Consider the following 72,089-nt stretch of genomic DNA (forward strand, 5'->3'; position numbering starts at 1 on the left):
CTGAGACAACATGAGGAGGACGGAAGCGATGTGTTTGCAGGTTCCATGGGGGCCTCTACCAGCTGGGCACTCACAGTGTGTGTTCACCACTTCACCACATTCTGCTGTCATGATGCAAAGGCTGTAGATACCTAAGTCAAGGAAATCAAAACTTGTAACACAGAGTTGTCTAAGTATCATCATGATAACACATAATGTATTATTCCTGTAAGTGACAATCTCTTTATGTTTATTTTTGGTATAACTGACACATTATTTACACAAAGGTGAGACTTAAATGTACAATCATGAATGGCAAAACTGTAAATGATTACTCACTAATTCAAAATCATTAATCACTGACGATTCAAAATGTGGTTGAGAATGGAACTTATGACCAATCTGTTTCAAAAGCAACAAACCTTTTTCTTCAAAGCAGCACTGACTTGACCACTGGAGTAGGCATGGTGATCAATGACAACACTGCAAGCAAGGACATGATTGGATTTCAAAAGTTGATGTCCCATCTCTATAGCCTTTAAATCTCCAGTCTGAAAGCAAATAATTTCATATTGCTCATTCAATATGTCATTTATTGAAAATATTTCCCATGTATGTTTCATAGGATGTGTATTGTCAAGCACATCTGTTTATGTTAGTGTTACTATTGGTAATAATGTCAATACATTTTTAGTAACACATAGAGATATATTGCATGCTTACCTCTTCATTATATACAGCCAACCGGTATCTGATATATGCAGCTAGCTGCATGTGCCTCGACATCTGAAGAGGCCACGGGTGGTAGCCTGACTGCTAGGAGTGGCATCAGTTGATGGAAACCTGTGACTGGCCATGATTCAAATCTCACAGGCTTTGGTAACTTTATGTCATCTTCTGAGTGGTAGAAGCAGAGACCATATAATAGACTGTTATATGGTCTCTGGTAGAAGTAGGGGCGGTCGGGTAGCCTAGTGGTTCAAGCGTTCGCTCGTCACGCCGAAGACCCGGGTTCGATTCCCGACATGGGTACAATGTGTGAAGCCCATTTCTGATGTCCCCCGCCGTGATATTGCTGGAATAATGCTAAAAGTGGCGTAAAATCAAACTCACTCACTCACTCTGGTAGAAGTTATTATTCCTGTCGTAGGACTCCAATCTGAAACAAATGTTATAATAAACCTGTATATATTTGAAGACAAAAATCATTTGTATTTGAAAATACTTTAAATTCAGTCGGGGGTGGAGGGAACCTATGAAGCTGACCTATGCATTGGATTACTATTAATAACAAATATTTTGTGCAGCCAGGCCCTTGAAACAGAATTCAAAGGTCGTGTAAGAAGGTATTTCTATTTTCCAAGTTCTGGAATTATATCTTAGATTTAGAATGAAAATGTCACAGGTCGTGTCAAACCCCAGAACTAAGAATATCAGACCAATCCCAAAATAACTTGAATGGGGTTATTTGGCCAGAAAAAAAGAGAATGTGTTAATGCCCCAGTCTCATCTAGTCCCAGTGTTACCTTACCTGTGCTGGGAAATACTAACTAAAGCTTTCTTCTCATCATTTCACTCGAGATATGAATTAAAATACCAAAAGGTTAAATATACTAAAAAAAATATTATATTTTAGTCTGATGCAGTTAGTCCATGCATACACCACTGGCTTTACGGGTAGCCATTATAGTCCCAGTTCATGCTCTGTAGACGACTGACATAGCATAATGGGTAAAAGATATACATGCATGCTTTATTTTCGAGTTTACCAGCATGCACGGGTTTTTATTCAATAAAAATGCACAAAAAACTTTGTACAACCTGACATTTCGTTTATCGATGACAACAATTTTTATTCAGTTCGGATTTCCCATGGTTATCTCGAGTTGTAGCGGAACAAAACAAGGACTGTTCCAAGACTGATCGCAAACTGACACAGTATTGGCAAGTCTCTTGTACAACTACATACCTTTCTATCAAATTGATCCTCCTCCGCGTATAGTTGCTCCACGGCATCGCAACTCTGTCTCAGCTTCTCAACTGTCAAACCCCTGTAGCGCGATATGTTTACATAAGCAACACTTCCGGGACGGAAGTTCCGACGCGCCACCTGGCGGATTAGTGTTCCGGTGTTTGCCATTCACGCCTTCCTTGTAAAAAATGATCTGACTTTGTTAGAATCTGTGTTTATCTGAAACTATTTTCCAAGCAGTTGGATGAGGTAAAAAGAAAACTTTACTAAAAATCTGTAAGAACATTCATTGTTTCTAAGGTTTGAACTTAATCACAATTATTTTACACAACATAGACTGCTTTCTCAATGTTTCTAATCTTGGGTTATTATAAAGTAAATTCATTTTAAACATCTTAAATTTTGTTACGTTTAATATCATAATATTCATGAGTTGATTTCTGGCTGTTTTAAATGGAGAACAGATAAACAAGGACTGTAAATGCCTAGAACAATTAACTACAACAAATCATTTTATCCACTAGCGAGCGAATGAGCAGTAAATTCCTGGATAATGTTTAGTAAAATAATTACTGTATCGGACTTCACTAAAATAGAAAATAGAAAATAATAGAAAATTCTAAAATAATTGGCCTTAACTTAGACTATGGAAGCCGCTTCTGTCACACTATCCATTCCCGTATCAGTTCAGGATGCAGTGATTTAGATACAAACAGATATCATAGACATATTCATGAGTCCACTACCTGCTCCTGTGGATACCACTATGAGGATCCTACACATTACTTCTTTTCATGTAACTACTGAAATCTTCGGATTACTATGTACTACTACAGTAAAGGATATGACTTGGATTCAGTATTATATGGAAATGCTAAAACTCACGTGTTGTGAATACGTAATATATGCGATGACTATGATAATCTTGATATTCAGATCTTCTGAGAGGCGCTAACTGAAGCCAGCACTGGCTTGTTTATCCGACCCGTTTTTAACGAACGTGTCAAACTATATGTGGAGTACACCCTCCATTGTTTTCCGTGATGCAGGATACATCGCTTACTTCATTAGTGCGGGCACATATGCATAACTTGACCTGAGAATGTTTCAATTTTAGTCTCTCCCCCATCCCCCCCCCCCCCCCCCCCCCCACCCCCCCACCCCGCAATATGTGATGCCTCACAAACGCATAATTATGATGTTACTGAAAGGCATGAAGGAGCGTAATTATATTAACCACAAATAACACGACGCTGTTGTTGAAAAAATATTATTTATTTTGAGTATTGGGCAATACAGTTGATACATTTGTATATGGTAGGTCTATTTAAAATTAGTTTCTTGTTTAACGCCGCACTCAGCAGTATTCCAGCCATGTGACGGCGTGAGTCTGGACCAGATAATCCAGTGATTGACACCAAGAGCATCGAACTACGCAATTGGAATATGATGTTATGCATCGACCAAATCGGCGAGCCTGACTACCCAATCCTGTTCGTCGCCTCTTACAGCAAGCATGGGTTGCTGAAGACCTATTCTAACCTGGGTCTTTATTTAAAAAGTAGATCGAAGGAAATGGAAGCAATTTCTGGCACAAATGTAAACATGTGGAAATAGTATCAATACTGCCAACAACATTGGCAGATGAACATACTCAAATAAAAGATCACATTCTTTTTACACTTGGCATTTGGTTATAATAATGTAAATGAAAATACTAAGGGCTCCATATGGCAAAATGTCAAACTAGATAAGGTCTTTTTGTCACAACCACAGATGCACATACTCAAAATATTTTCACGTAGTTGGAGAACATTTCAATACCGGTACTAATAAATAACGGAGATTCCTCTTCTCTTGTTTTACGTTTTTTTGTCAGTTTCTTTTTTGTATTTCTTTCTTTCAAAGAATAGTAAGTGTGATCATGATGAGTTGAGTTACTTGGTCTTTTTCTATGTACCGGTACTGTTTTTTTTTTATCCAGTGTCCGTAACTGTCAAGATCACAGATAATCTTGTATATTTTAATTATATGTTAGTACTTCAGATAGATGTATTACGGTATGGTTACATTAGTATATTAAGCTTAGCGAGTTGTTTTTAGATATTGTCAGGTAATACTATGGGAACAGGTTAGGTTCAGGGAAGCGTGACTGGGTACGGCTGATAGCTGGGGAGTTAATTGGTGTAACAATAGGGAGGTCAGGGGTAGCTTGGGCTTTGGGGTCAGTTTAAATAGCGGGGCAGGGTAATAATTTGTACAGTCAGCCAGAATCAGCATGGTCATGTAAGGCATGGACTAATATTGTGGGAGACTTCTACTCTGGTTGGCGTAAGTTTTTACATTTATTGTTTCATGTTGAATTGTATTTTAGAGGATAGAATTTTGAGTTATGTATTTTTTCCAAACGTAATTATATACACATATTGATGGTAATAGCGTAAAGCCACTGTAACAAATAACCACAACATGATCAAAGTATAAACAGTTCAACTCAGTAATATGTAAATCGGAGTATTGGTGCATGGCTGTATGTATTGTGAGGTAGTGACACATACCTCAGTGACTGTAATTGCGTATATTACATTGTAGTGTCCCGGAACTGGCCGGTTAACCTTAGAGTGCGTAGGAGGGAAGAACCTCCGATATTACGTAGGAGGAAGTAACAACCTCCAACATCACGTAAGGAGAGAAGTTCTCCGACCCAACGTAAGGAGAGAAGTATCTTCGTCTCCGTGGCACATCGTAGGATGAACACAGCCGTGGCATCCATGTAAACAGGCACCCCTAACTCCGTGGGGACAACATCGCCTGGGTGGAAAGATCACCATTCGTTATTACGAGGAAGAATTCTCGTATGAACTGCTCAATAACATCAGAGATTCTAAAGTTCTGTTGTGAAATGTGGTTTACTTGTAACAATTACTGGTTTGAGTTCATATGATGATGATTGATTGGTTTGTCGTTTAACACCACACTCAGCAATATTCCAGCTATTTGACGGCGGTCTGTAAATAATCGAGTCTGGACCTGACAATCCGGTGATTAATATCATGAGCATTGATCCACGCAATTGGGATCGATGCCATGCATCAACCAAAGCCTGACCACCCGATCCCATTAGTCGCCTCTTACGAGAAGCATAGTCGCCTGATATACTGTTAAGATGTGACATAACAATTCATCCATACTACTAAACAGAAGTAAAACTGCTTGTCCATTCGGATCAGTCTGACCCAAACCATTCCGCTGATGAAAGTCAAAAAATGCATACGAATAAAAATCCGTAAAAATTACAATAGAGACATCATTAAAAGTTACTGGGATATCAATATTGCTTGTTGAAATGATTCTATAAAATTTGTTTTCCCTGCTTCAATATTTGGAGCACATGTGACGGGGCCATAAAACTGATTTTGACCTAAATACCCCTCATAGCCTACATGTGACTGTAGAGAGCTGTGCCTTCATCCAACAGATTATCGAGGTCAGTGGAACACGATTTGAGCCATGGGACACAAAATAAATGATAGCGACCAGAGCTACGGCTGTACATTGAATTCCATTAAACGGTTGAAAAATACTACAGCCTTGATGCAAATTCGCCGACAGACTACTCTGATTTTGCTTTGACTTTGCTACCAAACGTTTCACATGTGGCTATGTGCGGTTAAAAAAAACACGGGTGACTGGGTTAATTCAAAATACGGAATATAACTATTCCAAATATTTCCAGTGAACATGAGCATCCAAGCAATCAAAAGTGTGGTATGTAGAATGTGGAATTCAGCATATTACATTTAAATTAAAATGTCGTCGTTTTTATGGTTTGTTTTGACATTTTTTAATCCTTTCGAAGAGTTGTACATCAGGTTCAGAGGTTACACAGTAGGTTTAGTCAATTGTAGTGACAATACGTTACATAGATGTACATTTCTTGTGATATGAATATAGCATGCATAATTGAAACACACCCACGCACACGCACACGCACACACACACACACACACACACACACACACACTCACACACACACATGATGTGCCTCAAGAAGAGCGTGAAAAGTTGTATCGATAGTCAGATATAACTAAAACAATTATGGTAGTATTGCTATTTGAGGCATAGCTGATCTATAGCCTTATTGTACAAGGCATGATTTTTATATTAATTTGTGTAGGATTTTTCCCCATTTTCGTTCAAATTGTAATAGACCATTGTTTTTGGTGGCAATGAATTTTTCAATCATCGCTGTCTCTTTTAGTATTTTCCTAAAATTATCAAAAATTGGTTTATCACCCTTAATACTTGATATATATTAATATATATCTTTTACTGGATATTATAATATGATTAAGTAAAAGTTTATTTTTGTCGAATCCAAAAATAACTGAGTATTTGGTAAGTGAGATCCTAGTATTTGTGTCAAGGTTTAGAAAGGTTTCCAGTTTGCTCCAAAAGTGATCACATTCCCGATATACATGTATAAGGTTTTCGCCATTTAAGTCGCAAAAGGAGCAAATATCATTATCAACTAGTTTCATTCTTAATAATTCCTTTTGGTGTAAATTATTCTGTGGATAAACTTAAACTGAAAGTCAATCAATTTAGTATCTTTAGTACATTTTCTGAAATTTGAATAAACTTCTTTCCATTGAATATCATTATCAAAAAGAGATTGCCATTTTCCATTTACTAAGGGTGGTTTTGTTATTGTAATTAGTCTATCATAAAAGTACCTAGATCCTTGAACGGGTATAAATATATCCCTCAATTGTGGACTAAAATTTAAAGGGCAAGTTCACACGGAAATGAACCTTTTTTTCTTGTACTTTTTCCACATTAAAAGTGTTAACATAGAAGTGTCATAGACAAAAATATAAAAACATCATATTTAATTAACATATTTTTTGCACTAAAACGATTTATATTTTTCACATTTACCAAGTGTTCTATTTCCATAACAAAAACACCATGGCTTATGTCCCTTGCAATATGACGTCATTGGTGCCAATTGATAAACATTATGACGTCATCATGCTTTGTTAGAGCCGCTTCACGTGGTGTAGGTACAGTTTTGTGATTCTAGCATCTCAGATGCCAGCCAGAATTGTGTTATGCTGAGTCACCACTGCGCCGCAGTGTGTCGTAGACCATGTTGTTTTACCGCAAACTGGTCCTTGATATCTTTAGCGTTGAGAATAGACAGGGACCCAGTTGAATTGGCACCAATTACGTCATAATCTAAGGGGAATAACTCAGGCCTATTTCGCACGTAAAACGAAGGCCTCATAACGGCATATCAATTTCACACCATTGTGAGCTTCCTACTTTCACTGTGAAAAAAAATGAGTGTATATTTTCAAACACAGATACTAACTAATTCTAAAATTGCGTTTTGTTTAGAAAAAGAAAGAAAGTGATTTTTGCGTGTAAACTTCCCCTTTAAGTCATATATTGGTATTTTGATATATTGATTGACAGTGTCTCTCCATTCTTTAGGTATACTAAGTTTAACCTTATTATAATCTAATATTGTACCCTGTATATCATAACGTACTTTTAATATTTCAAATGGCAAAAATCCATTCTCATTACATAAGTCCTTAATTGTCACTATACCCTTTTCAAACCAATTTTTAATTATGTAGTTTTCATGTTTAAATTGGTGATTTAGCCATAGGGGCTGTGATAGAATTTCGGAGATCCTTTCTAAATTTGTTGTAAATTTTCTGCCGTAATTTCCCCAAACATTTAAAACATCTCTCCAAAAAGGGTTTTTCACACATAAATATTTATCAGCATTGACTCCTAAATTTATCATATCAGTGAAAGAAAAAACTGAGGGATTATCACATGTACTCTTTTTTAAATACTTTCTTAAAGTAGATAATTTTAGTGATTCTATAAATATTTTAATGTCCACCATTCTAAGCCCACCATCAGCATAATTTTTTTTCAGATTTTGCCTTTTAATTTTATCTGGTTTATTATTCCATAAAAAAAACTAAACAAAATTTTATTTAAATTTGTAATAAAATCTTCTGGGGGGGTTTGGCAGTGCCATAAAAATATGGACAAGAGTTGAGAGAGCCAATGACTTGATAACAGTAATTTTACCTATAAGAGTCAAGTTTCTTCTTCTACAGTTTGCCAATAACCTATTTATTGTTTCAAGTCTTTTTCGGGTATTGATAACCCATAGATCTTGCAATAAAATGTCGTCGTTGTTCATGAATAAGCATATTCAGAAAATATATTTTATATTATGCTGTTATTTCCGATCTCCAGAGCACAGTTCTTCTTGTGTATGCACCTTGAAAATCAGAAAATTAGTCCATGAGGAAAAAAGGACATCGGATTACACATGAATGGTTTAACAATGTCAGCTAATGACCAGAAACGGTCAGATGCATCAATTAACGATTTTTAATTATCTCTTAAATATCTTATTGCTGGAAAAGAATAGCATCAACATTCCACGCACATGATTTGTATGTTTTGTTTCCATAAATGCGTGGCTTGAAATTTCAAATAAACCAACATGTCGACATACATACTCCAAAATTAACGTTTCCCGTATACTTCCCCGCCTTAAGGTCGGGGAAGAATAATTACTCATCCGAGTTGTCTCGTTATGAGTTATCAATCAATAAACGTTGGGTGGCTTGTTATTGGGGCATATATTCGGAGTATATTATTCATTATGAATAATGCTTTAGTCGGATTCGTTATCCAATGTCCAGATAATAAAGAATTCATTGAATCCCAATCAACCAACTATATCTAACTCTAAAACATGCAGACCCCGCGTATCTGAAACACTCGACATGAGTATATGTGCATCAGCCTGTCTGATTAACGAGCTGAAACTCATCTTTTAACTTAACACACTAATTTACCTATCATTTTAAAACATTGTATGTATCAATTCTTTGAATGACATTTAGAAGTGAAACACATAAGGATGACAATTTATGGATGTCAACTTCTTTATTATGAGTAAGGGGCGGTCGGGTAGCCTAGTGGTTCAAGCGTTCGCTCGTCACGCCGAAGACCCGGGTTCGATTCCCGACATGGGTACAATGTGTGAAGCCCATTTCTGGTGTCCCCCGCCGTGATATTGCTGGATTATTGCTAAAAGTGGTGTAAAACCATACTCACTCACTCACTATTATGAGTAATATGATGAAGGAGTAAGTATATACCCCGAGACGTCGTGGTCCTCATAACAGAGAGGTTGACATCAATAAATTGTCATCCTTATGTGTTTCACTTCTAAATGCCATTCAAAGACTTGATACATACAATGTTTTAAAATGATAGGTCTCCTTTGGTGTATGTATCATCCGGGTATCATCTGATTTCTACTTCGTTTTTGGGAACGTTTTCAGTATTTTATGCTCTCATCATGCAAACATAATCCTAAGTTTCATAACTTAGACTAAGTTTCAATAACTTCAGAATTGATAGTCTACTCAGATTTCTATTTGTTTAATATCATTGCTATTATTTTTAACAAAATGACAATAATAACTTTATTGAAGCTTTGTGACATGTAATACAACAAAGTCTGAGATAATATTTCGTTTTAATCATTCGAAAATAAGGAACAAACTTTTTTCTCTGGTGTCCTGGTATCGGTAACGTTAACCATACATTATTATTTGTATAAGGATGATCCAGTTTTGTGATAGAACTGTTGTTGCATGTTATTATTATTTATGTAAAGTCGAGACAATATTCTCGGTTCTTTCCGATGCCCTGATCCGGGTCTGTAATAGAACTGTTGTGGTTGGAAAAGTCCGGATTCAATTACAGTACTTAATTCTTCTGGTGTTTCTTAGAGCCAATACTCCGAAGTGCAAAACGATATACATACTGTTGAATGTCGACATATGACGACACCAAAAATCTTTTGTCAGTGATAACCTTTTGTTTTAAGCATTTGAAAACACTCTGTATTTTCTGGTTTCTCGATAACCATTCATTATTATTTGTTAACACAATTTTTTCGGTTCTCTCCGATGCCCTGATCCGGTTTTGTTATAAACTGTTGTCTTGAGAGGGTCCGGTTTCTATTAGTTACTTCCGGTGTTTCTCAGCGTTGATACTCCGAAGTGTAGAACACAGATATACTGTTGAATGTTGATACATGATGACAACAAAGAATTTTATTGAAGGTATGTGACAAGTTGTACGTTCATGTACTTCAAAACAGCCAGTGCGAACATTTTGTTTTACCTGTGGGAGGAAAATGAATGCTTTGTAGTCTGTGTCTCCCGGTATTATTTGTATAGCCTGCAACCTCGGGGTATCGCGGTACTTGTCATGTACGCTAAACAGAACAAAATGCACTCACTAAGCTTTATGATTATTCGTGTTCTCTGTATCAGATATCATTCATTTTATCAAACAATGCATATTTTACTGATGAAAGTTCATTATTCACATTAGTAGCTCCGAGTAAAAGCCGGGCCTCGCGCTCTGTTTGACAAGGGTGAGAACTCCATCGTATCGCGGTACAGAGAAAAGTTGTGTATGGAGGTCCGAATTGGACAAAAAGAGGACATAATTCTACCAACCACTTGGTATGATCATGCATGACATCAGTGATTTGTCCAGACAAGTGCAAAGACAGCACAAGTAAAATTCTAAATGTGTTATCAGCAATAGGTATTCAATGCATTTTTACCGAAAAGTAAGAGAAAAATATTTTTGTAAGTCAACAACAAAATATCAGAAATGATATTTTAAGATTGTTTAAAAAAATTGGATGACAATAATTTGTCACAAAATGGAAAAATGTTAAAAGTAAACAATAAATATATAAAAAGCACTCCTAGTATGCCCAAAGTATGTATTTATCTTTTGACTTCTAGTGAAGAACGTATTTCTAAGTTTGGCATTATGGCCCTTATGATCTCCCAATAGATTCTGGGCACAGAGCGGGAAAAAATGTGCGGACTACGTAACTTCCGTTACCTCATTAGTCGCCATGAATATGCAGATGATCTAGTTAAGGTCGATCGAGAAAGTTTACTTGGGGAACTGCGGGTTATATCGTTGGCCATTGATAGATGGGGGTAAGGCAATATTACAACAGATGCCAGAAATATATATTGACGGATTAATAACTCCTTACTTATAGCAGACGGAACATTCCGAGGAAATTGAAATTGTTTACGAAGTGAGCACTTCCTGGTTACCGTTTTGCATTAATAGACAGCCGCTAAGAGGCGTGTCCCACGTGAACTATCAGAAATCACAAATGCCACGATACGATGAATGCCGCGGTACCATGGGGTCCAAGTATACATACTCATATCGTGTTGATGACGGATATTTCAGAATAACTTTCTTTTGCAATATTAATATGATAACTTCTTGCTGTATTTTGTAGTTAATATTACGTAACTATGAGAGGAAATTTTTTTCCTTAGATGCAACACTGTGGTCATATCATAAAATTATCTTTCACTAGTCTAGATTGTACTGTGAAAAATATTTATGTCATGAAAATCCCATGATTATAAAGGACTGACTGTAATAGATATGTTTTGTACAATCATAATAAAATTTGATAACACCATGAAAACCACGGTGTTAATGACTTGACAACATCCTCTGATATTATTTTGAATATAAATTATATACAGATTTAACAATGACATATATACAAGTGGTAAAGTGGCTAATTATTACAACTACTATATTACCATAAAATAAAAATCAACAACATCAGTATCTTGTAGACAGTTTATGGATATACAAAAAACATGGCTTCCCCTCTTAGGGACATATTCATATTTATCTCTTTACTTTAAGAAAACATGCTAAAGGGTCATAAGTGTAAAATATTTCTCTTTATTTATAAATACGGATGGGGGGTTCAGAGTTCACTGAAACTCTCATGTATCTGCCAAGGCTATATTCTTGTTGTTTTTATACCCAAGTTTTTTTCTTTTGGTTTATCTTTTTTAATTTTTGTGTTTTGATTTATAAAAACAAACAAATAAACCTCTCTTTGGGTTGTACTCCAACTTAAAATCTCTTATATGCTCAGTAGGTGTAAATTGTTCATACTGTTTAAAAGTTGTCAAATCTTTTCCTTTGATAATGGCTAAAATAAATAAAATTAAAATTGTATCTGCAAATTGTTGAGGCTTAGCTGAAAAAAATAAGCAAAAGGAAGCCATGAATATCTGGCGAAAGAAAATGTTCTCAATCATTTGTCTACAGGACATATATATTTCTGAAAAAGATGAAAAAATAATAAGAAATGAATGGGGGCTACAATGTATTATTGCACCATTTAGGTCCAACGCCAGAGGGGTAGCTATACTTTTCAATAATAACTTAGAAATAAAACTTCATAGAACTAAAACAGATAGTAATGGTAACTATACACATAGAGATATCACTATTGAAGGCATTAAGTTGACCATGGTTAACTTATATGGCCCAAATAAAGATGATCCAGGCTTTTATCTAAAACTATTTACGGATATTGATAATTTTGAAAATAAATCGCTTGTAATTTGCAGTGACTGGAATCTTGTTCTGAATCCAGCATTTGATTTAGAAAGTTATAAAAAAAAACATTAATAACCCAAAAGCTAGGGAAACAGTATTGGAAAAAATAGAACAATATAACCTTATAGATGTCTGGAGGGATATGAATCAGGATTTAAGAAAATACACTTGGTGGAAAAGAAATCCAAGACAACAGTCAAGGCTTGATTTTTTCATGATCTCTCAAGATATTTATGATATGACTTTAAAGAGTTCAATATTACCAGGCTATAAATCTGACCATTCAGTAATAACTCTAGACTTCTCAAACAGTTTAAGTCAGGAAAAAGGAAAAAAGAAGCTTAATACCTCATTATTGTGTAATATAGATTATGTTAAAATGGTGAAGGAAACTATGGAAGAAACTAAAACAGAATATTCTTGTAAAGAGCCAGGAGGTAAGATTGGTGATGGGGATAGAAACTTAGAATTATCCATTGGTGACTGTTTATTTCTGGAAACTTTATTAATGAAAATTAGAGGTAAAACCATATCATTTGCAACATATGTTAAAAAAAACAGACTAAGGAACTGGAAGATAAAATAGAAGAAGTAGAGGAAAACATTTGGAATAACTTTCAACAGATTAGTGAAAATAAATTGGCTGAACTATCCAAATATAAAATAGAATTAGAAAAAATTAATGAAGAAGTAACAAAGGGAATACATATTAGAAATAGGATAAAATGGTATGATGAAGGCGAAAAACCAACAAGCTACTTTTGTACTTTGGAATCTAGGAATTATACAAGTAAGCTCATAAACACTTTAATTCACAATAAAGGGGAAGAAATTACTGACGGGGACTTAATAATAAATGAACAAAGAGAATTTTATGAAAAGCCTTATTCATTACCAAAAGAAAATGAAACTGAAAATGCTGAGATACTCAAAAATGTAAAAACACCTAGTCTAAATGAAGACCTAAAGGTTAATTTAGAAAAAAATCACTTTAGATGAAATATCAAAGGCATTAAAACAAATGAAAAATAATAAAAGCCAAGGAATAGATGGCTTTCCAATAGAATTCTTTACGGTTTTTTGGAAAGACTTAAAAATATTGGTTTTTAGATACATAAATGAAACTTTTGAAAATATGGAAAAGACATATGCAATAATAAGGGGAGTCATTACTTGTAAACCCAAGGGAAACAAAGACAGAAGATTTCTAAAAACATGGCGTCCAATATCATTGCTGAATGCACTTTATAAAATAATTAGTACTTCTATTGCAAATAGAATGAAAATGACTTTAGATCATCTTATTCATGATAATCAAACTGGCTTTATTCCTGGAAGATGTATTAGCGAAAACACAAGACTTTTGTATGACATTATGTTTGAATGTAAAAGACTAAATAGACCAGGAATGTTGCTCCTGTTTGATTTTGAGAAAGCGTTTGATACAATATCAAGACAGTTTATTGCCAAGGCATTAGAAAAGTATGGTTTTGGGCCTTATAGGATAAAATGGATACACCTACTAACTAATAATACATTCTCCTGTGTAATACAAAACAGTCATATGTCTTCTTTCTTTATTAATGATTAATTGTGTGTGTGTGTGTGTGTGTGTGTGTATATATATATATATATATATATATATATATATATTTCAATTATACATGCTATATTTATATCACACAGTGTGCCGTAACAACGGTATGTTTATGAACAAAACTTAAAATCTCATTGAACTCCATGTTATTTTAATGTGACAATGACGTAATTATTTTCATGTTCTTAATCGCTTTTGACTCAAACTTTGATCATGATGATGGGATATTATCTAAGCTGCTTATACCTAATTTTTGTGTTTTGATATGAGACATTGTCTGCTGGGGAGCTCGGCTTGGGAGAGTTGCTTGTTAAACATAGTATTTAGTAGGCTGGATATGGGTGAGTTTTTCGCGCGGACGTCGGAGAAGACAATCCGCGCTAGGAATTTCGATCCCGATCCTAAAGTGGAGAAATGTTGTTTTAGTGGATAGAAGTTATGTCTGATAATTTGTTGGGACTAGTTTAAAGTTTCTTTATAAGGTTGGTTGTTTTAAGGAATTTTGTTAAGTGTGTGTATTTGGAGAGGTCAGTGGAAGGTTGTAGTAAGGTGATGTTGTTTTTGCACTGTGGGGGGAGAGAGTTATATAATTCTGTCTGTTGTTGTTTGTATTGTGGGAAGTGATTGAATATGTGTTCTAGGTTTTCTGGAAGATGACAGTGAATGCAATTGGGGTGTGGGTGTCTGTTTTGTTTGTATAGTGTTTTGTTAAGATTAAATTGGCCACTTAGCATTCTGTTTATGACTTTATCCGAAAGAATAGACTTTGTAAAGTTGCAGCATTTAGTGACTGGTTTAATAAAGAGAGATTTTATCCATGTGGATTTACAATTTTGAATATTAATTTGGATATTTTGATTTTTGATTATTTTTCTGATGATTGTTTTAGTTTCGGCTTTGCTGGTGGTGAAGTTTATGGAAGGAGATGGTTGTGTAGTGGCTATTTTGGCTGCTGTGTCTGCAAGTTGATTTCCCTGTATGCCAGTGTGGGCAGGTACCCACAGTAGTGTTATTGTTTTGTTTGTTGCTATGATGTTGGTGTATATGTCAATGATGTTGTTAATGATATTTTGGCGCGATTTAGATTTTTTGTTATGGATTTGGGTTATTGAGCCTAGGGAGTCAGAAATAATTATAATTTTTTTTGTCATTGGATAGTTTTATATAGTGATAAGCACATTGGATGGCTAATAGTTCAGCTATAGTTGAATGTGTGAAATTTGTATAATGGAAATTAGTGGTGATTGGTATTGGCTGTGTGATTTGGATCCCTAGTTCTGTTATATTACTGTTTGGTTGGGAGGCATTGGTATAGATGTGTGTCTGGTTAGGCCGGTTTTGTTGAATATAGTTGTTGGTAATTGTTGTTTTGTCTGTGTTTGTGATGTCGGGTTGGAGTGTGAATGTTTAGTGTAAAGTGAGGTCTGTTTTGGTTGGGGGGTGTCATTAATGTATATGTGTGATGGGGTGTGTGTGTCTTATGTTCTCAAGTTTGTGGTTTTTGATAAGTTTATGTAGGTGTGTTAGGTAGGGAGTTGGATTGTGGTTGTGTTTGAATTTTTTGAGTGTGGCGGGTCTGAGGTTTTTTGATATTTAGCTGTAATTTGTTTGAATATTGGGTTGTGTTAGGCCCCAGCCCAGTAATTTAGGATGGTTTGGTTTCGTCTAAACTGTATTGAAGTAGTGCCGGATATGAGTTGGAGTGAATTTAGTGAGGTACTGGTTCTGGTCCCCAGTGCTATTTTGAGGGCTTTATATTGAATGGAATTAAGGTTTTTGTCTAGATTTTCTGTGATGGAGTGGAGGACCGGAGCAGCATAGACAGTTTTAGGTAATATGAGTGTTTTGTAATTGTTGAGTAGTGTTTGTTTGTCAGCACCCCAATCAGAGCCGCTGATGGCTCTCATTAGATTGGAATCTTTTTTACATGAGCTGGCCAAGTTATGAATATGGGGGACCCATGTTAGTTGTTGGTCAAAGGTGATTCCCAGGAATTTTGCTTTTTTTTTAATGCAATAATTTCATTGTTAAGGGTGAGTTTGGGTGTGTAATTTGGCATGTGTCTAGTTTTGAATAATAAGCTGATGGTTTTTTGTGTGTTGATTTTGAATCCCCACTGGGATGCCCACTATTTTAAATCGCTTAGAAGGGGTTGGATTTTTTTTTAATTTCTTTTAGTGATGTTGACGACGTCTAAAAGCAAATGTCTTCAGCAAATTTTGCAGTAGTGATGTTTTTATTTACTGGTGGGAATATGTCGTCAATCATAAAATTGAAAAGAGTTGGAGATATGATGCTTCACTGAGGGGTGCCATTTTCTAAATAGTGTTGGTCAGATCATGCAGATAGAGAATTGTTTGTTTTTACTGTGATGTTTCTGTCGGTTAGAAAAGAATGAATGAAATTTAGAATTCTACCATCTATGGCTTTTTCTTAAAGTTTTTGAATCAGGCCATTATGCCAAACCATGTCGAAAGCTTTACTGAAATCAATGAAAATGGCCACAGTGTATTGTTTCTGGCGAGTGCTGTTTTAACGTCGAGTTCCAAATGTAAAACATGGTCTAAAGTTTGGTGGTTTGACATAAAGCCACTCTGGTCCTCGTTAAGGAGGTTTTGAGAGGTAATTTGGAATTTTAATCTATTGTTTATGATGGATTTCATAAGTTTCAAAATATGTAAAGTTAGGGAAATGGGCCGGTAGGAATCCGTTTCTCGGGGGGTGGGGGGGGTGGGGGGGTTACCTGGTTTGAGAACCGGTACCACTTGGGCTGTTTTCCATGTTTGTGGTAGAGTGCCAGAGGGCCAAATCTGATTATGTATTTTAAGGCAAGTAGAAAAAATAATAATTATAATAACCTTCATAAATCATCTCATTATTGGACTTTAGCCAATTTGGTCCACTCTTTAAAATTCAGTCAAAATTTAAAAATTCAATCTCGGATGTTGCTGTTTTGTCTGATGATGTGTATTTAGGCAGGGATATATAAAAGAAGGAAAAGTAAAATCCTTTGAAATCACCAATTAATGGGACTTTAGCCAATTTGGCCCAGTTTCAGTAATTTGAAAACAATCTTTAAAATTCAGTAAAAATTTTAAAATTCAATTTGAAATGTTGCGGTTTTGTTTGATGATGTATATTTAAGCGAGGAGTACATATTAAAAAGGAAAAAAATATCCATTGGAATCATCAATTTATGTGATTTTAGCTAACTTGGTCCTGCATCATATACTTTATTGTTTTTACTTCAGGTTTCTTCATGTTGATGGAACAGATTTGTCCACATTCAGAAGTTTCCCCACAGTAATGCAGAAAATTTATTCTGTGATGCTGTCGTTTGGTCTGGTGATGTGTATTCAGGCAAGGTACAAATATAAAAGAAGAAAAATAATATCCATTGAAATCATCAGTTTATGGGACTTTAGCCAATTTGGTCCAATTTCAGTATTGTGGAAAAATCTTCAAACTTCACTCAAAATTTGAAATTTCATTTTATGATGGAGAAGTTTAGTCTTACAATGTATTTTAAGGCAAGGAACAAATAGAAAAAAAACACATACAAAAATAATATGCTTTGAAAACATCTCAATATTTGACTTAAGCCAATTTGGTCCAATATAATTAATTTGGAAAAAAACCTGTAAAATTCAGGCAAAATTTAAAAATTCAATCTGGGATGTTGTCGTTTAGTCTGGTTATGTGTATTTAGCCAAGGATTAAATATGAAAGAAGAAAAAATTATATCCTTTGAATCATCTCACTATGTGACTTTAGCCAATTTGGTCCAATTTCAGTACAGTGGAAATATCTTCAAAATTCACTCAAAATTTGAAATTTCATTTTATGATGTAGCAGTTAAGTCTTATGATGTATTTTAAGGCAAGGAACAAATAGAAAAAAACACAAAAAATAATATGCTTTGAAATCATCTCAATATTGAACTTGAGCCAATTTGGTCCAATTTCAGAAATTTGGAAGAAATCTTTAAAAGTTAAGGCAAAATTTTAAATTGCAATCTGGGATGTTGTTGTTTAGTCTGGTTATGTATATTTAGCCAAGGATTAAATATAAAAGAAGAAAAAAATATATTCTTTGAAATCATAAGTTTATTGGACTTTAGCCAATTTGGCCCAATTTCAGTACTGTAGAAAAATCTTCAAAATTCAGTCAAAATTTGAAATTTCATTTTGTGATTGAGCAGTTTAGTCTTACATTCTTAATATCCTTTGAAATCATCTCAATATTGAACTTTAGCCAATTTGGTCCAATTTCAGTAATTTGGAAGAAATCTTTAAAATTAAGGCAAAATTTTTGAATTCAATTTGAAATGTTGCAGTTTTGTCTGATGATGTGTATTTAAGCGAGGAGTAAGTTTTAAATCAGAAAGAAATATCCATTGGAATCATCAATTTATGGGATTTTAGCTAACTTGGTCCTGCATCACATACTTTATTGTTTCATTTCAGGTTTCTTCATGTTGATGGAACAGATTTGTCCACATTCAGAAGTTTCCCCACAGTAATGCAGAAGTTCTCCATGTTGTAGTGGCTGGACATGTGTTGAATTGAATCATGTTCCAATATTACAGCTGGTTAAGTGCTGCATTAAACGTCATGACATCTTCAATATGTAATTCAGGAGCAACAACATCCACATCTGAGAACATCTTGTATCCTACAGTGAAGAGACAGATAAGTGATAGAAATGTATTCTTCGAAATGGCTTCTTTATTTGTGAAAACATTATGCTAATACTGGCGGTACAAAGTTTAAGTATCAATTTCAATTCAGTAGAACATGGAATAAAGTATGATTTCATTGCATTTTAAGCTCATCTTGATAACATTAAAGTAATTGATAATATTAAAATTGCTCATGGTCTAAATTTCACATTAATGTCACTGACAACCTTTGATTCCTTTCATTCGCCCTGACACTAAGTCAGTGACTCAGATCTTTACTGTGCCGGATGTTGATGCGGATCTCAGGGAACTTCCAATGGAGTACACAAAATTCTATCAGTGAAATACTGCAATTATCAGTTAAAATAAGCCCGCATCTTCACTGAGTTAGATAACAAAATAAAAAAGTAAACAATGCAATGACGTCATGCGTATCACCAGTCAACAAGACGACCGACACAGTGAATGTACTGAATTTGTGAGTCATCGGTTTGGTTTTCATAAGATTCAGCGATAAGAAAGAAAAGAATAAATAGAACATTTGACTTGCAGCTATGCCACTCATGGAAATACAAACTTGTCAACTTCACTCGATGAAATAAAGACCATATTCGACAGGAACAGTCAAATATCCTCTATACGTGTTTGTCTCCTTCAGTTAGGAAAACCAACATGTCTGCTACATTTAATTATTGACAATTTTAGGTTATATTATCTGAAGCAGACATGTTCCAGAAATATGATAGTATGTATTATGTGTATAGGTTTGCTTGCTTGATTTCTGGTACATAGTTATAGGTACAATGTTGTTAGATACATTATTATTAAACACTCACTGGAATGAATGCTAAACAGAAAAGAACAAATTTGGTGAAAGGGAACAGATTCAGTCATATTTTGTTAGCATATCTCCCACATTGGAAAAACATTTAGCATTGTGAAAATAGAGACACCAAAGAATGAGATTATGGTCTTGTAAAAGTAATAATCAAATACAATGTAACTAATGAAGCTACTGAAAATAAATATATTCATTGTAATTGTAAAAAACTCTTTCTTTGAAGTTTTGACAAATAAATGATTTCCAATTATTCCAGTTACAACTTACATTTATGAAACTGGAACTGGAGATATTTATTTTATTCTTAAAATTGAGTCTGGTTATAAATATGCTTTTATTTATTGCAGGGCCGCAGGGCACTACATTCTGTATGTGGCCATTAAGGAAGTAATCATATTCCTTGCTGAGAAACTGACCGGGAGAACCTACTCTTCAATCAACCCAAAGTGTCAAAGGACAGAATTGCATTCAAAACAGCTTTGATTGCATAATTATGATGCTCCTTTGAAAGGGCTACAGTTTTAGTGAATGCAGCCAATTCATTGATGACTTGATGTGGTTTGTTCTCTGCACCTTTCTTTCATTCAAATGTGTATAGAACATGCCTCAGTCTCCTCCCATTGATATATATTTCAGTTGAATATTGTAAAACCCTGTTAGTGCAGATCATTGTGTGTATTAATCTTAACAATGTTTATGAATTTCCAAACTATTTAATGTAGCATGTTTTGGTGATTCAATAATCGAAAAATGAATAGGGGTATACTATAGAAACAGATCTTAACAGTTCTACTTGTAACTAACCTGATCATAAAGAAAAAGCATGTGTATCATTAGAGCAGTAAACTAGTGCTTTTAACTACTTCTGGAATTATTGAAAGTCTTTTTGTTGACATTGAAACAATTTGTACTTGGATTCAGATGGAGTGGGGTGTTGTTCAAGATTACAATTTATGAATTATTAGACATGTTTTCATGAAACTTGCAGAATGATCAATGAGATATTGGACAATTGTCTTTTGCTACTGAAAAGTGTTTTAAAGTTTCAAGTTGTTACTTTTTTTCTGGAAACAAGTGAGCATTACATTCAGTTGAGTTGAATATATTTACTGAGAAGAAAAAATATTAATTATATCTTCAAAAAAAATTGGAAATGATCAGTCAGATATTGTTGATGTGACTTTGGATATGTTTGAATATAGACAATTTTGTTTTATTTTTTTCAGTACGTAGATTCAATAGGAAATGGATACTGCCTTTTATTCTTATTCATGAGATTGGTGATATATTGTGAGGATGTGTCATATTCTCATGATTCTTGTTATCAGTGTTTGTTTAATAACATTAACAATTTACATTGAATGTCTAAATAAAGTTTGCTGAAATATATTTAGATGGACATTTCCTAAAAGGTGTGATTTGATCATCATATGATCATCAGTTTGTTAATATGAAAAGCATAGAAGTAACCATTTTCTGGTTATTACCAATAATTGTTGCTGATGTAATCATTGATTAATACCTACAATTGAGTAAACCTGTTCTTAAAAAAGTTACTGAATGTTAGTAAAACGAACACACTGGAAGTTCAACATGAAATCTTGCATAATTTTTGCACTCAGATTGTAACATGTTGTTGCAAGTTGGTGTCCATATCAAAGTCTATAGAACTTGAAAACATTGCATCTGGTTTTAATGAATCAATTTACCAAGTCAAGATTGTCAGGTAGAGGTATTTTCTTGACTACAGTGGCTTCAATGTACATTGCTATTAACTGATATTGGACATCACATTGGCCTGAACATATTTATACTGCATGGGTTTATTCTGTGTAAAGTTGACTTTGTTACATGTATGGCCCTTGAAGTTAGTTAATGATTAGATTGTTTGCTTGTGATCTATTTCACAGAGTTGTCTAGAGGTATACAGGTACTGAAATGTCTTTTGGCAATCAAAGTTGTTGACAGGATTTAGATTATTGTTTTGTAGTTTATTCTTATGTAAGATGACACTGTTTGCCACAATCATGTTGATGTCTCTGTTCAACCAATGGAGTACTTTACTATTAAAACATTGAAGGGTATATGCAAAAAACTACTGAATGTGATGAAAATCTTCAAATGTATTTATTTCATTAACATTTCTCACAACATATGTATATTTTATACTTACCAAATTTGGCAAATATCAAAAAGATTGATACTCTGCCTTAAATAGTTACAAGCAAGGAAGCTTAATTGTAGGTGTAATTATGGATATGGCCAAGGTGTCATTATGGGTCTAGCGGAAAAGGCGTTCATGTGGTAAAGCGTTAAGGACCAAAAATATTTGCATTCTGTCCATTGACTGAACAGGACACACTGTTATTTCATGTTGCAGAAAAATTTTCTTTCTATTTTGGTCACGTTTGGCACTTATGATGCAAAATCCCTGTCATTCATGTATAGTTTTAATCTTTCAATACAATGATTTTTTACAAAAAGAACTAGCATGTTTTTGTTTCTGCCATGACATAATTGCCATATTTTGTTCTTTTTCTCTGTCATGAAAAAAGGCAAAATAATTTCCTGAAACACATCTTTAAAATCTGCATTCAGAAGTGAACATACCTGTAAACCAGAGAATTTTTTAATGCGACCCTTGTGAACTTTCTTTCAAAACCTTTATATTTTGGGATTTTGTTTTTACCTTAAACAGTGATGCTTGACATGTGGAATTTAATTTGTTGATTTTACACTGAAAAACAGTGCCTTAATATTATGTAAAAAACACATATTCTTATGACATAATTAAATTACTTTTGGATATAGATTTAATTAGTTGTAGAATATGGTCAGAGGTTAAATGCCATAAAGACAAGACAATTTTAAAAGTATGATTATATCGCTGTTACCCTTTTACAATGTCACTCATATACTTTTTCAAGATTTTGATGGTTGAATTCAACTCATCCATTTCATTTTGATCATAGAAATACTAAAATCGTCAAGAACCAACTTTTATACAAATATTCACAATTATTACCCTTCATCCATCCACCCCTTTAGAATCTATATGGGTGCACATGTTAATTCACAGTTACACAACTTTTTGGCTAAAGGCAGACCAAACTTTCCCTGCTATCACAAACTCATTTAATTTATAAAGGGAGGAAAATAAACATCGTGAAACATCAAAGTATTTTGTTTAAAAATATAAAAACCAACCTTGTTTTTTCTGTCCCTATGTTATTTTTGTATGTTTATTCTTAACATGGATTTATCCACTGGGTATCATTTTCTTCTACTTGGTCAAAACAGATAATATTTTTCTGTTATTTCAATTTATTATTTGAATAAAAATCATGTAGAATTGTTTGGGAATACATTGTATACAATAGTAATGCAAAATATTTAAAGATCAATGAATTTCCTTATGATGCAACATGAATGAATGGTTATGAACGTTTGTTCATGTATTTGTCTTCTGTATTTAAAAAAGACCAAAAACATGTCCACATTTATTTTTCTGCATGGGGCTCCAACTACCCTTTTTGTAACAGATGTTCTGCCACAATTAAATGTGAATTAAAAACACAATCATGTGGAAGAATTTGTACCTCATCTACTTGTGTTTGAGCATGCATTATGTACATGAAATGTATTTATGGTTTTGTTATGCAAAATAGAACTCTTCTTCAATGTATATTTTCAGTCAGATTTTTTGTTACAGAGTTTGTGATATGAATGAAAGTGAGGATAGAGTAAAGATTGTAATGAGTGCTTACTGGTATGTGAAGGACTCTTCTGTTGATATTTCTTGTGAAGTAATAAAAATTATAAATTGAAATTTGTCTTTGTTTCTTAAATGACATAGAGAGATAATCTGTTATTAGATAGATTATTGAAAATATAGTGAGGGAGTGTGTGATTTTGGTTTAAATGTGGCTTTCCAGAATATTTCACTGATCTAACGACGTCCAGATTTAATGTAGGAGGAGAACCAACACCACCATGGTAGTTGAGTGATGTAATAAGACTTGGAGGACAATGTCGGTATCTGGCTGACAGAGGGTGTTATGAAGTATGCATTCGCAATTTAGCATTGCACCCTAATTTCACCACTGCTGCTGATGGGAATCTAACTCTGGACCTTCAGTGAGCGCCTGGGTGAAACTAGAGGCTGAAGGCAGGCTCTCTAACCACTGAGCTAACCCATTCCCCCCATCCCCAATTAAAATATGGAACACATTGGCTTAAGTACCATAAATTGATGATTTCAAAAGATTTTACTTTTTCGTATGTTCTATGCCGAAAAACACATCATCAACTTAACTGCTGCATCACAGATTAAGTTTTCAAATTGTGACTCAATTTTACAGATTTTTTTCCAAATTACTGAAACTGGACCAAATTGGCTAAAGTCCAATAATGAGATGATTTCAAAGGATATTATTTTTATTCTTTTTTCTATTCGTTTCTTGCCTTAAAATACAATGTAAGACTAAACTGCTCAATCACAAAATGAAATTTCAAATTTTGACTGAATTTTGAAGATTTTTCTACAGAACTGAAATTGGGCCAAATTGGCTCATGTAAAATAAACTAATGATTTCAAAGAATATATTTTTTTCTTCTTTTATATTTATACCTTGCCTAAATACACATATCCAGACTAAACGGCAACATCCCAGATTGAATATTTAAATTTTGACTGAATTTTCCCGATTTTTTCCAAATTACTGAAACTGGACCAAATTGGCTTAAGTCCAATAATGAGATGATTTTAAAGGATATTATTTTCATTCTTTTTTTTCTCTATTTGTTTCTTGCCTTTAAATACATTTTAAGACTAAACTGCTCAATCACAAAATAAAATTTCAAATTTTGACTGAATTTTGAAGATTTTTCTACAGTACTGAAATTGGGCCAAATTGGCTAAAGTCCCATAAACTGATGATTTCAAAGAATATATTTTTTTCTTCTTTAATATTTATACCTTGCCTAAATACACATAACCAGACTAAACGGCAACATCCCAGATTGAATTTTTTTAATTTTGACTGAATTTTACAGATTTTTTTACAAATTTTCGAAACTAGACCAAATTGGCTAAAGTCCAATAATGAGATGATTTTAAAGGATATTATTTTTTTTATTTTTTTTTTATTTGTTCCTTGCCTTCAAACATATCTTTAGACGTAAAGGCTCCTTAACAGATTGAATAAAATGGTATTCTCTTAGCAATAACTTGATAAAATCTACTGCAAACATGATATACCGATGTTCTATGAGAAAACTGAACGCACACTCGCAGTAAATATATACTGTCCGTTTGAAGTTGCACGCATAGTTACAGGATTACCAAAACACATTCTTGAAATAGGATGGAGCACTCTTCAGAAAGACGAAAACATCGCTAACTTTGCATATTATTTAAAAGTTACAATGATAAAGTCACCACATATATATTTATGGGACCTTTTGTCTATTACTGTTTAGACGGGGACTTTATAAACATTTTGCAATGCGTGTAATATTCAAAAACATATACAAAGACCCACTTTTTTAGTCTGTCTTAATTTCCTTCATCTTAAAAAATGTGAAGTGATTAACATATTGGAGAAGGGGACTAGTCAACACGTACTTTCAACAACCCGTCACCCATACCTGAGATTTTGGCTTACCCATACCTACATTTGGCCGACCCGTACCTAAAATTGGCTGACCCGTCCCCAAATTCGGTTAACCCGTACCTAAAATTGACTGATCCGTACCTATACATTTGGCTGACCCGTACCATATAGACCTGTTTGTTATTAGAAAACAAAGTGGCGGAGAAACAGGGTTGTTTTAACCAGAAGAGACAAAGAAAAACATACAAAAAAAGTGTTTGATGCACATATTTATTCAATTTCATTCAATTCATACAAATTTATACTTCAGTCTCGGTGAATGTGATCGATCTGACGTAGACAACATCATATTTATACTTACTTCCGTCCAAGAGACCAGTTTGTGAAATAAATAGGATGTTTTTTCAGTAATTCCGACTGCCTTGAAGGTAGCCATTGTTATTACAAACTACGTATCGGTAGCGATTGGCGTATTCAGTTATTAACATGCTTTTCACTCATGTTTTCAGATTATCAAGGTTTAGCGTTTTATAAAAAATCTCATTATTTTGACAGTAAAAGTCAAATTATGAGTGTTTTACAAATTGGCTCAGTCAATCAAATGAACTTTTGTTTAAGCATATTGGGTCAAGAAACTCTTGAGGGTCATGTCGATGTTAGATAAAACTATGTCTTTGTGTTGAATATTAGTATTAATAATATCAACTTCTACGGGTAAGCTTTTTCCAGGTAAGGGCCACTGGGTACGGGTTATTGAAACAATGGTACAGGTGAGTCAAGAGATACATTCAGGCCCCCTCACTAAACTTAAGAGTAATAAACAAACAAACCACATGAAATAACAACATACAATATATAAGAGATAAAATCCAAACAAAAATACAACATTTTAAATTGTCTGCGAGGTCTCTCATGAGATAACGTCAAAGGAATGTCCACTGGATGACGAGGTTAGGTCATTGTTTGCATCAGTAACACAAATTATACATAGTTTTGAATTAATAATAAATGGCTGTGTAGGTAACAAGTACACAAATATATTTTCAAAAGAGACCGAATTTTCCAAAACATATCTATCAATAATCTCCATTTGTACTTCCCCGTTCTTGTGTTTATACTCCTTATTTTCTGAACATTTCCTAACAGTGTATTTATGTTTCCTGTAAATATTGTTAATGAAAGTTATATACCCAAGTTGAAATAAGTTGTGCCCAATTTAAATATAAGATATGTTGAAACAACACAGAAGATATAAAATCCACTGCACCCCACTGGACAGACTTGTGTTGTTTTTTCTTGTGATTTTTTAAATATATTTTCATCAATTAACTGGATTTAGGCGACAGTATCATCGGACAATTAACTTTTTTTGTTTAAGTCGTCGATAAGAATTAATGACTGATGCGTTGATGCCCCAGAAACATTTTACTTTTTAGACTTATTGCAGAAGTTACACATGTAACAACTCTTTCACCTACGTGGATTTCCGAAAATCGCGAAAATATAATGATTGTTACAATACAAATAGTGTTTACTCATATAGGAACAATTCGCTTTCGCTGCAGGACAGTCCGATTCCAGTGCCGTACCCCCCTTGATATTTTATAGAAAACAGTTTTATTTGAATCATGAAAATACAAGTTGGGGACAAGCGATACTTGTACAAATATATATACAAACACAGGATTTTCATTTCGAAATGTAACTGCCTGCACAGAAAAGGCATTTGCATAATTTATTCAATGTCAATTTCGTTTCCGTTTACCAATGCAACATTTTAATGTTCGGGCTACGATATCCATCACTATGGATTGGTCACTTGGCTTTCAGCAGGCTATCGGCTTGTTTAAATCAGAGACTCGCTGATCGCGTATTTTAGTCGCTGTTTAACCTTATATATAATAAAACAATATTTGTTGCGAGATTTTTTAATATTGACTAGAAACATTGGTTCAGCTAGTCAAAGTCATTCAGAAACCACTCAAGTTACTGCTTTTACTTTTGTAATATGGACGATTCTATAACATATACTATTGTGACCACAGTGTGATGTAGGAACACGTCCTTGATTTCAATTATTGATCTATTTATAACATAATTTATGAAAAAAAATATTGTACAGACACAGTCACATTTGTGCATAAATGTGAATTGCCGCACAGAAAGGCGTGTGAATATTTGACAAGTACAAAATAACAAAATAATAATAACTGAATTATTACTGCTTTCAATTTATAGTGAAGAATTTAATGTGGGTTATTCATTTGGAATGGAACATGGAAATATACAAAAGATGATATTCAGTATGGTTCCCCAAAACAATATAAACTAAATCATATTCCGCATATATATCGCAATGCGTTTTAGAGCTAACCGAAAGCATTACCACAGTCAATGGGGTTTTACGAAATTGTGGACTGTTTATCCCAGTTCTGGTCGCTACAAGCTATACGTGTGTTGTACCCTTAAACCTACAATGGTCTTAAGGTATTCCCTGTATAATGGGATCCTGCCGGTGAAAACTACGACTTTTTCCGATGTTTCCAACATCGGCAATGTTCGGGTGATGTAATACCTAGTAAGAGTTATGCCCCTTATTGTAAACAATCATGGCGACTGACAGAGACAGCTGTGGTCGATTCAAAAAGAAAAAGGCCGGTAATCACATCAAAATATTAAAGTCGAACGTGCTCATCGACCACAACATGTTTGCTACAGTGATCCTTGCAAGGACGACGACTGTCCACTTTTTCGAAACAACTCGGCAAATACACAAGCAGAGATGGATGGAAAGAAGGGCGGAGAATCGTCGAGCTCGGGGAACTTCTCTCCAATCTCGTCGCTTGCAAGTACTGCAAATTGGGCCCTATTCCATTAACGTATGGGAATATTGTCGGTGAGAGGAGGAAAGGACTATTTGTACGTGAAATGGCAGAACGCGGAATGTGGGCAAATAAACATGGTTCCATACGGGAAGACACACAGGGAGAAGAAGCGGAAGTCAGGGATGCTATGTTTTGTTATCAACACAAAGCTTGGAACAGGTAAATTTTATTTTTGTTTTACATTTAATGATCAATAAAATGCTCTCATAAATTTTGGCATTCCGAGGATGTATAGCACAAATATTGTCCTGTTTTCGATCAGCTATTTCAGCGTAATGCCTTTCTTATTAATCATGTCACAATGATATCATATGTTTTATTAATGTCTTATGTTGGCAACGTTGTCTTGTTTTATCAACAAAAGGTAAGTACGTATATTAAGCTTTTTTTCCTGTATGGTTCAACATGGGACAAGGGTCAGACATTGCACTCTTGTAACAGTTGTCCTTGTGTCTTGGGGGTGGGGTGAAATTTAATGCAGTATTGCTCTCAGACCCGCCGGGTAGCGGGTGCGCGGAAGATATGCCCGATTTATGAAAAGTATTGATTTAATTTTTTACTGCCAACTACACATGTATATGAACAGGCACACATCCCTCCGTTATTCCGAAATGTTTTTTAGATGCATTCGTATAATTATATTGTGGCTAATATTTATTTACAGCTATGATCGATAGCGTGGGGGGACCAGACAGGGTGAATAATCTCCTTTCAACATTAAATATCAAACCCATCAACCAGAGATGTTTAAAAAGCATGGAACGGAGGGCTGGAGGCTATGTTGAAGCTGTTGCCAAAAAGTCGACTCAAGAGGCTGCAAATGATTCATTTAGAATGGAGATGGAGTAAGTTCTATACAATGTCATAACAATGTTTGTTTATGAAACTGGTCATTTGTGTTCAAACCAATTGTTAATAACACAAGGATACAATAAACATGGTGGATACTCTGAATCAAATGAATTCATTGTTTAATGACGACTGAGTGTGTAGATATTGTGGAAATCGTCAATTATAAACAAAGAATATCATCTCGTATTGGCGTCGGATATAAAAAAAACAACACTTTGAATTTGGAATTCCTCTTTCACTTTGTTGCTCCTGGTCTGCCTTTAACCCATCAGGTTTATTTCTTTGGTACAGAGACATTGCAGAAGATGAGAGTCGACAAGTTGCGAAGATCATGGGGGAGGTGATAGAAGATTTGGGAGTTTGTCCTCTACAAGACGCACCTCCTGAAAGTAGGTTTATTCTTTTCTATATATTTTAAGTATGTACATGTATAGCTTGTGTTGGCAAGTGGGAGATATGTTCAGATGGAAATAATATTATTTTGAAAATATTCCATTGTACATTGTATATGCAACTATTGTATATCATTTAGAAACAACAAGACACTTTTCCATAGGTTCAGTATTTCTGTGGGACATGGAAGATCAATCCATCAGATGGGACTGTAGAGTAAGTGGTTCCATGAGGGAAATTGTTTCAGCACATAAAAGCACCAATATTAATTCAGTTTGGTTCATTGCATTGGTGTGTGTTTGCAGCTTAAAGTTACACAGTTAAATCCCCCACCACAGAAGTTAAACAATAACTGATCGCAAACAAACATTTTGACAATACATGAAAACAATTTAGATTCCATTTTTAATTTTTCAGATTATTAATGTCATCCTATTCCTCTATTGTACCAGTAGTTGATGCTAGTTCTGATGATGAAAGTGGACATTCTGACAAACTCCTCAAGCATCTAATATTGAAAGTCCACCAGTCTCATCTTCAAACAGGTGAGAATTTTGAAAAAAATTCAAACACAAACAATAGTTTTATTTGATCATGTAGCCAAGTGCATGATTGAGAGTTTAACCAACTAGGCTTTAACCACTTTAACCACTTTATCTGCATTGTCTCAGCCCAGCCAGCTGTATATAGCTGTATATAGCCATCGACTTCGACTGCAGGTTAACCTGCAATGGTTCACTAGTGTAACATCCAGGCGGCGGAGGGTGGGGGGGACCTTATCCTATTAGCACCAAGAAAACCGGGTTTAATCACAGACCTTATTAGCTTTAGCTATATAAGGATGAAACTTTTAAAATGTAAATGCTGTATTTAATTCATTTTTTTGGATTTGGTTTGCCAGACATGAAAATTTATTGATGTGTATCAAAGTTTTCTTTTTATGTGTTTCAATGTAATCACTCCGTCAATGCTAGCCAGTCTTGATGCCGAAATTAAACAAATTCCTCAGGCCCCACACAAACAACCCGGCAAGAAGAAGATCTGAACATCTTAGAAGCGTGTGAGACTTGCATCCAGATTTCCATGCAAGACCACAAGTGGAATGTCTTGTGCAGTTGACACAGCCTGGCATAAAAGGGCATTTGACAGTCTTACATGTAAGTATTTTAAGAAATTTGAGGCATTATTTTGTTATTTTTACTTTACGCAACACTTTGGAATATTTCAACTTTATGACAGTGGCCAGTGTTGAGTGGTAGAAACGTGAGGAGAAAGACTATATGTTCCATCGTAGCACCTTAGTCCACTGGGCCAACGAGGCCCACCCTCACCTTTATTATGATGATTCTGTTTGCCTAAAAATATTATGACACACATGTGCCTCAGCAATTATATTTTAAACATGCAACCAAACGTTTTTCATGAGCAAGGCCAAATATGGAAAGAAGGTAGTTGAAGCACTAGTGGGTCACCGAACATGCGGCACATGCAAGTGGTGGATGAGGAATAGACCTGGACTACCAATCCGAAAGCACAGATGTTTTCCTAAATCACTTTGGTAGTGCTCGGTTAATGGAATGTAAAAGTGGGGTTCAAGGCATCAAGGAGCTTTCTGAGGGTAGAACTCCTGTTGATTACCTGGAAGGAGACGGTGATAATACCATGATTGCTCATATCAAATCAGACTTGAACATTACCATGAAAATACAGTTTGATAGAAATCACATGTGAAAAACATAGGGAAAAGCTTATATGCCTTGCAAGGAAAAAAGCTCAGTAAGAGTGTGATTATGCACATTCAGAAATGTCTCAAATATACATTCGCCAAAAACCAAGGGAACAAGGAAGGACTGGAGAAAAATCTCAAAGCGTTGATTTGTCATCAATTTGGAGATCACAGTTTATGTTTTCCCAGATTCTGTGGCTTCAGACGTCCATCATCAAATGAGAAGAATACTCATAAAAGTTTACCCTACAAAGCAGCTCTCAAAGATGATGAACTACAGTCAAAGCTGAAAAAACTGTTCGAGCCAGTTATTGCTAATGCTGAACAATATGCTGATTTAGGCTCCTGTCAACAGTGCGAACATGCAAATCACGAAGTCACATTGAGGGCACCAAAATCTTTATGGGAATTCAGAGTCCCTGGACTTTCGTGTTGCAGCAACAACAGCCTTCATTAATGAAGGACGACGCTATGTGTCTGAGGTATATATTCAACAGAAACTGGTTTTTATTGGTGTTTGTTTTGATTCTGATTAATTGAACTACTTACTAACATAGCATTATTTGCAAAAATGTGATTCAACTTTGCTTTTGTTTTCTTTTGATGCATGCTTTTTCATGTTTATTTTAAATGTTTTTGAATTTATGTTGGTTTTTCCTGTTTTTTTGTATTTGTAGACTTTCAAAGCAGGGTTACAGTTCCAGTGTTGTAAGTTTGTTTTGTATTTTTCAATGAAATACTTGTAACAAAAATAATGTTTTATAAAGCATTCATTTATATTGTAAAAAGAAATTGATAAAAGGATCTTAAGTAAAAGATGGTCAGAAAGAGAACAACAGCATACTATTTTGTTCAGGCTGTGTCAGCAACTCATCCTTCTATTTCAGGTCAACATGGCAGCAGGAATTTCTCCCGGGACATTTTCTGTAAAATATGCTGATAAGCAAATGAAGCGCAGAAAACGTGTACAACTAAAATCCCAATTACCCTCAACAAAAACAAGACGTGTTACCCTGAAGCAGGAACGTGTAGTCGCACAGGGTGCCAATGAAGCGTTAGAAGAGAACACTTATGAGTCAGGTATGGTTCATTTTCATTATTTTTACTTTACTCATTGTTATTTTGTCCAAATTCTATTTTGTATGCATAATTCCCTCATTTATTGACAAAAATATACTCAAAAACATTCCTTTAAGTATATGTGAACAAGTAATACCAATATCACACTGCAACATTACTTAATTTTCAAGGAAGAATAGTTTTCCTCTGCATCACATTACACATGGATTATTGCTGAGTGAGGCATTAAGCAAAACAAACAAACAAAACGCTTGTTTAAACTTTATTTTTGCCGACTTCCTCCGACTCCAAATAAATAGAAGAAAAAGTTTTACGTTTTATTACAGTAATTATTTCATATCACAGGTATTGGGCATACCACTAATGTAGATGTTGAGCAGTTACCTGAAGCAGTACCCCGTGGGAAATACGCGACTGTATCAGCTGGCAAAGAAGCTACGGTTATTACATTTGACTTGGAGACAACAGACCTAAGTAAGTTGGAATTGATTATTCATCTTTGAATGAACTTTTTGAATGATTACACATTTTTTACTTGTTGTGACAATAAGTCTGTGATTAGTAAAGCATCACCTAAATAAGCATCAAGTGATACATGTACTTATATATCATATTGTTTGTACTTGGATTTTAAAGCTTGAACTTTTTTTCAGTACGTGGAGGACAAATGCCACATATCACACAGATTGCAGCTTCAGATATGGAAACAGGAAAGGGATTCTCAACCTATGTACTTCCAAAAGTACCAATCTCAACTACAGCTCAACAGGTTACTGGTATCATAGTTAATAATACTGGTACAATGACGGTCAATGGGAAACAAGTCCAGCCTGAAACTGTTCAGTTTGCAGTTGACAAGTTTTGTAAATGGCTCAGTGGGTTTCCCAATGTATTCCTTGTAGCGCATAATGGAAGAAGATTTGATTTTCCTGTATTTTCATCTGCATTGATCAACATCCAGTGTGAAGCACAATTTTTCAACTGTGTATCAGGTATTATTGATAGCCTACCTGTCTTCATGAAGGCTTTTCCTGGACAATCGTCATACAACCAAGAAGACCTAGCCAAGACCTTTTGCACTCATCATATGAAGCACATAATGCCATAGAAGATGTAAAGGTCCTTGATAAGCTTGTATCTCACACAAAGATGAAACTTCAGGAACATGCTAGGTTCAGTTTCCTACCATCAGCAGTCCACAATCTACTTCTCTTCAACAAAGAAAAGGCCAAACATATCAAAACACTCCATCATCTCTTAGCCCAAGTTGTCCTGAAAATGTCAATTGCCGAGAAAATTGCAGGACTGAATCTGGGTCACCTGTGCCAAAAAAATTCAGCGTGATGGAGGAGATGGTCTTCGCAATACATCTACATATAATGACTCTGAGGGACAGCCACGTGTGACAGATGTAAAGAAAACCCTTGAGGATGTCATTCCGAAATTGGCCCTCTTTCTCAACAAGGACTAGACCAAGTTTACAATCTGATTTTGTGTAAGGGAGGGTTTGGTGACATGCATTTGATACATGTATTGTTCTCATTATAGTACACATATTCATTTTTATCCCCTCTGCATATAATGCGGTTGGATATTGTCATCATCTGATCTGTCTGTAGGTCCATATTTTCGGAGCATTACTTGGACACTGTGAGCTATGTTTTATCAAAATTTGGTTCAAGTATTAGAAGGTGATTAAGTGCTGTGTTTTGCTATTTAGGATTTTTTTTTGTTTTTAAATTTTGTTCCTTTTTTCACCGGAACAAGTTAGACTGAACAGAAACGGGGGGAGGTGTTGTTTCTGGAGCTGAATTCAAACACTGTTTGACATTTTTCATCTCTACTTTGTAGATGTATTCATCGGTGGATAAAGTGGTGCCTTTTGTTATTTTAAAACTATTATTATTTTTCTGTTTCCCTGGCAACAAGTTTTACTTTGACTCTGTTTATGGTGGTTTGTTGGTGCAGACCATATCTCTGAAACTAATGGGTAGTCTTGCTTAAAACTGTGCACATACAGAAGACCAGGTTGTCAACAGGTGCCTTTTTAGTTTTATATTTATTCTGTTTCCATGGCAACAAGTTTGATTTTGACTCATAGTGGTGTGTACCTGACACAGAAAGACAAAGTTCCAAATCCCAATTCCATTCTATTGTTTTGATAGCACAATAACTACTCTTTTATACAGACAGACACATTAAATAGAAACAGATGGTTTGTTCTTTCAAATTCTTTCCATCTTCTGATGGTTACGTTAGTCAGAAATAATTTCTGTTCAGATCTGACTGATAAACTTGATGTTGATGTATATGTGAAAATAGAAATGCTTGTCGACATGCTTTTGTTGTCTCTGGGTGCAGATGTTCATGACTGAGTTGATTTTGATACTTGGAATACATGATACTGTCTCTTTGAATTTTAGAGAAACACCTTATGTATATGTATGTACTACACAAATACACTCTTCTGCTCCCAATTTGTACATTGTAAACTGTGTATTCATGAGCACATCACATGCTTTCATTGTGCATGGTCACGTAATATAAATAATGTATTGTAAATAGTGTATTTGCCTATCTATCATCTTCGCTTTCAAATCTGTTAGAAATACAGAAATGTATTTATTCATTCGTATCTTTATTAGAAATGGCTCATTGAAATGTACATGGGTTTGAGATTTCAACTGTATAATTTTCCAGAAAATTACCACATCTTCACATTCTTGAGTAGTATTGCCATGTATTATCGTAAAGGACAATTTTTCGCAAGTTGAGAATACCCGGTACAGGGGGAAAATCCAAGTGCTTTATGAGAGATTTTCTTTATTTCAAGTAAATATATGTAATTATCAGATGTATTACTCATTTGTTCTTAAGGCTCATCCCCTGCTACAAAATTATAACATTCCAGGGTGAAATGACACACGTCGCTTGGTGGTTGTTTTTATGTGAACTGCTGCAGGCAAGGCCATTGTCAGAGGTCAAGGTCATTGTCAAGGTGGAAAAAAACCACAGGGAAATATTCATTGTATACACATCTTACCATCACTCATTATACTAAGTCACTATATTTAGTATTTTCGAGTTGTCGCGGCTTGGTTCTTTGTGGCATTATATTTGGTCAAACAGAAAAAAAAAAAAGGGGGGGGGGGGGTTGTTTTTAGGATTGTTTTATTTTATAGTCACTTCAGATGTTTTCAGAGAAGTGTTTTTATATCTGTGTGTCTTCTTTGTACTTCCAGAGCAATAAATACAATGTCTCAATTGAAAAGAGGCATGGAAAAAACAAGCATTTCAGAAGCCTAATTACAAGTTCACATGTTGAATGCCTCAATACACTACTTCTGCATTGAATTTACTGCTTTTATTTATAAACTTACATGATTTCCCTGCTGATGTATATCAATTATGAAATATCTATGACATAAATGCCAAGGTCATGATCATTTGAACATACATACCCCTGTTCCATGATTTCATATTTTGTAGAAAGTGGGGTGGGCATATACAATTTAATGAAACAGATTAACTGAACAGTGAATATTGATAAAACTTTAGAATTAAATCCCAGGAAGGATGTATATGATAATAAAGGAAAGTGTTTTATGATTTTCAAAACTGCCCATTATACAGGGAATACTTTAAGTCTACAATATTCATGAGTGGGCGTGGCTTGTGTATCTTCCGCCAAGCTGTTGATGTCTAACGAACGCATCCCTGTCTCGGCTGTCATTGGCGATACGATGTTTCCCTCACAATCTGCACATCAGGTATATAACACGGAGTTTATGTGTCTTTGAAGATTGTGCTGTACTGTATTCACGAGCCTCGACTTCGGACAGATCGAAAATTACGTGAATTTCAGAGTCAACCCAACTTGCCTTTCTCCGAAACATTCAGTGGTGCACCACAGTAGCTCTGATCGAAACATTGACATGTCTTTGCTATAACTTGCATACCAAACACAGTAAAAACCTCTTGTCATCAAGCTCCATACTTATTCACTACATCTTTCTCTACTTGTTATATGCAAGAACAAAGCAATCTCTGTGTGTGGCAAAAGCTGGTCAACTACAAGATGCAACAATATTTTTTTTATCAGAAACCCTGAAAAGATTCCAGGTAGTAGATTCACATGATGTCCCAGAAAAACAGTTATCATGGTTGTGATATACATATATTAAATAAAATCCAAATGTTGCCTAGAACAATGTATATTAATCAGACCCAGGGCTCAGGCAATTAGGACTTGCCAAACCATTCTAGACTTGAGTTGGCTCCCTTGCTCGATTTATTGTAATGTGTCTGAGAGACAGAGGTTCAGGAATGTGCAATCTTCTTTCTGAATAAAAATAACCATATGAACAGGTTCTGAGACACTTTCATTCATTCTGTACTGCTTAACTGCGGTCCTCAATATATAACAAAAATAAAGTAAAAAGTATGAAATTCAATTCCATGTATTAAAGTGACACAACTTTAATCTCCAAACAATATATGATATGATGCCCTATTTGTATAAAATCTGTTTGGAATTTATTTTTCAAATTCAATATACATCTATGAATTACCATTTGTCCAATATTAAAATCTGATAGAATACATGATCAGTAATGATATTTTCCATTATTCCAAATAATACAAGCTGAGCATCTCATTGGATGTGAGCACATGCTAGCAGTTTAATGTTACTCAGGGTGGAAGATCTGTCGAAAAGTATGAACAACATGAAATTAAAAAAACCCAGGTAAAATAGTTTCTTCTCTAGCAAGACATAACTGCATTGATCATGATCTGAAATTTTCATCAGAAATAAAAACAGATTTGTTGGTATAAATCATTGCAGAAGTCTTTACTGGAATTTTCTAAGTCTCAGGTAACTTGAAATGCTTTGACATAAATTTGGTCCTAGTCAAGATTTTTGTAAAGGTGCAATTTTTCCATCTAAGTTGTTATTATGACATTCACTCTCTCTCCCATTTCAGCAAAACTTGGTGGCTTACTTGGTGCATCAATGGAAATCCTTAAAGCTACAGAAGGTCGAAAGTCTACAATGATGGGGTGGCCCCTTCCTGGACCCCCCAGGCAGTCATGGGCTGATGCATAGGCCCCTCCTGATCCCTTTGACCATGCACAGCCCCATCTAGACTGAAAAAATTCATTCACTCTCTCTCCCATTTCAGCAAAAATGGGCGGCTTCCTCGGAGCGTCAATGCGACAGTCAGTGTGCACCTCAGAGGTTCTGCCAGCTTACCAGGTGAGCTTCAAACAGCCCAAGGCACCCTAGGGAACTGGTCAAAAATCAAATCCACCTTCTTTTTCTCTCTGTCTTTTTTTTAAAGGACTTTTGTAGACTTAAGACCTTCAGCAGGTTTAAGGGCAGCTACTGGATCCCTTTCAGCAAAAATGGGAGGCTTCCTCAGCATTAAGGTTAAATAGTTCAATTGTTATAAGTTATAAGTGTCAATGAAAATGCAATCTGTATATATTGGGGACATGATAAATGCACATAAAGTGTGTGTGTGTGTGTGTGTGTGTGTGTGTGTGTGTGTGTGTGTGTGTGTTTGGGGGGGGGGGGGGGGGGGTCTCATCTAAATATGGTCCTAACCTCAATCCCATACTACCCCATTATAAATTACCCATACCTAAGGTTGATAATTTAGGTCCTCTACCTCCCTCTCACACAGATACCTGTATATTTCCACCCCTTTATGTTTGTATGGTGCAGAATCAGATTCAGATTGTAGGTAATGGTAAAGTAAACTGGGTTTCCAAAATTAGACACATAATTGTGTCAGCAGGATTTGGTTTTATATGGGATCAACAGTGTGTTGCAAATATACCTTTGTTTATACAGGATTTTTTTGTGAGACTAAAATTATCGTACCAACAAGACTGGCATTCAGCTATACATGAAAGTTCGAAATCATATTATTATTCTTTGTATAAGCAAACATTTTGTGTTGAAATGTATATTACAAGGCTATCATGTGATAAATTTAGAAGAATTATGGCTCGTTGCAGATGTAGTTCTCATCATCTAAGAATTGAATCAGGTAGACATAATAAGGAACCTAGAGAAGAAAGAGGTTGTACTGTTTGTAAACATGATTATATCGAAGATGAGTATCACTTTGTTTTAATTTGTGATTGTTATCAAATTTGGAGGTCAGAATATATATCCCTGAATTATTATTAGTTCCCGACAAGACATAAGTACAATATTTTAATGTCATCCAACAACCCATTTACTGTTAAGAAACTAGCTATGCATATATTCTAAAAGCTATGAATCTAAGGCAAAGCCTGTTGGGATCTCCAACTCCCATCACCACACTGTAACCATTGTATCATGGGCCTATGGCCTACAATACATCTGAATAAAGTGTATAAGATCTCATTAATACAGAGAGCTGGCATGTTGGTGTATGTAGGATGCAACATTATGCAATCCACGGTACCAGGGTTTACAGTCACTGATCTGGTATTGTTCATTCCTCGTTTCTGTCAATCACAATGAATTAGCCAATGAAAACACTTGTTTCATTGAAAAGGCCAATGACCATTGCTTCCTGAAGTTAGTAGCTAAGAATATATGATTGTTGTATGTGGTTGTTTATGGAGTGTGAATGACTTTTCAACTGTGCCAGGTACTAGTCTGTATCAACAACCCATGTGTGTAACATTGAATCATATCTCCTTGTTATATTTCTGTGTTGGATTGGCGCTACAATTATCTGTCCTGATGACAGTTAAACATTGCAGGTTAGTAATATCATTGCTTTATGCATAAACCTTTCAGCATACCTTTTTAATGATTGACATATCAGGTAATTTGCAGTGATAATTGCCATGTATGATACTAACTTCCTCATATCAAATAATTCTTGTTTTGGTAATAATATATATTTTGAAAGTCTTGAAGAAAAGACCTCCAAACCTGAATATTTGCAGCACCATGTTCATAGGATAGAAATAAAATTTGGTTTCTCAATTTGGACCTGTATTCTTCATTTGTTAAAAAAATATGAAAGTATCATATTTTCCAATATTTCAAATTGTTTCTCTTTGAAGGATTTGTAGAACCATTTAGGGGATCACATTATGTAGAGAAATAATTGTCTTTTATTGTAAAAAAATAGTAATGAAAATGAAACTGTTCAAATACTAGCCCAAGTTTCTTTTCGGTACGATCTGTGGATGAAGGGGTTCTTTACTTTTTGTTGTTGTATCCAGCAAGTGATATCACTTGATTGATAGCGGTGTTAGAACCTACACTGATACGTCGCTCTTAATTGTAATAAAGAAGTTGTTCCTCCACAAATTCTTATCCTTACTCACTATACAGTTTATAAATTTTATGCATGTCATTATGTCATAAGAGTCAGTATTACACTAACAGTCAATATGTAGTCACACATAGTTATATAATAATGGATAGCAGGGGTAAATTAAACAACTGCATCATTTCTAGTTTGATATAACTTATCTTGGTACATCAAGATTGTATTAGGTTTACTGAACAGAGTGTTTTTTATAAATGAACAGTTGTGTAAAAACCAATATTAATAAGACTTGTATACTTCATACTGATATTTCCACACTGAAGAGAAGTACTGCCAGAGACAGTGGCAGGCTGGCGACCCAAGCCAATGATAAATGGGGATCACATTACGAGTGTTCTCCCTGTGTCTGGGCAAAAAACACAAAGCACACATATTCAACAATTGTCAACAATTTAGGCAAACTAGTTTCATCTAGTATCATTTTTTTGCAGATGAGATTCCTGAATATCTGTCAGAATGTCAGATGATTTGAGGAAACAGTCACAGTCCAGTACATCCCAACCAATGGCAAGTGTAAGTACCAATTAACACTATGAATTCATACAATGATATGTATATGTTACTTTTTTTAACTGTATATTTAGATCAAAGTTACTTTGATTAGGTACTTATGTTTACAAGTTGTACTTACATTTGATATCTAATGTTTTGGTCATTATTGTAAGATAGGATTTGTAGGTCCAGGATAAAATATATTCCTTTCCATTTTGTAAGGCCTTGTAAAGATTACTGTCAGTACATCATTTACTTCAGTTCCCACCGGTTTGTTTGTTCAATATTATTAGAACTGACATGCAATGTAACTAAAACAAGTAATGCAAAGAGCATGGTGGAACCCGGCCTTTATTTCTTAGTCGGAAGAAAAGTGATAAGTTAATTGTAAACCTGTAAGCAAAGCCTAAATGCTATTGGTCAATATTTCTAATTTTAAGAGATGTTTGACTATATTATTACTCTAGTTCCCTCGACCAGAAATTGGATAACACCTATAAACTCAACAAATAACGAAATCTTAAGTTATTCTATTGGCTGCCGATAGTAAATCCCATTTCTAACTTGTGAGCAGAATTAGTTAGTCAGATGATATATTGTTTAATGACAAAACTTATCTAGAACTCTATGGTTACGCTAACAAGTCACTAATGTTCGAATTTCTTTTCATATGGTTGAATAAAGATATATAACTTAAGTCAACATCAGTGTATGCATGACCAGATCGTTTAATTCATGTATCTAAATACGTTTTGCAAGTGCTGTGGTAAAAAAAATCCCAATCGGACATTTTGTATCTCTTGAGACCTACAGGTCGGGTAATAGTGGGGTTGGTCCCCAGGTAGTAAATTTGGACTCGTCCAAGCCCTAGAATTTATGTACAATTATTTGAGAGAGATGGTTTGATGTTTGTGTATGTTGGATTTGGCCATGTAATGACCATTGGAATAATAAAGAGACGCGACATTTCTACTCTATCATACACCTCAGTCTTATGATACTATCCTGGAAGCAGGGTTCTGCTCATGACAGTAGATCATGAAGACTGCACTAACTCTATGCATGTCTGCCAAGGGAAGCGTGGGAAAGTGTTGCTTTCTGAAAGTTGTTGATGTGTAATTTTATATATGCGCAGAATGTCTGATGTGTGATTTTATGCTATACATTTTCATATTGTTATGTGACAGTTTAGTTGCCTAAAAGAAACCCCCATCATCAGTTGGTGTGTCTGTGACCTGTAATAATAATGTCTCACATTTTTACATATTTTATTTCTTTGGACCATTTTCTGAAACGATTATTTACTGGTAAATAACATGGACACTTAATACGGACATGGAAGGTAATACAAGTGGTTGTATGAAAGTAACTATTAAACAAGATAGTTTATTTATAGTCATGTAACAGTGTTTATTTTTTAATGACTACTACACAAAGATTAATTACTTGGGGGATTATTCTTCACCAGATTTTTTTCAAAATGTTTCTGGGGAGTTGTTTTGGTAAAATGTCCATGTCACAAGACAAACACAATTGTGATTACGCTTTCCAAGTAGGGGGTATTCATGCATTTATCAAAATTGTATATGCCTTCTTTATTATGGGTACTTGCTTGGTTTAGGCTTTGGTTAAACTTATTAAAGTTTTAGGTCAGTCTTCTGATATTTGCAAAACACATTTTAATTACTGTATAGGGCATGGTTTTCTCATGGTTTGCTACATTAAATGTTAGTGCTATAAATGTCAATGTTCAAGGTGACATTTGAGCTTATTGTGATACATGGTTGCATTAACTGTATTACTTGTGTAATCCAGAGACTGGGTGATGACAAAGAAAGTGTGATGGTTTGGACTTGAGATACATGGTAGTTTTTTAAGACATTTTGAAGAAATGGAAATGTTTCTGATTTTGCAAGTATTTTTAAACATTTGCTAGTTACATTGGTTTGCATTCTAGAAACATTTTATTCCCATGAAAATTATGTTTATAATGGTCTTTGTCATATATATGTAACCTCCAGGTTTATGTTCATTCAATGTTAAGGAGCCAATGGCTATAATTATTCATCTGGCATTTCTTGTGTGTTAGATTATTTTGCTGACTTATTTCAACAGACATAAAAATATATTTGTGTCTACCAAATTAAGAGCTTGAATACCACATATGATTATATTTAGCATAACAATCATTTAGTCTACCTTGTTGCAATATGGGTTAGAACAGGACCCCAGCAATCTATTCTTGTGATAACAGGCGACTAAAAAGATCTGGTTGTCAGATTTGGTGACTTTATTGATTGTTCATCATCGTACCCGATGGTGTGGATCGTTGCTCATAATAGGAATGACTGATTTGTCTGGTCTGAATTTGCATACAGGTGGCTGGAACATGGCTGAATGCAGCATTAAACAAGAGTGAACAAAATATATAAAATATATGATCATGTAGTATGCAAATGTTGTTGTTAGCTAACACTTTCTTATATGTTTGTTTGTTTGTTTCTTATGTGCCTCAGATTTGTCATCAATAATATACAAAGGTTGTTTTGTATTTTTTTAATAAAACATCTTCAATGAACTTCATTTCTTTTGTCATGTGAAGTGAATACACCAACACCTAACCCCCAGGAGGTGATGCTTGTCTACAATCTGACTTCTCGGACAATGTCCACCTTGACAAATGTACCTTGAACAGCTTATGTATGTTCAGCTACATACACTTCATTCTTGTATTAAGTTATCATTGCATGAATGTCCAATTGTGTGTCACAAACTAAAAGCCAATGTGAAGCTTACATTATTTTTCACTACACAAACATTATTTAGTTCCTACATAGGAGTATCCTCTTCTTTCTTCAGATTTGAACACACAATTTAACAGCAGACAAAATGCATGTATAATCTGATGTCAAGAACATGTTCTATTCATGGTAATACATGTGCTTCACAGCCAATGTACATATGTGAGTGTAAAACTAATAATATACACAGATGTAGGGCACTGGTCCTGCTGACTGGTACCCAGCATTAGCTTGTGACACCACCCCGACAACATGCAAACATGTACACTTGGTGCCCTCTACAGTACATTTGTACTGTTTGTATATATAATCTGTACAATGAAACTCTTGAAACTGCTCGAAGCAGTCTCTCCGTCCATTACACCAGCAACCCAGCGTTCACATTCCCTCTCCCCAGAAACGAAGTTACTCCTGACTTTGAGATATTTAAGCAAGGGTGTTTTTTCGTTGAGTTGGGCGACCTTCACGGGACTGTGAAGTCAAGTGTGTCCCGGGTGTTTCACCTGACTGTAGACGCCATTTGCAACTCTATCAATAATATCCGTTTTGATCTTGACAATTTACGTAACGTGAAGCACTATTTTTATCGACTTGCCGAACTTGCAGGATTCCCCCGTGTCATCGGAACAATAGACGGGACACTTGTGCCGATCAGGAGGCCCCCTGCCGATGAGGAAGCAGCATACGTGTGCCGAAAGGGCTTCCATTCCATTAATGTGCAAGCCATTTGCGATGCAAACATGAGGTAATTTATTCCCCATACCAGAGAAAAAAAGAACACGCAAATGTATCAGAATAAAGATAAATGTCTGAGCCAATTTCTACTAATTTACTTCCTGCTTACATTAGATACGACCTTGGCATTGTACCCCTTAGTAGACACGCCCATGATATCTATAAGCCAATAGAGAGGCGGTCGGGTAGCCTTGTGGATAAAGCGTTCGCTCGTCTCGCCGAAGACCTGGGTCGATTCCTGACATGGGTACAATGTGTGAAGCCCATTTCTGGTGTCCCTCGCCGTGATTTTGCTGGAATATTGCTAAAAGCGGCGTAAAACCATACTCACTCACTCACTCACTCACTCACTCACTATAAGCGAGGTACGTTTTGGGTTACTTAAGGATATCACACATGTAAAAGTCATACTTTGTTGTGTAAAACACTTATTTATAATAACCAAAAGTCATATGATTCAATTCAGTGTCGCAATGTTACACATCAAATCAATATAAAAAGGATGTAACTTCTTGTCCATAGTATAAACCCTTCATAATGTCTGTTTGTTGAAAACTTGTCATCTGGGTTTTGTTCTTACTATTTTCAGATTTACTAATATTGTTACAAAATGGCCAGGCTCAGACCATGATGCATCAATTCTAACCAACAGCTCCATCGGAGACCAGTTTAATAGGAATTGCCCTGATGGATTTCTTCTTGGAGACTCTGGGTAAATATTTGCAATAATATTTTTGGTATATTATACAATTGAACTTTTTTTAAAAATATAAATCTGTTATTCAAATGAGTTTGACTGAACTTAAAAAAGCCTTTAACATACATCACAATATCTTCAGCTGATTGAAGCAGTGATTGTGAAAAGTAGTTTTGGCCTAGGTCACCTTATCCACAATGTGAGTAATATGTTTGGATAATGTTAGTTATGGATGCAGACCATGGCTCCTAACACCTGTACTTGACCCAAAAACAAGACACGAAGAGCGTTACAACTCTTCACACTGCCGAACAAGAAACACCATTGAGAGAGCATTTGGAGTTCTAAAGCCTAGGTTCAGGTTGCAAAAATATTCATAAATTGAATTTAATAAGCAGTTGTGAATTCGAATAAGTTCATGTATACTTTTGGCTATTTAAATGTTTTGATAATTTTAAATTTATTGATGATAAAGTTGAAGATTCAGATGTAGTGTTTTCAGTATAAATTTCTGCTCGGTTCATCATAAATAAATTAATTTCAAGTAATTCAGAAACTAAACTAAAATTTCACATGCCTTTCTTCAACGTTGTTAAAAATATCTGTTTCATGTATAACAGGTGTCTTCACAAATCTACGGGGTGCTTCCCATTTTCAACCAGCAAGAACTGTAAAGTGATCATGGCTGCATTTAAGCTGCATAATTTCTGCATGGATCAGAAAGTGCCATTACCACAACTGCTGGAAGAAGACCAGAAATCCCACGTCCTCTACCAGGGCAATGTTCAAGATGGACATCAGGCCAGAGCTCAGCTGATTGCTCATTATTTCTCACACTCTTGAACTGTCTCTGAGTCATAATTTTTAAGAACATAACAATAATGACAGGAACAAGTGTATATTCTGGATGTAAATGATTTAATACAACTGTACTTGTGTCCTCGTGCAATTACAATTTTCTTTCATAATTAAACAGATGTTTTATTTTAATATATGAATACTGTCCATGCATTATTGTTTAAATGTAATGTCTAACACTCTTACAATACAACTGATATAACATCTATGTTTTGCTTTGAACATATTTTACTGACATGTTTGGTCAACGGGATTGGGCAAAAGTTATCCAACTTGGGTGGCCCTATCCCTACTCTATAATGTACAGACATTGAGTATACATATATATACACAAATACATACACACATACATATACATACGTATACAGAAATACATACATATACACATAATCGTACATACTCATACATACATACACATACTCATATACATATGCACATATTACATTTATGGTAACAAAGAGAAATATATTTACACAAGAACATAAACATCATTATTCAATTCGACTTTCCGAAAAGTGTTGTTATCTCCCTTTGCAAAGAAAATTAGAGTGATGTCCCCTTTTCACGTTCACTTCCAAGCTCCTCACAGCGATAGTACGTTCCCGGAGCTCTCTATATATTATGTTACCGAGAGTGTAACGAAGGTGTCACGCGCTGGGAAGGAGCTTGGTTCACTTCCGCCGAGTAAACCTTCAAAATGGCGGCAAATAACAATATTGACGTTGATGATGAATTCCATCAAATGACAGTTACAGAATTGCGTGAAAACCTACGGGAACGAAATCAAAAGGTGACTGTGGTAAGAGCACACGTTTTAGCGCGAGCAAGAGGGGCGAAGGCACTTCGTTTGGATGCAACGACCTTAGTACAACCCAGTAAAGTCGTTATATCTATGCAACGGAAGCTCGTCACACCCAGCGGATATCGAATGCCAGACCCCACTACATTAATGATTGGATGGAACGATGCAGTTGAATCATTGCCGGAATTCTCAGAGAAGGAAATTTACAATTATATGGTACTTAGCAACCATAGGACTTCAGACACGAAACCCATGATGGCTAAACGACAAATGAAGGCAGTGGTGTTTTACCAAGAAAGACATGTTCACGGCGTAGCTCTACACAACATCCATCACGACTGTGACCATATGTTTGTCAGATGCCGTGGCATACCATCACTACCAACAGCGGATCCTAAGGAAAGCCCCGATCACGAAGTTTGGGCAAGTCTCTCAAAAGTAACAGGTCGTGTTCATTCAGCAAATTGTACTTGTGCAGCTGGGTATGTAGACTTTGCATTTATATAACTACAGTCGTGTCGTCTATATCTAGATCGCTGTTTTTTACAAACAAAACGTTTAAAAACCTTTTCAAAGAAAATATGTTCCAAATATTAAGTTTGATCAAAAGATATGTAAATTATTAATTCCAAATACCAGCAAAGTAATTGATACATTATAAAATCTCTTCCTTTGTGGGACCTCTCATTTACTTTTGTTAATTTAAATAAATAAACAGATTATTGATATTGTTGCTTATTAATATGTGACATCTTTAGCTGATTACATTAAAAATAATTATTATTTAGGGTGAAATAGAGGAAACATGACTGTGTCATTTTATATGCATTTGATTGTTATTTCATAATATTAAAGCTAGAGTCCAAATAATATTAATATATATAACTAATTTTGTTTTTGCAGTGCCGGGGAGGCTTGTAATCATGTATCAGCCCTGCTTCATGCCCTTGCAGACATTAGTCAGAAGAAAAAGGATGGTTTGCTTTCATGCACATCAGTTGAGTGCAAGTGGAAAATTCCCAGAAAAAGGAAGTTGGATCCAATGAAATCGGATGACTTGAACCTGATGTCAAGTGGCAGGAAGAGTCAACAAAAAGGTACTGGGACTACACAAGGTACTGTCAGAATACAGAATGGAACAATCAACAAAAGATCAATGTGTCCCAACAGCAACATGCCACAGACAACAATAAATCTCACAAGATTTAATAAGAAGCTAAGTGGTCATGAAACAAAAAGTAAATGTGGATATGTTGTTAATACAACTACTGTTACTCAAGCTCCTGAACCTATGCCAGAACTTCCAAAAATACCATGCATTGATCGTTGTATTCCTGACTATGTTGATATTAAATCGCCAACCTGTCAAACTACCTTTCAAAATTATTTTGATTCCATGAAAGTGTCAGAAAAGGATGTGAGGTCAATAGAGAGACTGACAAGAGGACAACATAAAACAAAGTTTTGGAAGGAAGCCAGATTGGAAAGGATAACAAGTTCACAGTTTGGCAAAGTTTTTATCCGACAGACATCTACAGCTCCAGATAGACTTGTATGTGACCTAATGGGATATCGGGGCGAATTTGGTAACAGACATACCAGATGGGGACTTTCACATGAATCGGCAGCAAGGCGGCAGTATATCAACAAAATGGCAGGTCTTCATCCACAGTTGTCTCAGTGTGGACTAATTGTGAATACAGACTACCCTTACCTAAATGTCCATCTGTTTTCAGAGATCTAACACCAGAAGAGGCTGCATCAAATACAAATTTCTTCTGCCATATTGTCGACAATAATGTGACTCTAAAAGAAAACCATGCATACTACTTTCAAGTACAAGGACAGATGGCCTTGACCAAAAGAAATTGGTGTGATTTGGTGGTGTGGACTCTCAAAGGGATATCTATTGAAAGGATTACATTTGACGAGAAAAAGTGGCATCAGATGGTCACAAGGCTTCGCAGTTTCTATCTGTCAGCCATTATTCCTGAAAAATATACCCTACGTGTCCAGCGAGGTGTTTCACTGTATTAGATTGACCGTTGTGCTACCATCTTACCAGTTGTTTTACCCTATGCTCACTCAGTCAATTCAATTCAATGTTTCACTCAATACCATATCATATCTTTCTTTGATAGTCATAGATACTTACCATTCAGTGGGTGAATTGTTACTTAACGCCGCATTCACGGCGACTGACCATTCAGATAGTATGTCGCTTAGACATAGGATATCTTCTTCTCCTTGTAATTTCTTGAACCATTCTATTAAGCCATAACATATCATAACATATTTTCTGTAACGTCTTGAAATGACAACATGGACAACATGATTAAGGAAAATCATCAAGCGTTTATTTATTTCATTTTTAGTAATTATTACAAAAATTAGAACCATGGGACTATGATCCTGCTGTCACAGCTAAAACATGAAATTGTTTATCTACCTATATGAAGAGTCAGGATTTTTATATCGATGCTTTGATTCAATAAGTAAAACAAAAATAGACAACCAGTAGGTGGTCATGTCAATAGTCATATTGGACAAAAATAGACTTATTTGGCTCAATGTTTTCAATACAAAATTGTTATCATGATACCATGATTATTAAGTTTAAATATAGCAGAAAATATCATGTGACCATTCACATCTGGAGCTGCAATAAGATTATGCTAATCCTACTAATTACAGAGCAAGCAAGGAACTGTAATCAAAGAAGTAATTGTCATCAATTTCTTGGTCATGAGGATAAAGAGGGGGAAGCAGAGTAGTCAAATTCTTGACACATTCCATGTGCCTTTCAACATGGATTCTCAAGTTCGCTATTCTCCTAGTTTGTTCAATTTCTACAGCAGTCAGCTGTTTTCTCTTATGTTTCTTTGGTGGAATTATTAGGAGTATACCTTTTGGTGTTGTCAAGTCTGAGATTGTAAATCCCTTATCCGCCATGATTGCATCACCTACATCACACAAATCTAAAAGTCCTGATTCTACTGTTAGTTGCCGGTCACTCATAGCTCCTGACCACAAGTCAGAGACAAAGCTAACAACACCATTTGGAGTGACACCACCAAGCGCTTTAAATGTTATGTGACTTTTATAATGACTGTACATTTGTGACTGTTTACCAATAGAGTAAGGTTTTTCTGTAAATAATTCTGTACAATCTATAACAACCCTTGTATTTGGATACAGATCTTTAAAACCTTGAGGCATAGTTGTATTAATAGTATCCATTGATGGCCAGACAACTAGGAAGGATAAATTGTTGTACAAAATATCAATCCAGCTATTAATGACATCAGCACAGCAGCTTCTGGAAATATGAAATCGCTTTGATAAATCAACAACTATGAGTCCAAGTCTAAGACGCATCAACACTAGAAAGAACTCGTCTATCAAAGACAAAGATTTAGTGCGTCCGATATTGGATGTTGGATAGTCCGTCATGAACCTCAGAAAACTTGTCAAATAAATATGAAAAGTTTTCTGTATCCACAAGACCTGTGTAATAGGTTACCAATTCTGAATCATTCTTCACATAAAAAAATGTTAAATCAGGAAGTTTGACTTGAGTGGCTTGATTGCGAAAGACTTTTTTATTTTCAGACTCAGTCTGAGTCATTGCACAGGATGTTTTCACAGGATTCAAACACTGGAACATTACATCATCAGTTTGTGTAGACATGCTTCTAACTTCCACCATTTCTGTTTGCGATGATCCATATCTTATGCAACTGATGTCGTCTTCACACACAGCCTCACAGTAGTCATGCAGCATAATTGATGCAACGCCATAGGAACTGTCAAAATAATAAATAGCTTTTCATCACATTATCTGCATAGTCACTTTGGGAGATTCAGGGTCACAGGCCTGCTTGAATGGGCTTTCATTTGGCTTAGGGGTGTCAACAAAGTCAGCATCAGACACCTGCAACAAATTATCAACAGACACTGAGACATTTTTTTCTATTTATTCAAACAAATAAGATGAAAGAGAGGATACATAGAATTTTAAAATCAACACAACTTGAAACGTTTTTGTTTGTTTTTTTCATTTCAAGTTTTAATCATAGCACTTTTTCACAATCACATAACATTCACAAACGATAAAACACATTAAATACACCAACAATAGCATAAATTGAGGGCCCCAATTGGAGTGGGGTCACAAGACTTTTGGGACATTACTCAGTAGGCAATAATTTTCCAGTTAGGCAAGTTAAAAAGTGAACAGATTTTCAAATGTACCCAGTACAATGTGTCAAGGTTACATGACTGGTACTTACTTGTTCATGCACAGTATCAATATACATAGTATGTTAAGTTATGCATGCATGTACCTATCTTCCTGCATGGTATACATCAGGAATGTAATACATTACATATTTCTGTAGTTTCTAAATATTATATAAAGTGCAACATCAATTATTATTTCAGTGAACATGTCCAAATAACATCACAATTAATATTCTTTATATTTCTACTGAGGTAATTTGTTGTTAGAAAACAAGCAACAATTATAACGATAATGATGATATTAAAAATATGACATTGCATCACAAAATAACAATACACGCAGTTAATAATGATTCTGGGTGTATTTGCTTTTGCCCGGAATCAAACCGATGTCTAAAGACTACCATTCAAAAGCTTCATTACATCTTATTTCAATATTAAAAATATACACTTTGTTATTATGCACATTAAAGTATGAACCCGTCATACTTTTGATGAAAAAATAAATGTGTGAACCCATCACACTTGAAGAAATAATATATGTGTGAACCCATCACACTTGCTGAAATAAAAAAAAATGTGTGAACCCATCACACTTGTTGAAATAGAAAATGTATGCAAATCTAAATGGGCACTCACTGTAATTTATGGATGATGAACCTGATACTCCTCAGTACTGATTCAGCCATCTGAGGGTGCTGGGCTCAATCAATATTTTAAGGTGTTTTGCAAATATCTTCCTCATACTTTAGTCTTACTTGGCGTCTTTCAAGTATCATATATTTTTAGAATGTCAAATGATATGGATATACATAATACATCATAAGTACCATTACTCTACTACAGTAGTATATTGAATATCAGATAATATAGGGGAACATATGTAGCATCTAGAGAAGATAGCCACAGTTTTATGTTAGGTACGTTTGTTGGACTTACTTGATGTCATTCCACTTCTTTCGAACATCGGTTGCTGATCGGCTACTTGCTGTATTTGCATTGATCCTGTAAATGATAGTCGATGTTGGAATTATGGAAGCGCAGGGTCTTTATGTTATATTTTACAGACTGGACAAAATGCAGTTACATTAGTTATAGTTTTTGTTGTACTAAGGCATAGAGGTTATTTTCTAGGTTTTGCTATTATTTCCAACTTACCTGAATTGAATATTAAATCGAATATATTCGAATATATATAAGGTATGGTGCATGTTGGAGTACGTATGTTGACTTTCTATTATATCAGATAACATTCTGACAGCTCACTTACTTTTTAGCGATGTCTTCCCATATGCTGCCTTTCAGCTTATATTGGTGACGGTAGAGCTGAATGAAGAATTCAGTGTCGTGTGGTGAACAGCCACCTCATCAACAAGGATAGCGATCTCGCTTGATGCGTTTGATGCTGACAGAGGTCTGTGATTCGGCCATATTTCGACAATGCGTCGTCAGCTAAACACAAGCTCCTCACAGCGATAGTACGTTCCCGGAGCTCTCTATATGTTACCGAGAGTGTAACGAAGGTGTCACGCGCTGGGAAGGAGCTTGAGCTAAACATGACAAAGGGAGGCCACTCTCAGGGAAACTTTTGTATCTTCATGGCTGAAGATTCCGATCTTTGTTAAGATCGGCTACTTAAGAACTTGCAAAGTTACAATCGCCCTAAGTCGCTTTGTGTAACGGGCGTAAACTTTAGCTAAGACGATTTTATAATCGATGTATGTCTCTGAGATTGATTGTAGTTATGATCGCTTTGTTGAACAAGACCCAGGGCCCACTTGCACAAAGCGATCTTAGCGCTAAGATGATCGTAACTCCCATACTTTAACATAGGCTTACAATAGTCGTAGCGCTAAGATTGCTTTGTGCAAGTGGGCCCTCGATTAGAATTTGAAATTTTGAATTTAATGTTAAACTGGATATTTAGAAGATTATCGTGTCCATATTTAGCCCATCCAAAGACACCATAACTGAAAACGCTGAAGGAAGCAGGGAGTGCATGAGAAGTAGTTGGTATGGAACTTGATATATACGTTGCTATACGGGAGTTATGACACACTGCTAACGAGAAGGAATATTTCCTATTTTAATGCCCAATTCCCAGTATTTATTTTCCATGAGACAATGGTAAAGTGGAAGGTGATACTGAGAATAAAATTCCTTAAAAAAACGCACTTGCTTACAAAATACGCGAACGTTTAACAAACATTTTGAGATATTTCCTCTTACTTTTGCATAAAATAATGAGAGTTTACAGATTGATAAAGAAGGAAAGTTTCTTCAGGTTATGCTGTACGGCAAACAATGCAGTCTCATTGCACGCTGTGTGCTGTCACAACACGGCAGAAGTACGATGCACTTCCGGGTTCAGGTGAGGAGCAGTGCGTACGAAATAAGTGTCATGTGCATACATAAGCCACGCCCACTCATGAATATTGTAGACTTAAGAACATTGTAGGTTTAAAGGGGCACTGATCTAACGCAATTCCCCGGACTGGCTGTTGCCTTTGTTAATGTTTTTTCCCAGTGAGTACCCGGATGATACGCAACGCAACTGAGCGTGACCAGAGACTGGGCTACCGTCTGCAAGGACAGCTAAATAAACTTGGAGGCTGGAGGCAATATTTGTTTTACGCATTTTTGAACACTGATTGGTTAACTGTGATCTATAAAGATTTCGACAAAGGGCGCATGTTAATTGATTTCTTCAGCCTGAACAAACAGACAAAAAGAACGGGGGAGCTTATCGGATGTCGTCATTTGGAAATACCCCAGATGGTTATAGTTTAATAGTAACAAGCGTACAGTCGACGAAGTCATCTATATCCCCCGCCATTTTAACACGTTATGGTCCTAAACCAGGTAACTGACCCAACATTTCTCTCAGGCAATGTCAAAATAGCTGCAATGGAAATTCTAAAATAAACATTTATAAAACTCCTTAATATCATATGGCACCAGTTCAGTATGTGCTTTATATATAGACATGCAATGTTTGACAAGGAAATATTTAACAGTTTATTTGTTATACTCCATAAGTGAACCCACCCTATATTAAAACTTAAATCCAACTTATTGCAATGGAAACATAAAAAATACAAATCTTAAATTCCTAAATAGCAAAAGGCAGTTCAGAATGTGTCTGGTGAACATGCATAGTTTTGTTAGAAAGTATTGAATGGGTTTTGAGTTATGCTTCAGAAACAAACACTACCCAATAGAACCAAAGTCCAACTTGTTGCAATGGAAACGTAAAAAATAAAAATTTATAAAATTCCTAAATAGCAAAAGGCACCAGTTCAGTATGAGCCTAGTACACATGCAAAGTTTTGTAAGATAGTATTTAATGGGTTATTTATTTACGCTCCGGAAACGAACATCACCCTTATAGAACCTAAGTCCAACTTGTTGCCATGGAAACGTAAAAAATAAAAAATTATAAAATTCCTTAATAGCAAAAGGCACCAGTTCAGCATGAGTCTGATAGACATGCAAAGTTTCGTAGAGAAATATTTAACGGTTTCTGAGTTATGCTCCGGAAACGATTTCGGGACGCACACACGCACACACACACACACACACGCACATACACACGGACGGAACGCATTTCTATATCCCCCGCCAACTTCGCTGAGGCGGGGAATGATAAAAAGAATCCATGCAGTGAAAGCATTTTCGGATTTCGGATTGCGTCGATAATACGATTACTACTCCCTTGTTGTCATCCACGTTTTCTGGTATAACCCTACACTTGTGTATTTGTCGTCATTCACTTGATGCTCAGTTAATGAATTTATTACAGGTACAATTAGTGGTAGCTGCACTTAGATTACCTGACAAAGATTCCCATTTGGTATTTATTGTGTCTGGTGTAATTATTCAATCTAAATCCAGGTTGGAAGTGAGGTGAAATGTGTGTTATGTAATATGCACGTGGCAGCCCAGCAAGAGATGAATGATCAGTTGATTTACTTTTTTAGGTAAATCAAAAGATCGTTCCTTGTCATCAAAGGATTAACAGAAAATACGTTGATTGATTAATCACTGTTATCTTGCACAGTGGATATGTCAAAAGTGAGTGTTTACATGTCTAGGTTTACTAAAACAAAGAGAATACACTCATATCATGTTTTCCTTCATTTGCTGTAGCATTGAACCGATTCGTTCTTGTTCCTCTTCGTCTTGGTTGGGAAATTCTTCAATGCGCGATAGACGTTGTTTTCACAAGTCTTTTCCTTTGTAAGCGTGTATATATTACCGTCAATTTGTAAAATGTGATTCTCTCAGGCAATTTATAAAATGTGTAAATATTTCAGTCATTTTGACTGAAAAATCTGTCCAGATTGACTAAAATTGATTAAGACGATCAAAAGGGTCTAAAAACATCACAACATATTACTATGTAGGATTAGAAGCCAAACAACACAGAAATGTACTTTTCATAGTAACATTTTCAGTCTCTTGGTGATGACATTAAACATCAAAATGTTTGGAATTCGTTATCATAATAATACAGATGGAAATGTTTTTCAGACACTTTGTAAAATAACTGAATATTTAGGCGTTTAATAAATTTGAAAATGTTACACATTTTGACAGTAAAAAAATATACACACTATAAAAAGCAATGCTCAGGTGAAATATTTATTTTTTGTTTCAAGTCAAAATAGTGTAAACGAAAATCGCAAAATTACCAAGCAAGTGACTTATCAAAACTTCGTCACCATTACCGATGCTACCCATCAAGATACCTACATTTCCTTATTATCTCGAAAACTGTATTTCATTTTGTTGATCAATGTGACCATACGCCCTTATTACTAGCCATAAAAGTGACTAATGCGCTTACGAATGGCACAGCAGAGGTCGCGAACTAGACTACATTTCTGCTATACATCCGGGTACTCACTGGGAAAAAACAATAACAAAGGCAACAACCAGTCCCGGGGAATTGCTTTAGATCAGTGGCCCTTTAAGGGCACAAGTTAAACAAGATGGGCTCAAGTAGCTGAACGGAATGATCACAGCGCGTGGTGATACTTGTTAAGGCATTACACAGGCGGGATCCGTTCATATTCACATACATAGACCTGATTTAATATTTTTGAAAGATTGTATTTACTTAATTGAAGCTTACTATGATCATTTCCAATGGCTCTAAGCCATTCTAAGAATTCTAACATTCGCCATCTGAACATTGTTTGGCAAAACAAATTGCATCGTCAGGATAATGTAATTCAAGTTTGGGCAAACTTATATCTAATTATTGCAACTTTATATATCACCAAGTGTTAAGTATAAGTATATTATTCACCAAGGCCTCTAATACACCTACACTGCCTGTTCATTCACCTCTTTCAGAATCTAAACCATAAACAAAGCCTGAATGCAGTCACAAAGTCTTGAGGTTTATAATTTGAACATGGAACATTTCGGGTTTATTTGGTAGCCAAAGCAATATAAACGAGTGGGTAGGTGTCGATAGCCGCTGTCAACACTCGCCATTTCCGACATCTACGAACATATGGTACAAAAACTCAGGTTCTTAGTTTGTATGAATCAGATGAACTGAGGACCGAAATTGGAGTGAATCTAGAAATCATTCAGTCACCACTGCGAATTGTGTTCTCACACACTACTCCCGATTCCGAAGACGAGTGATAACTGATACAAATGAGTTATTAAATTTGAGGACATATACTTTTGTCTATGAATTTCTTATTGATTCATATAGAATAGGTGTTGTATCCACTAAGAAAAAAATACACTTTTAATGAACATGTCCATGTTTAAAGCCTTGCACTGTAACTGGACGGAATCGGCTTCACCTTTCTAAATATAACAGGAGGAGCACAAACAAAATGTTTTGCATAGGGTAAATATGGCTCCAAGTTAGACTGAACATACGTGTGGGAATGGGGCAGTAACAATGCACGAAACGGTGGAAACAACACGCACTCACTCACTCACTCACACTATCGACCACTGGTTTGTGTGTACCACGTGATATTACTGAGCATCACCTATTACGTTGCTGACTACGGTGTAAAAAACACTCACTCACACACTCCCAATATCGACCATTGGTTTGTCTGTACCAAGTGTTATTACTGAGCATCACCTATAACGTTGCTGAATACGATGGGAAAAAAACACTCACTCACTCACTCACTCACTCGACCACATGCTATTACTGGGCACCACATATAGGTATGACAATGCTGGTAACGGTTGAAACAACACTCACTCACTCACTCACTCGATACGATATATAGCTATACCATATCCCGAGTCTATAACAGGGCATTATGATATATAGCTATACTATTGACTCACTCACACTATCAACCACTGGTTTGTGGGTGTCCGATTCTATAACAGGGCACTATGACATGTAGCGTTCTTTCGTCACGCCAAAGAATCGGGTTCGATTCCCGACATGGGTACGATGTGTGAAGTCTATTTCTGGTGTCCCCCCGCCGTGATATTGCTGGAATATTGCTTAAAGCGGCGTTAAACCATACTCACTCACTCACACTATAAAGCCGCGTGTTGTCTGCAGGTAATACAGACATCCTTTTTAATACTGCATCGCTGAAACGCAATCACGACACCAGCAAGAGAAAGGAAACACGTGGGTTTATGTCTTTATTACTGCATAGCCAAAACGCAACCGAGTCCCGAGTCGCTTGTCTACGTGCCAAAAAGCACGACAATCATCAAATAAACCGGTTTCGCTAATAAGCATGTTGGAGAGGCGGGGATGGGGATGGCGATGGGGATGGGGGGGGGGAGGGAGGAATGGGAGGGGGGAAGTGCAATGGGGAGGAGGGGGGCGGGGGTTTCAGGAAAGTTATATCTATATTAAGTATACATTTCATATTTCATTCTTTGCTGATTCCGGTGGATTCAACCTCGACTCACTCACTCACTCATTCACACTATCGACCCCTGGGTTAGATGCACCAGGTTCTCTTACAGACAGCCGTGATATAAAGCCATAACATTGCTGGTTACGATGGATTCAACCTCGACTCACTCACTCACTCATTCACACTATCGACCACTGGTTTAGATGCACCGGGTTTTCTTACAGACAACTGTGATATAAAGTTCTAACATTGCTGATTACGATGGATTCAACCTCGACTCACATGGGTTTATGTCTGTATTACTGCGTAGCCAAAACGCAACCGAGTCCCGAGTCGCTTGTCTACGTGCCAAAAAGCACGACAATCATCAAATAAACACTCACACTCACTCACTCACACTATCGACCACTGGTTTATCTGTACCAAGTGATATTACAGAGCATCACCTATAACGTTGCTGACTACGATGGGAAAAACACTCACTCACTCACTCATTCACTAACTCATTGACAACGGTGTAAGAAACACTCACTCACTCATACTATCGACCACTGGTTTGTCTGTACCACGTGATATTACTGAGCATCACCTATTACGTTGCTGACTACGATGGAAAAAACACTCACTCACTCACTCACACACTCACTAACTCACTGACAACGGTGTAAAAAACACTAACTCAATCACACTATCGACCACTGGTTTGTCTGTTCCAAGTGATATTACTTAGCATCACCTATTACGTTGCTGACAACGATGGAAAAAACACTCACTCACTCACTCACACACTCACTAACTCACTGACAACGGTGTAAAAAACACTCACTCACTCACACTATCGACCACTGGTTTGTCTGTTCCAAGTGATATTACTTAGCATCACCTATTACGTTGCTGACAACGATGGAAAAAACACTCACTCACTCACTCATACTATCGACCACTGGTTTGTCTGTTCCAAGTGATATTACTGAGCATCACCTATAACGTTGCTGACAACGATGGAAAAAAACACTCACTCACTCACACTATCGACCACTGGTTTGTCTGTACCAAGTGATATTACAGAGCATCACCTATAACGTTGCTGACTGTATTACTGCGTAGCCAAAACGCAACCGAGTCCCGAGTCGCTTGTCTACGTGCCAAAAAGCACGACAATCATCAAATAAACACTCACACTCACTCACTCACACTATCGACCACTGGTTTATCTGTACCAAGTGATATTACAGAGCATCACCTATAACGTTGCTGATTACGATGGAAAAAACACTCACTCACTCACTCACTAACTCATTGACAACGGTGTAAAAAACACTCACTCACTCACTCACACTATCGACCACTGGTTTGTCTGTACCACGTGATATTACTGAGCATCATCTATAACGTTGCTGACTACGATGGAAAAAACACTCACTCACTCACTCACTCACTCACTAATTCACTGACAACGGTGTAAAAAACACTCAATCACTCACACTGTCGACCACTGGTTTGTCTGTACCAAGTGATATTACTGAGCATCACCTATAACGTTGCTGACAACGATGGAAAAAACACTCACTCGCTCACTCACTCACTCACTCGATACGATATATAGCTATACCATTGACTCACTCAAACTATCAACCACTGGTATGTCGTAGCCCGAGTCTATAACAGGGCATTATGATATATAGCTATACTATTGACTCACTCACACTATCAACCACTGGTTTGTTGGTGTCCGATTCTATAACAGGGGACTATGATTTAAAGCTATACTATTGACTCACTCACACTATCAACCACTGGTATGTCGTAGCCCGAGTCTATAACAGGGCACTATGATTTAAAGCTATACTATTGACTCACTCACACTATCAACCACTGGTTTGTTGGTGTCCGATTCTATAACAGGGCACTATGACATGTAGCGTTCTTTCGTCACGCCAAAGACTCGGGTTCGATTCCCGACATGGGTACGATGTGTGAAGTCTATTTCTGGTGTCCCCCCGCCGTGATATTGCTAGAATATTGCTTAAAGTGTCGTTAAACCATACTCACTCACTCACACTATAAAGCCGCGTGTTGTCTGCAGGTAATACAGATATCCTTTTTAAATACTGCATCGCTGAAACGCAATCACGACACCAGCAAAAGAAAGGAAACACGTGGGTTTATGTCTTTATTACTGCATAGCCAAAACGCAATCGAGTCCCGAGTCGCTTGTCTACGTGCCAAAAAGCACGACAATCATCAAATAAATCAGTTTCGCTTATAAGGATGTTGGAGAGGAGGGGGAGGGGGTGATGGAAAGGGGAAGGAGGAATGGGAGGGGGGAAGGAGGAATGGGAGGAGGAGGGCGGGGGTATTCAAGAAAGTTATATCTGTATTAATTGTACAATACATATTTCTTTGCTGATTACGGTGGATTCAACCTCGACTCACTCACTCACACTATCGGCCACTGGTTTAGATGCACCAGGTTCTCTGACAGACAACCGTGATATAAAGCTATAACATTACTGATTACGGTGGATTCAACCGCGACTCACTCACTCACTCACTCACTCACTCACTCACTCACTCATTCATACACACTATCGACCACTGGTTTAGATGCACCGGGTTTTCTGACAGACAACCATAATATAAAGCTATAACATTACTGATTATGGTGGATTCAACCTCGACTCACTCACTCACTCACTCACACTATCGGCCACTGGTTTAGATGCACCGGGTTATTTGACAGACAATCGTGATATAAAGCTATAACATTGCTGATTACGGTGGATTCAACCTCGACTCACTCACTCACTCACTCACACACACTATTGGCCATTGGTTTAGATCCACCGGGTTTTCTGACAGACAACCGTGATATAAAGCTATAACATTGCTGATTACGGTGGATTTAACCTCGACTCACTCACTCACTCACTCACTCACACTATCGACCACTGGTTTAGATGCACCGGGTTTTCTGACAGACAACCGTGAGATAAAGCTATAACATTACTGATTACGGTGGATTCAACCTCGACTCACTCACTCACTCACTCACTCACTCATTCATACACACTATCGGCCACTGGTTTAGATGCACTGGGTTTTCTGACAGACAACCGTGATATAAAGCTATAACATTGCTGATTACGGTGGATTCAACCTCGACTCACCTCTGTACCACGTGATATTACTGAGCATCACCTATAACGTTGCTTACGACAATGGAAAAACATTCACTCACTCACTCACACTATCGACCACTGGTTTGTCTGTATCACGTCATATTACTGAGCATCACATATAACGTTGTTGACTACGATTGAAAACAAACACTCACTCACTCACACAAACTATCGACCACTGGTTTGTCTGTACCACGTGATATTACTGAGCATCACCTATAACGTTGCTGACAACGATGGAAACAACACTCACTCACTCACACTATCGACCACTGGTTTGTCTGTACCACGTGATATTACAGAGCATCACCTATAACGTTGCTGACAACGATGGAAACAAGACTCACTCACTCACACTATCGACCACTGGTTTGTCTGTACCACGTGATATTACAGAGCATCACCTATAACGTTGCTGACAACGATGGAAACAACACTCACTCACTCACACTATCGACCACTGGTTTGTCTGTACCACGTGATATTACAGAGCATCACCTATAACGTTGCTGACAACGATGGAAACAAGACTCACTCACTCACACTATCGACCACTGGTTTGTCTGTACCACGTGATATTACAGAGCATCACCTATAACGTTGCTGACAACGATGGAAAAAACACTCACTCACTCACACTATCGACCACTGGTTTGTCTGTACCACGTGATATTATTTAGCATCACATATAACGTTGCTGACAACGATGGAAACAACACTCACTCACTCACACTATCGACCACTGGTTTGTCTGTACCAAGTGATATTACAGAGCATCACCTATAACGTTGCTGACAACGATGGAAAAAACACTCACTCCCTCACACTATCGACCACTGGTTTGTCTGTACCACGTGATATTACTGAGCATCACCTATAACGTTGCTGACTACGATGGAAAAAACATTCACTCACTCACTCACACTATCGACCACTGGTTTGTCTGTACCACGTGATAGTATTTAGCATCACCTATAACGCTGCTGACAACGATGGAAACAACACTCACTCACTCACTCACACTATCGACCACTGGTTTGTCTGTACCACGTGATAGTATTTAGCATCACATATAACGCTGCTGATAACGATGGAAAAAACACTCACTCACTCACACTATCGACCACTGGCTTCACTGCAGACAATTTTGGTATCGCCTGAAATACCGCATCACCTAAACACAGTCGGTTCTCTTGTCATGATGATGATGATGATTAGTAAAATGATTTATAGGTGTTGACGCCTTGCCCATAACAAAGGTTTGATAAGTTCTCTTGTCATGAGACCACCAAAAGAATGAAAATAGATGGGTTTCTGTTGTTGTTTTTTTATTGCAGCGTCCAAACGCACCCGAGTCTCTGGTCGCATGCCAGAATGACAAGCACGTGTTTTACCTTTTTGCTGCTGTGCATGCGTTGACCCTTTTCCTGTCATCAAAGAAACCAGCTTTGCAGATATGTTGGGAGGGAGGGAGGGATGGGGGGGGGGGGGGGTCATTTTGCATGCAATTCAAGTCAATAAATAACAAGCTTTGTCTTTAAAGTGAACAGTTCACCATCCGATATATCAACAAGCAAAGAAACATGACACATTGTACAAGTTTAAACTTAAAATATAGCTCACCACACAAGTTAAAATAGGTTGGTTGGTTGGTTGATTGTTGGTCCTAACTTTCTAGTGTGTTTTACACGGGGTGAGAAGTTGGAATATTGCTGCGTGTGGTTTTAATCAACAAACAAACAGTCTGCAGTGTTGTGTGCCAAAACACTTATGCAATAGTTCTATGATTTGAATGCTTTCTTCTCTGAAGAAGTGTCTCACAGAAGACAAGGAATTAAGATTTTAATAGAACAAATAGAGTTCTTGCACAAACGTGTATGATCATCACTGAATAAGCCTTCCATTCCAATCAAGCCTAAAGTACATTACACAACGTATATATTATGTTGTATATATATTATGTTGTATAACACGTTCTTCTTTGGTTATGATTATCGCCCCGATTATGTTTCTGGGTTTGTCAGCACCATACCCGTGTTCGTGGGTTTCATCAAGTGGTAAACGTCTGAGACCAGCATCACTTCGGGCTTTCCTCCCACATTAAGCTGCCACGCCGTGATGTGACTCAAATACTGTTAAAAGCGGCGTTAAATCAACTCACTCACTCACTCACTGTATATTGTGTACCAATGATGTAAAACTAATAGATTTCCAGTACAGATTCATACATAGAGCTTTATATACAAAAAGGGTCTCATCCGGCTTTGGACCTGTGAAGACCCAGGGTTGCAACTGGTCTTCAGGACCGCTTGCTTGTCTTAAGAGGCGACCTGGCAGGGTCGGGTGCTCAGGCTTGGTGACTTGGCTGATGCATGTCATCGCATCCCAATTGATCGATGCTCCTGCTATTAATCATTGGATTGTGGGTATAGAGCCTGCACTGTACTGTAGGACGACAGTCACTCTCCAAGAAGCTAGTACACAGTTATAACAAAGCATCACGATACCTATACTAGTGTATACAGTTTGCACTGTACTGTAGGACGGCAGTCACTCTCCTAGAAGCTAGTACACATTTATAAAAAAGCATCACGCTACCTATACTAGTGTATACAGTTTGCACTGTACTGTAGGACGACAGTCACTCACTAATAAGCTATTACCTATATATCACAAAGCATCACGCTACCTATACTAGTGTATACAGTTTGCACTGTACTGTAGGACGACAGTCACTCACTAATAAGCTATTACCTATATATCACAAAGCATCACGCTACCTATACTAGTGTATACAGTTTGCACTGTACTGTAGGACGGCAGTCACTCACTAATAAGCTAGTACCTATATATCACAAAGCATCACGCTACCTATACTAGTGTATACAGTTTGCACTGTACAGTACATTCGGGAAAGTCATACACATATTACTGTACTGTACATGATTCAGGAGCGACATACTTATCCGGATTATACAGTACATCATTCAGGGAGGTCATACCAATATAAAGACACATGTGACCACGTTCCTATTTACTACATTTTGAATTTTCTTTACCAACATGTATTTGGGCTACAGAAGGAGCCCGCTGGCTTTCCAGGGATGTACATGTCTACAGGTGAAGCTTGACAAATTATAATTCTACATTCTCAAGTTGAAAATGTCTGGTCGTTTTCATTCGCTATTAGAAATGCACAACATTTTGAAATGGGGAAGACATTTTTTTGTCAATTTTATTTACTCCTAAAATCATTCAAACAACTGTTTGAAGGCTGGGTCATCTGTAAATCGGTTAGGTGCATATCAGGGTCGTTACCATGTTTCAGTTATTGATTAATTCAGTGACTTTTGATAATGACTATGTATATATATATATAGATGGTATTCATTTTACTACAAAGTATAGTCTACATATACATTCAGTTTAATACAGTGCGACATCCAAGTCATTGAGATTAATCAAAATTAGTTTTAATTATTCTCAGCATTTCTCGAAACAGCGTTTCTGGAAACACGAGCGTGGCGCTGAAGCTTTATTCTTTTCAGATTGTCATCGCTGATTCGGCCAATCAGAGGACACCACGTCGTGTGCAACTGACACATACAGCTGTCAGTCATTCCAGTTTTGGCGCGACTATATAAGATTGAGATAGGGTGCCAAGAGTTATTCCGCTCTTTCACTTCGTTGAGTCAGCTACTACCAAACGACTACCAAACGACTACAATGCCAGCAGGCTCAGGGGATCTTCGTCGGGGCCTCTCGGTCCAGCCACGGGAAAGCGTCTGCTTCTGTCCCTTTCTGTCCAGATTCGCCAGTCTTTACACCAGCAACCAAGACAACGTCATACCTTCGAAAGACTTATACGAAGAGTACAAGGCCAGGGTGAATGCGTGGACAACGGACAAGAACTTACAGAAGCTCGCCGCCAGGTTCCAAGCCTTCACCAGCCAGTTCAAGGTGGTCGCCATCAACGCAGGCTTCGCCTACGTGGGAGCTCCACGCCGTGGGTATCGAATTTCTAAGATTAGGATAGGTCGAAATCTGGGGGGAGGGGACCGGGATATTTTGGCGGAACCTTTGGGTTATTCGTTAAGGGGATATAGGACTCGTAGGTCAGTGCAGGAGAGGGAAAGGAGGGGGGTCGCAGATCCTCCGCCGTTTGTAGCCCCTGTCAGTACTGAAATTGGGAAAGGTGTTTTTGCGGCTCGTAATTACAGGGCGGGGGAGGATGTATGCGAATACATTGGCCAACTTATTCCTAGGGGGGAGGTAGAGGGCAGGTTACGGGAATACGATAGGCAGAATTTGACTTACCGGTTTATTTATTTTGCTGGGGCTCATGGTGATGAGGAAATGGTTTTGGACGGCCATCGAAATTCTCAGGGTGATCCTATACACCCTGATCAAAATTTGGGGGGTTCCATGAACCACTGTTTTTTGTTTCCAAATTGCAAGATTAGGAGGGACATAGTGGGGGGGCCAAGGGCTAAGGATAAGAGGGTGGGGGAACGGCGCTACACTTTCACGATGTGCACCATCACGGACGTCAGTGCTGGTGGAGAGCTGACGTGGAACTATGGTGACTACCGGCGCGGCCTGGAAGCTTTCATGAGGGACCAGAGAGACTCCTGACAAATTCCCGTAACGGCCCTTTTCAGGGCCACACATATGTCCTAAAAGAAAACTTTGAAATATGAATTGAAAACATATATTGTCGTGAAAATATCTAACAAACAAATTGCACAAAATGTACAAGGGTTTTGAAAGAATAACAAATAGCTTATCAAATGGGAATTTCCTTGGCAAGAATGAAAACCTATCACCCATGGGGGTTAAGATAACAATTTTCTATGAAGTGAGAAAACGCCCCGAAAATCATTTTGTTACAAGGGACCAACCAATTAATAAATATTCTGGATTTGGGAGGCCTTGGAATATAAAAACAGTTGACTTGTTTCCGAAAAATAATAGAATAAAAAATAATAATTTTAAGATTTAGAAGACAATTGAAGTGTTTAGATCCACTTTTCCGAAAACAAAAACGTATTTTGAAGCAGACTGAAAAGTATTCCCATCTCTAACAAAATTCCCAGCCCCTCAACAACCCATCCCTAAGAAATACAAAGTATGATAGGTTGGATTAACAAATCTTCAGTTTTTAAAGTTAAAATCAGCTTATCTGGTCCATTGTTTACATCCCGCCGTTGCATGGTCTAGACAATTTAAATGTCCTTTCCAAAATATCCTGTTTCTGGTTGGCAACACAAATTTGAAAAAATCGAAAAAATGACTGACAAATTACAATGGCATAAAAAAGAAATAACCAGAGTTCGTTTGTGGATACGTTCGCTATGACAAAGAAAAGATCAAAACCAAAGTCAAACCACTGACTCAAATAAGCAATTCAACTATTTGTCTGTGTTTTAAATATAACACCCTCAACCCAGTACAAACTACACGTTTCTGGCTTGGCCTGTGTGTTGAGAAAGCCCTTGTTTCCATGGCGATGTTCGCTTTCACTGACGGTCATAAGACTTAAACCTGTGTACATAGGACGCACCTTTGATGTGAGACGCCGGCCTATATATCATATATGTGTCTCCTGGAAAACCTGCAATAAATAGCCCTTATCGAGTACTCAAGCTGTTTTGATGACTACTGAAATCAGTTCGCGTGTTTATATGAATTGTAATTTCTGTTCCAAAAACACAGAAAGTAATGCAAGAATAATTAGGTTGTAATTTAACATATTTTGGGAAACCCCGTTATTCAAGACCCTTCCGATGCCACTGCATTCGTCCGGATTATAAAATGTCCTGATTAACGAGAAGTGATATTAAACAATGTCCTTGGTATACATATAAATGTAGGTCTGGACGTTCTCAATAGGAGACAGGTTTTCCGGATACACGGGGTCCGCACTGAGGAGAGTTCACTGTCCATGTCTACAGTACATCAGTCACACAATTGACCATAGCTGTAACAAGGTAGAGTAGAGCTTGGGCAGCAATGCATCTTTCAATCCCCAGTATATTTAGTCCAATTTATCTTTGTAAACGTATTTTCAGGACAAGTTGTGTGAGGCCACATCAAGTTTACTGTTTGCTCTACAGGATCCCGCCAAGGACCAGAGGCAAGGAAGGAAAGCGAGTAAGTTTTAACACTTTGAGTTACAGATACTTTTAAAAAGGTTAGACGTTTCGCTATGTTTCTGTTTTTGTTTTATTTGAAAACCAAATGTAATGATAAGGTTTGAAATCCACACAGCAGTAGCAATAATCATTACTATATTATTTGAGCTGTTGTTATATTTTTGGCTATATTGTGCCTGAGAGTTGGAACAAAACATTATTTCTTTGACATTCAGTGTGTTCTTATTGAAATCATATTCAGATCTAATAAATCGAACATTTCGGCTGCCAGTTTGCTTGGACACAAGCGCAGTGGCTCGCTCTCATTTTGTGACATTTGATGTCCCTGAAATAGACAAGCACGTGCGTATCTGACACCTTGCGACTGTAAGCCAGATGAGAGAAGCTGTTGTGAGCGAGCTTCCACCAGCCGATCTATAAATAGAAGCAGCTTGGCAGACAGCAATATTAGTGTTTCATCGAGTGATATTAAGGAATATTATGTAATATTGAAGCGATAAACGTGTATTTATTTGGCTGTACAGAGTATTTTTGTTCAATATATTTTTGACTTAGATTATCATATTTACAACATACAAGTAAAAAGAGAAATTCATCCTCATCGACATTTAAGGAACATTGTCTACATAATCTTAAACAATGTGGTATTTTTATTTGCCGACAACTTCAACCATTAACCTGTGTGAGCTGCATCTTAATTGTGCTAAGGATATTCTGCATTTTCATATATTTACATCAATTAAATCTTTGCATTTCAAAATATCTATAATATTCGCATTTGCTAGAAACATCTACAGTAGATCTCCATGTTTGAAAGTACATGTAAAAAATACGTCTGTCTTATTTTCTATATGAACACAGCATGATGTTCTTAGAAACGTTAGTTTTCCCAAATGTAAACATACCCACATTTATACAGCAGACATTGTATACCCAATTTTTAACTCAGTACAATAAAATCATGTTATAACATTTTTTTGGTAATCTACTGTGTGGCATTTTTAATGATTTTAACCAATATATAATGATGTTTATGTAGTGATATATATACAAGGGCATGCGACCACATTCACCATAAACCATTACGTTTGTAGTACAATGTTTAACACCAAGAAATCTTTGACAAGGGTATAAATGTATGGGTTCAATTTCTTTAGCCTCTACAAAATCCCGTATTTCAGAACCATAAGAAAGAATAGGATATATTTGTGTGCCAAAAAATGTTGAAGAAAGATTTATAAGCACAGTCGCTAAAACGTTCAAACTTTTGTAAAATTCCCAATAACATCTTTTTAGCTTGGATTGGTGAATTACGCATATGTTGGTTCCATGATAATTTACTTGAACATATTACACCTTGAGTAACGCTGGTTTACTGCCAGAAATGTGGTAATCTCGGTTGACTCGGGTCACTCAAATTGTAGTCATGGAACCACATACTATACCTGAACAGTAGGGTAATCTTCAAGGAATGATGACCATGTATTTCTAGGGCTCTATGTAGCGTGGATGTTAGAATGCCTTGTACTAAAATCAACACGGTTATTTGTATTGTCAGAAGACTCCTTGCAGCGAGTCCATGTACACGAATAATACACTGTGAAAAATGGCCGTGTTTTTGACTGTAAGAAAACCGTAAATCACCCGAGATAAAATACTATAAATAAATACACAGTATTTTCTCTGTTCTTCTTCTCTTTTTTTTATTTGCATACGAATGCCCGTCAGAGTAATACGTAACCTTGGATTGTAAGTTTAACCTATAACCACCTCAGCCTGGACCTGGTGTAAACAGTGAACACGAATGCGTATTTTTCGTAATCTCTCTCATTGTTACTGATATTTAGAGAGTAACCGACGAGCTTCGAGCTTGTGCGTGTTTTTCTGATGCGTTAATCCCAAGCCTTTGGTGAGTGACTAGGAAAGGAACCGACAATTTGATGTTCAAAATATCTTATCCCCAAGATATTTTGTATTGAGCTCAGTGATATTTTTAAGATATGTACGCTAACAAACACAGATATGTGTTTATTTAAAACTATGAACTATTGTTTTGTTTTTTTAATGAATGACGCCTTGCAACAATGTTATTTTTTGTGGCAGGCAATATTTTTTTCAACAGTCTGAAGCAAAATTATTTATTTCAAGAATTTTCGGGAACAGTTTATTTTGGGTGGTAAAACCCCAGCTCCCCCGTCCCTTAATCATTTATTAGCAGCGGACAATTAATCCGTAAATCCTTGTAGGTTATTTTTTATATCATTTACTGATACACAGGCTTTCTAGCTGAAATACTTTCAGGCGTTAAATCCGTATAGGAGTGAGTACATGAGTGAGGCTGATGTTACGCCGCTTTTATCAATATTCCAGCAAAATCAAGACGGTGGACACCATAAATGGGTTTCACACATCATAGCCATGTGGGGGAAACGAGCCTGGGCCTTCGGCGTGACGAGCGAACGCTTTCGCCACCAGGCAACCCCAAAGCATGATTATATCCATTAAAAAAAAAACGGTATTTGAACAGTAATTTCGTGCTGCATTTTGGGATACCAATCCGTTATGCACTCCTGACGCCATGATGAATAGAGGATGGTAAGTATATGCAAGTAGACGGAATCAAGGCTCTAAATTTGCCAGGTATTCTACGTTGTCAAGGTGATAAGTACTGTTCTAGATCATGCAATTCAGTGGATATATGTACCTTGTATTAGTGGTGTTTTTATCAGCAACATTGTCTATTTCACATCCGGCAAACTCGGTAATCATTAGCCCCCCGAAAATGTTCATGGGACCAAGCTGTGCATTTACCACTGGGGAAATTGTTAAGTTCGTATCACATCAAAATTTTCACAGAAATGTACCACACCAAACGTTGGTATGTTGCATCACAACATGTGGTCAGAAATACCGAACTTATTGTGGATTCAAGTCGCATATGCTTTGGGTTAGAAATTGGCACTAGTCCTATAGTCCTTGCCAAACTGCCCAATAGTTAAGGTATCATAAGGACAAGTAGATATTGGCCTTTTTTAAGGGTTTTGCTATTTATTATCATTATAAGGACCAAAAATGCTAGTTTCTACCGCTGAATTAATGCTTAGAAAACACATGCTACTCAAAGACGCACGAAGGCATATCTCAAGTCAAGGCTTGTCGGACAGAATGACAAACACAACGGAAGCGTCATTACTAAGTGAAAACACTGAAACAACGAGATGTCAATTCAATTTAAATTGCTGTTTACAACATTGTGTTTTAAATTTCCGCAGTGTAGATTCTCTAATTTCACCCATAAAAGTTGTCATCCCATGAAGAGATTGAGTGCCCCTTTAAAACCTGCAAACGCAAATTTAAAAAAAACCCAACCTTTTCCACACATTTTTCACAAAAGCACACACGCACCTAGGAGAACTTGAAATGCCTTAAACATTTTTTTAATGTAGCAGAAACATTGGGGGAATCTGCAAATTTGGATTAGCAAAATGAACACACTGAAGGTGTAGAACATAATGAAATTACCCAGGTACAAGGGCAATATTCACAGAGAGGTTCACAGACTATCAACAATGACTTCATGGTCAATTATTTTGTAGTGTCTGAAGAAACATAATCTGATTTTATAAAAAGCCTTGCAACATTTAACTTGAAACTACAGAGTAAATACCTTTTGCCTGCATCAGCTATTCAAAATATAATATCTGAATTTTCAGTTTATGCATGAAATAAACAGTAGTATCATGCAGGAAGACCTGCAGAATAAAATGAGATCATTTGGTTATCTGATGACACAATAGCCAACATAGCTGATGAAGTTTCAGTGTCAGATTTGTTTTCTGCTTGCAACAAAAGCCCTTTAATGACTGAACAAAAACGGAAGACTTACTGCAGACAAAATAAAACTAGATCGTTTCAATACATGCCAATCAGTGAGTCTATCAGTACCCTATACAAATACTATCCAACCCATTTTGTGTTCCACTCCCAGGATTCAAAAACTCAGAATGAAAATATGCTCTTTGATGCACACTAAGGAAGAGTATTCAAGGACAACCCACTTTCACAAAAGAGGCTAGAAGTTTCCAGATAATTTTGTATCAGGATGCCTTTAAAGTAGTGAACCCGTTAGGTTCAGCTAGAAAAAAACACAAACTGGTAGGTGTGTACTTTTACACTTGCTAATTTTGAGGCTTACAAGAGATCAACTATTGACCACATGCTGCTTGTTTTGCTGTGTTACGAAAAGGATTTGAAATTGTTTGGGACAGAAAAAGTGTTGAATAAAATTCTCCGAGATATAAAAATGATAGTGAAAAGGCCTCAATGTAAGTCCACAACGGGACGAGGTTGTTAAAGGAACACTGTTCTCATATGATCTTGCTCTTATGATATGTTACTTTGTTGAAATACAATGGTTCTCTTAAGATAAACTTGGGAGAATAATGACAAGATTTTCGTTTCATGGCAAGGATGCACTAGATAAACCGCCAATATTAACAGGGCTGCAAAGCTAATAGGTCATGCAGTACAAAACTGGGTCTTCTTGAGAATGTTGCCATTACTGAAAGGGAAGTATGTTCAAAATACAGATGATGACGTCTGGCAGTTATATCTTTGTTTGAAAGTAACAGTTGAATATATCTGCTGGCCCCAGATTATTATACCACAAATTTATACCTCAAAGTGTGCATTGAAGAATACCTACAGAGGAGAATGCAGCTCCTTCCCACCACTCCTCTTAGACCTAAACATCATTTCCTTTCACATTATCCAGAACTCATTTTGGCTTTTGGGCCACTTATTAACCTATGGGCATTAAGGTTTGAGAGCACACATTCATACTCCAAGCAGTGTGCCAGAAAACTACACAATTACAAACATCTTTTAAAAACTCTTGTATGTAAACACCAACTATTACAAGCCTTTTATTCATGTGGATCCTTGTTCCCCCAATGTGTCAGTATAATTGAATCAATTCCATTTAACCCACTCCTTTTCAATCCATCGGTGCAGGAATGTCTAAGGGGGTTACATTTTTCCTTAAGCAACACACAAATAACAATGACAGTACAGTACAATGGCAACAGTTAGGAACCTGGTACACTGATTATCATTGATAATAATTCAGAAGGGATTAGGTTTGGAGAAACACTTTTCATGTTAGTGTGAGCAAGTGGAATCTAAGTTTTAATAAAAAAATTCCTTATTCCGTTTCCGCACAAACTAAGATTCACATCTCGGTTGTTATTGCCTGGCCGAGTTTTTTGATAAAACACCCATCACCAAGCACGCCATTTGATTTACTTTCTGCCTCAAGATATTCCAAGTAAGCATTTCAATAATCACTATATTTATTCCTCTGCTAAATAATGATGTGTTGGGACCATGTACATAGGTATTTTACATTGTTACAGGATAGTTTAGTGTTTATCATAAAGTTAGACTTACGTTAGCGGTATTTGTATGTTTACGAGTTGATTGATAATGGCAAACACTGTAAGATACTGTTTCTGTGTTGTTATTGGTATAAGTAGATATCAGCACAAGTTAACTGCACCATGTAAGACATAAGACTGACCAGTTTACTGCTGTGTTGCCGGTAAATGAGGCACACAGCTATGTATATCGAGTAGATGACACCTCATGCGGGATGTTTAGCTGGCATGATTAGAGTTAAATGTCTGTAGCAAGATGGCATTTAATTTTCGTGACTGAATGTTGATGTATATTATCAGATAGCATCCTTAAGTCAG

At 36.4% G+C, this 72,089-nt stretch overlaps 1 protein-coding gene and 4 pseudogenes across 1 annotated transcript; 3 read left to right on the forward strand and 2 right to left on the reverse strand.

The window, feature by feature from the left end:
- LOC139448996 (uncharacterized) overlaps positions 1 to 808 on the reverse strand; it is a 1,627-nt pseudogene extending 819 nt beyond the window's left edge.
- A 27,019-nt stretch (positions 809 to 27,827) lies between these two features.
- LOC139448193 (uncharacterized) lies at positions 27,828 to 33,625 on the forward strand (annotated as a pseudogene).
- A 3,717-nt stretch (positions 33,626 to 37,342) lies between these two features.
- On the forward strand, positions 37,343 to 45,068 carry LOC139448998 (putative nuclease HARBI1). The gene is made up of 5 exons (XM_071230487.1): positions 37,343 to 37,411; positions 43,369 to 43,538; positions 44,118 to 44,240; positions 44,452 to 44,586; positions 44,846 to 45,068. The coding sequence occupies exons 1-5, from the start codon at positions 37,343 to 37,345 to the stop codon at positions 45,066 to 45,068; spliced, it is 720 nt and encodes a 239-aa protein (XP_071086588.1).
- Positions 45,069 to 45,780: 712 nt separating this feature from the next.
- LOC139448401 (uncharacterized) lies at positions 45,781 to 47,922 on the forward strand (annotated as a pseudogene).
- Positions 47,923 to 48,605: 683 nt separating this feature from the next.
- On the reverse strand, positions 48,606 to 50,204 carry LOC139448999 (uncharacterized; annotated as a pseudogene).
- Between the last annotated feature and the right edge of the window lie 21,885 nt (positions 50,205 to 72,089).

The sequence above is a fragment of the Haliotis cracherodii genome, unplaced genomic scaffold (genome assembly GCF_022045235.1).
Source record: "Haliotis cracherodii isolate W230 unplaced genomic scaffold, xgHalCrac1.p SCAF_7, whole genome shotgun sequence".
Classification (NCBI taxonomy): domain Eukaryota; kingdom Metazoa; phylum Mollusca; class Gastropoda; order Lepetellida; family Haliotidae; genus Haliotis; species Haliotis cracherodii.

Bases quoted from the DNA above. Each gene is read 5' to 3' on its own strand.
- LOC139448998 (XM_071230487.1), top strand. From the start codon at position 37,343: ATGGGCGGCTTCCTCGGAGCGTCAATGCGACAGTCAGTGTGCACCTCA. The intron at 37,412-43,368 runs GTGAGCTTCAAA...CGTAACGTGAAG, and splicing joins AGGTTCTGCCAGCTTACCAG to CACTATTTTTATCGACTTGC. The intron at 44,241-44,451 runs GTAAATATTTGC...GGATAATGTTAG, and splicing joins TTTCTTCTTGGAGACTCTGG to TTATGGATGCAGACCATGGC.